Source organism: Castanea sativa, chromosome 4 (assembly GCF_040712315.1).
Source record: "Castanea sativa cultivar Marrone di Chiusa Pesio chromosome 4, ASM4071231v1".
Taxonomy (NCBI): Eukaryota; Viridiplantae; Streptophyta; class Magnoliopsida; order Fagales; family Fagaceae; genus Castanea; species Castanea sativa.
The window spans coordinates 11,692,202-11,753,149 of NC_134016.1; the positions used below are offsets into that span (position 1 = coordinate 11,692,202).

Sequence of the window (60,948 nt, forward strand, 5' to 3'; positions counted from 1 at the left end):
CCACAACATTCCAATAGGATATAGGACAAAGTCAATAGCAAAGGATGTTTACGAATCAATTAGGGGTGGTGGATCGTTCAACAGATGTTTCAGAGTGTGAGTGTGAAAATTATGTAAGAGTCCGAGTCACTTTGGATGTTTACCAACCTCTTTGTAGGGGTCGAATAATTAAGGTGGAGGGTGGGGAGAAAGTATGGGTTAATTTCAGGTATGAGCGCCTCCCCAACATATGCTATTGGTGTGGATGTTTCGACCATAGTGACAAGGATTACGATATTTGGATTGAAAGCAAAGGCACTCTCCAGACCACATCTCAGCAATTTGGTTCTTGGGTACGTGCAAACCAAACGGGTCCATCCAAGAAGAATGTAGTTCATGTTAGGGGTTTCTATGAGGATAGAACGGCGAATATTTCCACACGGCGGCGCTGGGAAGGGAAGCAATTCTATACATAGGCAAAGTAGTCGAAAACGGCGAAATAATTTGAAAAGGATAATTCTGATATGGAGGCGGATTTTGCGAATGTTTCCAATACCGAATCCTGTGATGTTATGTCTCAACATGGTAAGTCAAATTCTTCTCCTCTGGAGCGCGAGATTATGGGAGATTATTTTTCGCAAAAAATCAGGGAGATTGACAAAGATCTCGGTATTCATGATAAGTCCACTAATTTAGCACAAGCTGAGAAAGTCATTTTAAAAAAGGAAAAGTCTCCATTGTTTGACTTGAAGAAATTAAAGAACGAATTAGAGGAGAATCAGAGTTTACAACAGCCCCATAATTCTCTGAGTATGCCTCAGAATAATCGTGGTTCACCCCTCTAGGACATATCAAACACCCCTCAGAAGCTTGCACTTATTGATGCAACTCTACAAGCTAAGTGGAAGCGCTACCCTCGTGTAGCTGATAATACCCCTGTTATCAAAGATGACATCCCTGCTACCAAAGACGAGACAATCGGCTCAAAACGTCCCATCACCATGCTTACTAATCAAAGTGAGTTACCAAGTAAAAAAATCTTGGTTTCTTACAATGATAAAAAGAATTTTCCAATATTTGCGAAAGCTAGTTCCTAGCCCCACCAGGCGCAACGAGTTGCATCGTTTGGAACTGTAGGGGCTTAGGAACCAACTTGCAATTCAAGAGCTTATGAAATTGATACAGGAAAAATCTCCTGCTCTCGTGTTCTTAGCCAAAACACTGGTAGACGAAGCTAGGCTAGATTATGTGAAGGAAAGGATTCAGTTTGATCATAAATTTTTTGTTCCAAGGATTACTAGAGGAGGTGGGTTAGTACTTTATTGGAAAAGTGATATTGAAGTTGAGGTAGTATCTTCTTCATTGAATCACATTAACGCAATCGTTAATAAAAGTTCGAATTTAGCTTGGCACTTTATTGGCTTCTACGGTGAGCCTGAAACACATAAGCGACATGAATCCTGGGATCTTTTACGTTGATTGCATGGGCAAAGTTCCTTACCTTGGTTATGTGCCAGGGATTTTAACGAGGTGACAAAAAAATCAGAGAAGTCAGGTGGAAGGTTACGACCTCGGGCTCAGATGCAACTTTTCAGAGAAGTGTTGGATGAGTGTAGTTTTATGGATTTGGGTTTTACAAGTTTCCCATTCACGTGGAGCAAACATTACCACACCGGAGTTTCCATTTGGGAGAGATTAGATAGGGCAGTAGCTACAGCTGAATGGTTCTCAAATTTTCTGGGTACGCGGGTATATCATCTAGACAGTATAACATCTGATCATAAATTGCTATGGATCAAACAAGTTGGTTTGGAGTTTCAGCAGAAGAAAAAGTTGTTTCGCTTTGAAAAGATGTGGCTGGCTGACAAGGGATGTAGGGAAACTATTGAAGGTGTCTAGCAAGCAAGCTATGATGAAGGAGACAACCGACGTGTGCTCAGGAAGGTAGAGAATTGTGGAAAAGAGCTTACCCGATGGAGCTGAGAATGCTTTGGGAATGTCAGAAAAGAGTTGGAAAAAAAGAGAAAGGAACTAGCTAAGGTAGAGAAGTGGCATTACAGATAGGAGGTCATCTCGACTTATGAAAATCCAGAAAGAGATAAATGTTTTCATGGGGAAACAGGAGATGATGTGGAGACAAAGGTCACGGACCTTATATTTAAAAGATGGAGATAGAAACACACGTTTCTTTCACTGCAAAGCCACCCAAAGGAAGAGACGTAATCACATAGTAGGAATTCAAAATCAGGCTAATGAGTGGTGTACAGACCAAAGTCAAATTCTAGACATTTTTTTGGACTACTACAAATGGCTTTTCACTTCATCCAATTCGGTTGAGATGGCTGATGAGATAGACTCCATTCCTAGAGTGGTGACCGAGGAAATGAATGGGATTCTTACCAGGGAGTTTCAAGCATGGGAAATTGACAATGCTTTTAAGCAAATGGCACCTTTAAAAGCCTCGGGTCGAATGGAATTCCTCCATTGTTTTATCAGAATTTTTGGGACTTAGTAAAAGGTGATGTAAGTAATTATCTTAAATTTCTTGAATTTAGGTTCCCTTCCCAGCCCTTTAAATAATACTTTTGTGATGTTGATCCCTAAAATAAAAAACCCAGAGAGGGTGACAGAGTTTAGACCAATTTCCCTTTGTAATGTTTTATATAAAATCTTCTCTAAGGTGCTTGCTAATAGGTTGAAGAAGGTGCTACCCTATATTATTTCTGAACACGAAATTGCCTTTATTAAAGGTTGTCTCATCATGGATAACATCCTTGTAGCTTATGAAACTTTGCACTACAAGAAGAACCACAATTTTGGTAAGTCTGGGTATATGGCACTCAAACTAGACATGAGCAAAGCTTATAATCGGGTTGAGTGATCTTTCTTAAGAGATGTTATGGTGCAAATGGGTTTTCAAGAGCGGTGGATTGCTCTAATCATGGAATGTGTCACTTCAGTAACTTATTCTCTCTTGGTTAATGGTGAGCCATGTGGCAACATAAAACCAAGTAGGGGGATTCGTCAAGGTGATCCATTATCGCCCTATCTTTTTTTGTTGTGTTCGGAGGGTCTCCATAGAATGATCCATAAGGCAGCCAGCAATGGAGACATTCAAGGGGTATCTATTTGTTGAAATGGTCCAAAATTAACACATTTATTTTTTTGCGGACGATAGTCTCTTGTTTTGCTGGGCCATATCACATGATTGTCAAAAAGTGTTGGAGATTTTATCCTCTTATGAAAGAGTTTTGGGGCAAAAATTAAATAGAGATAAAATGGCATTATTTTTCTGTAAGTCCACTCCTATTGATATGCAACAAAAAATTATGGATGATTTGGGCGTAACTACCTTGAAAAACTATGAAGAATATCTTGGTTTGCCATCCATGGTGGGGAGAAATAAGAGGGAAAGTTTTGAACAATTGAAGCAAAGAGTTTGGAAGCGCTTACAAGGTTGGGAAGGAAAATTATTATCACAAGCCGGAAGGGAAGTGTTAATAAAATCTGTTATTCAGGCCATACCCACATATACCATGAGTTGCTTTAAACTCCCGGTCACGTTATGCCATGAGATAGAAACTCTTATATGGAAGTTATGGTGGGGTCAAAGGGGGGATAAAAGAAAAGTTCATTGGGTGAAGTGGGACGATTTGTGTCAACATAAAAATCAAGGGGGCATGGGATTTAAGGATCTCACAACTTTTAATGAGGCTATGTTGGCAAAATTGGCATGGCGACTCCTCCATGATGAAAATTCTCTTTTCCATATAGTGTTCAAAGCGAGATATTTTCCTAAAGTAACGATCTTAGAGGCAAAAGACTCTTCTTCAGCCTCTTATGCATGGAGAAGTATCCTCATAGGCAAAGATGTGATAGCCAAGGGAGCATTGTGGAGAGTTGGTGATGGGAAACAGATTAAGATATGGGTAGACAATTGGCTTCCAACAAAACATAAGGCCAAAGTTTCCACTCTGGTAATATTTGGACAAGAACATTCATGTATTGAGGTGCTGATTGACCCGGTCCATAGGAGGTGGCGGACTGAAGTGATTGACCATGTGTTTGAGAAGGCTGAAGCTGAAATCATTAAAAGCATACCCCTTAGTTCTACCAATCAGCCCGATGCAATCATATGGCCTTTTACTCCATCAGGCCGTTATTCAGTACAGTCGGGATAAAGGTTCTTGCAAGATAGCTCTGTTACAGTTCAAAGACCAACTCATGATTCGATTTTTTGGAGGAATCTATGGGGAATGGAGGTGCCTAGCAAAATAAAAAAAACTTTGTGTGGCGAGCATGTAAAGAAGCACTACCAACAAAGAAAAATCTGCTCCAAAGGAGGATCACTACATCTGCCCTTTGTGAAAATTGCATTGTAAATGAGAGGGTTGTGCACATGCTATTTTTTATTGTCCTAACTTGCAGGTGGTTTGGAGTTCGGATCCACAATGGAGCTGGCTTTCGACTTTGCAGGGATGTAATGTAAAAGAAATTTTCTAGAAATCTTTCAAGGAAAAGAAGGATGCTGAACTTCTAGCCTTTACTGGTTGGGCCATTTGGAATCGTAGAAACCAAACCAGGTTTAAGGAAGCTGTGTGTCCTATAAACCATATCCTCCCATTGTCAAAGGAAAGGATGGTAGAGTTCTAGAATCTCCACTTGGTGACAAGGGCGATACAGCACAGGAACCATACGAGATGGAAGCCACCAGAGTTAGAAGCTTACAAGATAAACTATGATGGTGCGATCTTTGCAGAACAAGGAAAAGCCAGTATAGTAGTAGTTGCTCGAAACTCAGAAGGAGCTATCATGGCCTCTCTGTCCCAACAAGACCCTCTTCCAACAATGGTGGCCTAAGTGGAAGCAATGGCAGCCAAGAAAGCAGTCGAGTTGGCTCTAGATATTGGCCTTACAAACGTTATCATCGAAGGTGACTCAGACATTTTCTACGGAGAACTTAACAGCACTGATCCATCCTTCGCTTTACATGGACATGTGAATCAAGACATTAGATCTTTAGCTTCTTTTTTTGTTAAGCATAGTTTTACACATGTTCGTCATCAAGGAAATAATGTAGCTCACACTTTAGCAAGATGGGCAATTAACTCACACAATTTAATTTGTTTGGATGGAAGATGTACCACTAGACATTCAGTGTGTTGTTCAAGCTGATTTGGCCTCCGTTGATCAATGATAAAGAAGCAGGATTCTCAAAAAAAGAAAAAGAAATATATGACATATTATAAATTGATATCGGTCCTGAAGTTGTTGCAGTTGACACTGAAACCGTAGGATAAGGACCAATAAAACTATTGTTGGAAGCCATAATTTTATTGAGAGTTAGAAGCCTGCAAGAAATTAATAAAGAATAAAAGACTTAAAATAATATTGGTAGAAGTAGTAAAAAATGACACGTTAATTTAGAAGATGATAAAAAGTTTGATTTTGGATAGGATAAGATGGCAAAGAAGAATACATATGGCCAACCTAATTAGTCAAATGATGCTCATAGCCAACCCCAAATTTTGAGAATAAATATTTGTTATTATTGTTGTTGTTAACATACTAGAACCTATTATCAATAAAACAAATCTCCAGGTAGGAAATGATATGTTTTACAAATTACACCAGAATTAAAGTTGTGGTAGCTAACATTGGAAACATGGGATAACTAACAATAAGATTTGTTGGGGATTATAACTTTAGAATTTTCTCTCCATTGTAGGAGTTTTCTTTCTCTCTCAACACGGTAAGAGCTTACTCCCTCCCTTGAGGGCCTCTCTAAGGTTCTTTCTAAAGGAAAATCTAGTTTTGTATCTCATACAAAACACATAGCGGAAGCAACAAATGAGAATCTATTTCATTCATGATTGATAACGTGCACTATGTAAATTTCAAAATTTAAGAACAAGATAGCGTACCTTGGTGTGGTGAAATTCAAAACCAAATATTGAAATACTCAGGAATACTTTTAATCTTCACTCCAATTCCACTTTACACCCAAGATGTGTGGTCTCTCAATCAGTTTTTAAAGGGAGAATGAAAGTGTATCTCACTCTCACATACACATCATTTCTTATATCACTAATTAAAATCCTGTATATTTTTCTCTTTATAACTAACTGATTATCTAATTAGGTTGGCCTATTGGGCCTTTCCAATTGGACTTTAGTGTGTGGCTTGGAGTGGGACAAAAAAAAAGGACCAACAAGACACTAGCTCCAATGGGCATTGGGCTTTTCCGTCAACTCTTGACAAATCCAAAGTTACCATTAATTATATTTAATATCACTATATAAATATAATTGCACTCTAGGCCTTATTAATAAATTATATCCCAAAACTTTATTATACATGCAACCCTTTCATAAAATATTCGTAGTAACACAAAGTCATAAAATATTGATTGTCACTTTGAAAATTACTACATCTTAATCCTTGAGTACCCGGTTTAATCCTTTAAGTTATTCATCACATATTTATGAAATCCAATTTCATAAATATATACTTTAGTAACTTCTTACTAAAGTGGTTAGGCCTAACACTCTGAATAACCAAACCCATTAAATTTATCTCAAAGGAATATTTTATATCTCCGTTAAGAGATTATGAATTCCATCTTGAGAATATATGTTCTATCAACACTAAATGTGGTTGCCCAACATACTGAGATTTTGACCATTACTTTAGATCTCACTCCTGATATATTAAAGCAACCTACACTTCATGATCAGGTCCATTATTCTCTCAGGATTAAGAGTTCATGCAAATAGAAGTCGTGAGATTTATTATTCATTTGACAGTCGTTAGGAAAATAATAAATCTCACAGCGGTCTAGTTCAATATGTCTTAACTCTTAAAATATATTAACATATCAACTAGAAGTCTCCACTTCCATAATCAAGACAAATCATCTTAGTTGATACGTTATAGTCTTCGCAGATGAAATGTCCAATTTCATCACCGACTACGAACTATAAATTCTGAATTTACAAAAAACTTGTGACTTATATCTTCAATGACTAAATCACATATTATACATCTCATGGACTATATGATAATGTCACAATATTCATTTTACCATTATTTTAAATAATAATAAAACAACTTCATTAATCACAATATTAAGTCATGCACAATGTCATACATGATGTCATTCATAATATCATACATAGCATCATACAATAGGATTTAAGGGCACAAATCCTAATAATCTCCCATTTGCCCTAAAGACTATTGTGCACTAATCTAACTCTTATTCCCTCCATATGTGACTCGAAAGTTCTTTAAGGCAAGACTTTGGTAAAAGGATTTGCTAGATTATTTGCACTTTTAATCTTTGCTATCACAACATCTCCATAAGCAACAATGTCTTGAATGATGTGGCACTTCCTCTCAATGTGCTTTCCTTTCTTGTGATTCCTTGGATCTTTGGATTGTGTAACCGCTCCACTATTGTCGCAAAACAATGTAATGGGAACTTGCTCCATTCTCATAACACCAAGATCATAAAGGAATTTCTTGAGCCAAATAGCTTCCTTTGCTGCTTCACAAGCAGCAACGTACTCAGCTTCCATGGTGGAGTCCGCAATACAAGATTGCTTAACACTCCTCCAACTTATGGCTCCACCTCCCAAGGTGAAAACACATCCTGAAGTGGATATTCTGAAATCTAGATCTAATTGAAAATCTGAATCTGTATAGCCAATGGGAATTAAATCCTCATACCGGTAAACAAGCATATAATCTCTCGTTCTCCTAAGATACTTGAGAATATGCTTTACAGCTTGCCAATGTTTTGGTCTTGGATTTGATTGATATCGGTTGACCATGCCAATTAAACAACAAATATCTGGTCTAGTACAAAGCATGGCATACATGAGACTTCCCACTGCAGAAGTATAAGGAACTTGTCTCATCATATTTTCTTTCTCTTGAATCTTAGGCCTTTGGTCATCAAACAGAGGAACTTCATGTCTAAAAGGACATAATCCTTTCTTGGAGTTTTACATGCTAAACCGTTCTAGAACCTTATCTATATACCCAGTTTGTGATAAGCCTAACATCTTATTTTTTGCAATCTCGCCAAAGCTTGATCTCTAGAATAAAGTTAGCATCGCCCAAGTCCTTCATATCAAATTGGATTGACAACCAAACTTTAACCGATGACATTACCCCTACATCATTCTCAATGAGTAGAATATCATCAACATAAAGTACTAGGAACATTACTATTTTATCTCGATGTCTTTTGTACACACATGGTTCATCAAGATTTTTTTCAAAACCAAATGACTTGATTGCTTGATCAAATCTGATGTTCGATGACCTAGATGCTTGTTTAAGTCCATAAATGGACATTTTTAACTTGAAGACCATATGCTCCTGGTTCTTTGCTATGAAACATTCCGGTTGCAACATGTATATTTCTTCTTCAAGATTGCCATTGAAAAATGCAGTCTTGACATCCATTTGCCAAATCTCATAATCATAATGAGCAGCAATGGATAAGAAAATTCTGATAGACTTAAGCATGGCTACTGGCGAAAAAGTTTCATCATAATCAATACCTTCTTTTGTGTATACTCTTTTGCCACTAGTCTTGCTTTAAAGGTTTCAACCTTTCTATCTATCTCTCTCTTCCTCTTGTAAACTCATTTGCAACCAACAGGTTTAATGCCGTTAAGCGCCTCTACAAGATCCCATGCATGATTGGAATACATAGAATCCAATTCAGATTTCATAGCTTGGACCTAATGATGTGCATCTATATCATTTATTGCTTCATCATAAGTGTAAGGATCCGATTTAGCCTTTTCTGAGATAGCTTTATAAGTTTTTCCCAAACCTATAAATCTTATAGGAGGCCGAACAATTCGTCTACTATGACGAGGCACTTATGTACTCGACATCTCATGAGTAGTACCTTGTGGTGTATCTAACACAGTCACATCATCCCTAGTTTCATCCATTGGTTGTTCAACTACAGGTTCATCTATTTTAGCCAATACAACTTTACTTTTAAGATATAAATTATTCACGTAATCATCTTCCAAAAATTTGGCATTGATGCTAACAAACACTTTGTTATCCTTATGATTATAGAATAAATAACCCTTGGTTTCCTTTGAATACCCTAAAAACATGCATACTTCTGTTTTAGCTTCCAACTTATTAGACTTCCCTTTCAATACATGTGCTAGACATCCCCAAATGTGGAGATATTTCATACTAGGCTTGTGCCCACTCCACAATTCCTTAGGTGTGTTGAGAATAGATTTTGATGGAACTAAATTCAAAATATGCATAGCAGTTTTTAGTGCATATCCGCAAAAAGAAGCTAGTAAAGTTGAGTAACTCATCATGGACCTAACCATTTCCAAAAGAGTCCTATTCCTTCTTTCCGCTACACCATTTTGTTGAGGAGTTCCAAGTGCAGTCAATTGGGATACAATCCCATTCTAAATTATATAATCCTTGAAATCCCCAAGAAGGTATTCGCCACCTCGATCAAATCAAATGGCCTTTATGCATTTGCCTAATTGATTCTCAACTTCAGCCATATACTCTTTGAACTTTTCAAAGGTTTCGGACTTCCGTCTCATTAGATACACATAACCATATCTTGAGTAATTATCCATAAAAGTGATGAAGCACTCATAACCTCCTTTTGCTTGGGTTGACATAGAACCACATACATCTGTATGAACTAATTCAAGCAACTCTTGGGCCCTTCTACCTTTTGCATTAAAAGATCGTTTGGTTATTTTACCTTCCAAACAAGATTCGCAAACTGGAAATCCATCAAAGTCCGTAGGCTATAAAAGTCCATCTTTGATTAGTCTTTGAATCCTATTTGAATTAATATGACCCAAACACAAGTGCCATAGATATGCATCACTAGTAGAAGGAAACTTTCTCTTTAATGATTTTACATGAGAGCTACTATCTAATTCAGAATTGTATAATTCATGCTTGTCAGGAGTTTAAATATAAAAACCATCCACAATATTGCCAGAACAGATAAACATTTTATCCTTCTTTATTACAACATTGTCTTTGAAGATAACATAATATCCATGTTTACCTAAGTAAGTTGCAAAAATTAAATTCCTACGAGCATTAGGTACATACAAACAGTCTTCCAATATTAAAAATCTAGACTTAAAACATAAATTAAACACTTCAACAGCTACAATCGGAATCTTGCTCCCATCAGCCAAAGTAAGAAATAGTTCTCCTTCATTCAACTTTCTGGTCTCTTGGAACCCCTACAAAAAATTGCAGATATGATTAGTACAATTTGAATCCACACACCAGGAATCCGTTATATCTGTACCAAACATATTTCAAGAAGAAATGAACTTTTCATACCCTTATTCTTGGCGGCCTTGAATGTTGGACAATTTCTTTTCCAATGTCCTTTCTCACCACAATGGAAACACTTTCCTTTAGTTTTCTTTCCTTTGTTAGCAAATCCTAAGGCAATTTGTTTACCATCTTTTTTAGTGAAGTCCTTCTTCTTCTTCTTCTTCTTCTTCTTCTTCTTCTTACCCCTACCTTTCGACTTAGGTTGAGAAGTAGAAGCTTCACCCACATTGGCTTTAACACTAAAAATATCAAGGATGCCTTCTGACGCCACTAACTTATTCATTAATTCAGATAAAGAATAAATTTTTTTTTTGTTCATATTATAATTGAGTCTAAATTCCTTGAATGATTCCGGTAGTGACTGGAGTATTATATCCACTTGGGATTCTTCATCAATGTCGGCACCTAAAACTTCTAATGTGTTCAGATTAGCAATCATCCTAAGACAATGCTCCCTAACTAAACTTCCTTCAGCCATTTTGGTATTATAAATTTGCCTTATAGTTTCTTGTCTTGCAGAACGGTCTTACTCTCCAAACATCTCCTTCAGACTAAGCATTATGTTCGAAGCAAGTTCTACATCATGCATTTGATGCTGTAGAACATTTGAAATAGATACTAAGATATAGCACTTGGCCATCTCATTAAATTCTTGCCAACAATCATATCGCTGTTTTTTCTCAAGAGGAGCATCTAATGAAGGAAAACTAGGACATGGTTGAATAAGCACATATTTGTGCTCTTCAGCAATATGAACAATGTCCAAATTTCTTTTCCAGTCAACATAGCTGGATCCAGTCAGTTTATTCTGGTTAAGAATAGCAACAAGTGAGCTAAATGATGCCATGATTTAAATCTGAAAATAATAAACATGAATATAATAAGTAAACTGGACATTATCAATTTAGCATATAAGCATGTAATATGGAACCTTAATAAAACTATAAAATAATATATGCAACGACAACTAAATCCATGTCTATAATTCCTTGGTATCAAGTTTATTATAAACACATTAATTGGTTGAGAACTATTCTCATTATTAATGCTATCATGATAACTCTTATCAAACATTAACAATATGCCGTATTACCTTTAGCCTCTAAATAATAATGACATAGCTCCTTTGGGAGGTTAACATTACACTTAGTCTAGTGTACACCATTATTTAGAGTCATGTGTAGCCACATTTCATCTCCCTTTTTATAGTGTTTAAACTTGTAGTACCATGAACAAAACACATTCATTTGAGATTGCGAGGCATATACGGCAAGACGAGGTGTTTGTCCACACTACTTTAAACGGATAAGTTCCAACTTATAGTACTATGAAGTAAACACCCTCCTTTGGGATCACAATGCATATATCCAAATGATGCAAACAATATCCAAAAGGTGCAAAACATCATTCATGCATAGAAGGGTTACATTCAATAATCAATAACCACCATTGATCAATGAAATCTATACAACACTCAATCACATACAAATCCAAGAATTTACTATAAGGCATGGCATAAAGAACTTCCATTCAATCACACTTGCAATATATATATACACACACTACAAACTAAGATTTCATTTCATAGTTATTGAATGAAAATAACCACTCCTAACTGCCACTAATATCCAATCTGTGCACTCTTTGTGTCATACAAAACAATATATCGTATATATTGATCAATACACACAATGTTTATGGAACAATTTCTTTATGCATAAATTTGAAAACACAAAGATAACAGTTATTTGAAATTCTAAAATCCAATCACACGTTGTACAATCATAATATGAAAACCTGGCTCTAATACCAATTGAAGGAAAATCTGGTTTTGTATCTCATACAAAACACATAGCAGAAGCAACAAACAATGATCTATTTTATTCATGATTGATAACGTGCATTATGTAAATTTCAGAATTTAAGAACAAGATAGCGTACCCTAGTGTGGTGAAATTCAAAACCAAAGATTGAAGTACTTGGAAATACTTTTAATCTTCACTCCAATTCCACTTTACGCCCAAGATGTGTGGTCTCTCAATCAGTTTTCAAATGGAGAATGAAAATGTGTCTCACTCTCACATACACACCATTTCTTATATCACTAATAAAAATTACGTATGTTTCTCCCTTTATAATTAACTGATTATCTAATTAGGCTAGTCTATTGGGCCTTTCCAATTAAGTTTTAGTGTGTGGCTTGGAGTGGAACCAAAAAGGACCAAGATGTGTGGTCTCTCAATCAGTTTTCAAATGGAGAATGAAAGTGTGTCTCACTCTCACATACACACCATTTCTTATATCACTAATAAAAATTATGTATGTTTCTCCCTTTATAACTAACTGATTATCTAATTAGGCTGGTCTATTGGGCCTTTCCAATTAAGTTTTAGTGTGTGGCTTGGAGTGTGACCAAAAAGGACCAACAAGACACTAGCTCTAATGGGTCTTGGGTTTTTCTGTCAACTCTTGACAAGTCTAAAGTTACCATTAATTATATTTAATATCACTATATAAATATAATTGTACTTTAGACCTTATTAATAAATTATATCCCAAGACTTTATTATACATGGAACCCCTTCATAAAATATTCGTAGTAACATAAAGTCATAAAATATTGACTGCCACTTTAAAAATTACTACATCTTAATCCTTGAGTACTCGGATTAATCTTTTAAGTTATTCATCATATATTTATGAAATTCAATTTCATAAATATATACTTTAGTAACTTCTTACTAAAGTGGTTAGGCCTAACACTCTGAATAACCAAACCCATTAAACTTATCTCAAGAGAATATTTTATATCTCCGTTAAGAGATTATGAATTCCATCTTGAGAATATATGTTCCATCAACACTAAATATGGTTGCTCAACATACTGAGGTTTTGACCGTTACTTTAGATCTCACTCCTGATATATCAAAGCAACCTACACTTCATGATCAGGTCCATTATTCTCTCAGGATTAAGAGTTCATGCAAATAGAAGTCGTGAGATTTATTATTCATTTGACAGTCGTTAGGAGAATAATAAATCTCACAGCGGTCTAGTTCAATATGTCTTAACTCTTAAAATATATCAACATATCAACTAGAAGTCTCCACTTCTATGATCAAGACAAATCATATTAATTGATATGTTATAGTCTTCGTAGATGAAATGTCCAATTTCATCACCGACTACGAACTATAAATTCTAAGTTTACAAAGAACTTGTGACTTATATCTTCTGTAACTAAATCATATAAACTACATACTATGCATCTCATGGACTATATGATAATGTCTCAATATTCATGTTACCAGTATTTTAGATAATAATAAAAAAACTTTATTAATCATAATATTAAGTCATGCACAATGTCATACATAATGTCATTCATAATATCATACATAGCATCATATAATAGGATTTAAGGGCATACATCCTAACACTCTCTTGGACTACACCATCTACAAAATTGGCTGTAGGCCATTTTTTCGTTCGTGAATGCATGGATCAAGAAGTAGTGAATAGTTTGGAAAAGTTAAAGCTCACAAAAGAAGAAGAGGAGGATATTGTCATTGCAAATATCAGTAGTTTTTAGATTTTTGAAGAATGCTCTTTGAGCTTATTTGGGCGTCTTCTTATAGATCATCATCAAAATCAAAGAGCTTTAAAGAACACTTTAAAGGCAACATGGAAGATGGGTTTTGACTTGACGATTGTGGAGGTAGGAAATAATATTTTGCAGTTCAAATTCAGCTCAAGATACCAATTAGAGTGGGTTGAAAAAAATGGTCCTTGGAACTTTGACAACAACCTACTCCTTCTTTGTTAGTGGAGGAAAGGTTTAACGTCAAAAAATATCAGTTTCTCCCATTCTCTTTTCTAGGTGCAGATTTAGGGTTTACCATTTGGGAATATGACTGAAGAAATTGGGAGGGATATTGGCAGCAAGATTAGAAGGGTGTTAGAAGTTGATAAACAAGCTATGCAATTGGATCAAGCCAAATTTTTAAGAATACGAGTTGAGGTTTCGATTGATAAACCTCTCTGTAGAGGGGGGTATGTTAAGAATAACGAGGGTGGAAGATATTGGGTTGATTTAAGGTATGAGAGACTGCCTACTTTTTGTTACATATGTGGAATACTTGGGTATGATGAGAAGCATTGCCAATTAAATCCAATGGAGCAACATTCAGGGAGGCAATATGGTGAATGGTTAAAGGCTATAGGAGCTTTAAAAAACAGAGGTGAAAAGGAAAAGGTGAAAGTGTAGTCGGAGGTTGAAAGGGGGAGCTCGCCATCTCTAGTGGTGGGTGGCGGAGCTAGTGAAGAGGACGGTACTGTAAGGGGGAGCTCGCCATCTATGATGGTGAGTGGCGGAGCTAGTGAAGAGGACGGTATTGTGATCATGATGGATGCAGCTCCCTTGGACACGATGAGGGGTATTGTCACGTCTGATCATAGGGAGTAGGAAAAGCAGATCAGATGGAGCAATAAGGTATCAGAGGTTTTGAAAATGGGGCTGGAGCAGATTGCACGTGATGAGCAAAAAGGTTTTAGAACTGGTTTGGTCAGAAACGAATTGCATGGGAATGAGGTAGTTCTGGTAGAAGTTGGTAACAAGCTTGGGCCGGTTATAAGAGAGATTGAAGTGTTAAGCCCAATAAAGCCAAAAGAAAAAGAAGACACAAGTGAAGAAAGGAGTAGGCAGCAACAAGGCCCAGACCGAATGGTTAAACAAGCAGCTAGGGGCAGAATTAAAAAAATAGCAAGGGAAAAAGGAAAGACCCAAGTTGTTGAAAAGTTTGGACAAGCTCAAAAGGTAAGTAAAAAGAGAAAAGGTAATGATGAAATGTTTTTATTTTTGATGGTAGAGTTCAAAAACGTTTTTGTGAAGGGAAAGATGAAGGGGGTGAAAACTTATATGCTGAAATGGCGGTGACTACAGAGCAGCACCGCTTAGATCAATGATTGTATTAGGATGGAACTGTCAAGGGCTTAGAAACCCCCGGTTAGTTCGAGTGTTGCGCGAGCTCGTGCAACGTTGGAAGCCTAAAATTGTCTTCCCGTTAGAGACATCAAAGACAAAGTTGAAGAAATATCAAATGGAAAAAGAGAAGTTTAAAACTGGTTTGTTAAATGGTTTAATTGTTCGTAGTGTGGGGAGAAGTGGGGGATTAGCTATGTTATGGAGTAGGGACATAAAGGTAGAAGTTCAAGGCTATTCAGGAAACTTTATTGATGTAGTTGTGACTGACCCGGAATCAGGATTTAAGTGGCGCATCACGAGTTTCTATGGGAATCCTGAAGCCCATTGTAGAAAAGAATCTTGGGATCTTTTGAAAAGCCTTAGGCAAAAGTATCAACTCCCCTGGTTATGCTTTGGTGATTTTAATGAAATTGTGTCGATGGAGGAGAAATTGGGGGGGGGGGGGCACATAGGTCTTAGAGGCAGATGCATGAATTTAGAGAAGCAATACACCAATGTAAGTTCAAGGATCTTGGTTACTATGGTCCTGATTTTACTTGGTGTAATATGCAAGAGGGTGAAAGCAGAATGTACCTTAGATTGGATTGAGCTTTGGCTACTCCTAAATGGATTGATTACTATAAAGATATAAAAGTGCATCATTTGGTAGTATCTACATCTGACCACTACGCTTTGCTGATAACTGATGCTACTATTCAGAAGTATCCAAATAGACGAAGATTTCAATTCGAAGCTATGTGGACCAAAAGGGAGGAATGCAAAGATATTATCAAAGAAGTCTGGGATGGCAGCCAAGAGTTAAACTCTCCAATTGGGATAGCTACTAGGTTGAATTGCTGTGCTGAAAATCTCTCTAGATGGAACAAAATGGTATTTGGGCAAATTCCAAGGCAAATTCAAAAGAAGGGAGACTATTAGTACTCTGGTCCTCAGAGATAAAGATGTTAGTTTGGGCAGTGACATCAATATGATAAAAAAGGAAATTAATGATTTATTCGATAGTGAAGAAATTATGTGGCATCAGAGATCGAGGGTGCAATGGTTAGGCCTTGGGGATCAAAATACGAAATACGTCCACACTAGGGCCTCAGATAGGAGAAAGAGAAACGCTATCAACAGTATCATGGATGAAAATGGAAATTGGCATGATTCTATTGATGGTATTGCAGGGGTGGCTGTGTCATATTTTAAAAATCTGTATACCACTTCCTATCCGACTCACATTTCTGAAGTCCTTGATTCAATTCCAACTAGAGTCACTGTGTATATGAATCAGCTCCTTATCCAAGAGTTCACAAGGGAGGAAGTTGAGGCAGCACTAAAATAGATGCATCTAACAAAAGCCCTAGGTCCTGACGGTATGTTTGCTATTTTCTTTCAAAAGTATTGGGGTATTGTTGGTAATGATGTCATATGTATGGTCTTAAATGTTCTAAACTCAAATATGTCTATGGTAGAAATTAACAAAACAAACATCACTCTAGTGCCAAAAATAAAATAAAATAAAACCCCACAAAAATGATAGATTTCATACCTATAAGTCTATGTAATGTTATTTATAAACTCATATCAAAAGTGTTAGCCAATCATCTCAAAACAATCCTTCCCCAGATTATATCAGAAAATCAGTGTGCGTTTCTCTCTGAGGGACTAATTACAGATAATGTTCTTGTAGCTTTTGAACTTATGCACTATTTAGAACACAAGAAGGAAGGAAGGGAAGGTTTGTGGTAATGAAGGTGGATATGAGCAAAGCCTATGATAGGGTGGAATGGGGTTTTATTGAACAAGTGATGGAAAAAATGGGCTTCCATGAAAAATGGATAAATTTGATCATGCATTGCATCACTACAGTATCTTACTCTATCCTCATTAATGGTGTTGCTTATAGTAGTATAATTCCTACTAGGGGTCTTCACCAAGGAGACCCAATTTGACCTTATATCTTTCTATTGTGTGCAGATGGTTTTTCCTCCCTTATTAATAATGCAGCCGGGAATCAAAGAATTAGTGGAATATCAATATGTAGAGGAAGTCCCAAGATCACACATATGTTTTTTGCAGACGACAGTCTATTGTTTTGTAAAGCAAACATCCAAGAATGCCAAAATCTTATTGATATTCTCCAGCTATACGAAGTTGCTTCGAGACAGAAAATCAATGTGGATAAATCTTCAGTCTTTTTCAGTAACAATATCCCAGATGATAGAAGATGTGAAGTGTTGGATATGTTGGGTCCAATGCAAGATACTCAACAGAAAAAATACCTAGGCCTACCCTCAATCATTGGCAAGTCAAAAGTTGAAATATTTGTAGAAATTAAAGAGAGGGTGGAGAAAAAACTATTGGGGTGGAAGGAGAAAATTCTATCAGTGGGTGGCCGAGAAATCCTTATTAAAGCTGTCGCTCAAGCAATTCCAACATACACTATGAGTTATTTCCAAATCCCAATAAGTCTTTGTGACGAGATTGAAGGTATGATGAGAAAATTTTGGTGGGGTCAAAGGGGTCAAGAATCAAAAATTGCTTGGGTTAGCTGGAAGAAAATGTGTAAGTCAAAGCTGAATGGAGGAATGGGTTTTAGAAATTTACAGGATGTCAACCTTGCTATGCTAGCTAAGCAAGGTTGGAGGTTATTTTCGAATCCTAACTCTTTGGTAGCCCAAATATACAAAGCGAGATATTATCCACATGGTGATATTTTTAGAGCAAAACTTGGATCCAGTCCTTCCTATCCTTGGAGAAGCATCTTTAATAGGTTGGAAGTTGTGAAGAAAGGTACCCGGTGGCGAGTTGGCAATGGTAATAGGATACATATTTGGGAGGATAAGTGGCTGCCTACTCCAACAACGTACAAAGTAATCTCCCCCCCCCCCCCCCTCAAAACAATTTGATGATTATCCTAGGATCTCAGCGCTGATTGACAGAGATACGAAGATGGTGGAAAGGTGATGTAGTAAGATCTTTGTTTTTGTCTTTTGAAGTAAGGACTATTCTAAATATTCCTCTTGGCCACAACCTTCCAAAAGATCAAATCATATGGGTGGGTAATAAAAAGGGAGAATTCACTGTGAAAAGTGCTTATTATATCACTGTTGGGGTACTAGATACAATGAAGGTGAGAGCTCTTCAGGTGATCCAAGGTGTCCTCTTTGGAAGAAGCTATGGCACTTAAACATTCCATCCAAGATGTGAATCTTTGCTTGGAAAATGTGTATGAATGCTCTTCCTACCTTTGTGAACTTGCGAAGAAGAGGAGTTAATCTGTGTGAAATCTGTCCGGCTTATGGGAAGGAGCCAGAATCAATTCTCCATGCTCTTTTTAGGTGTGAAGTGGCTAGGGGAGTGTGGAGATGTTGGGTGGATAGTCCTGTTGACTTGCTAAATGTAAACATGGATGTGACAAACATTGCAATGCAAACATATGAGTTTGGTACATATCAAGACTTGGAGATTTTCTTCGGAGTTGCTTGAGCAATCTGGTATAACAAGAACAAAATAGTGCATGAGTCTTCAAGTCAGCTTCCTGATCATATTTGGAATTTTGCTAGGAGTTATATTCTAGAATTCAATAATGCCTCAATAGCTTGCTCTCAACACTTGGCTCTGACAAAAAAGAAGTGGACAGTGCCTCCTCTAGGGGTTTTCAAGATCAATGTTGATGGTGCAACATCTGAATATGAAAGGAACTCAAGTGTGGGAGTTGTTATAAGAGATGCTACTGGTACTGTTCCTGTTGCTTGTTGTAAATATCTTCAGGGGCAATACTTGATGGAGGAAGTTAAAGAGCTGGCTGTGGAGTGCGGTCTAATTCTTGCTAGGGAGCAAAAGCTATCTCAAATTATTTTGGAATCTGATGCCTTAACAGCTGTTAATAGTGTCATAGCAGCTGATACAAATGGCCGTCTTGGTCATGTGTATCAGGGAATTCTTAGTTTGCTTTCTTCTTTTAGCAGCTGGAAAATCAAACATGTGAAAAGAGATTACAACAGGGCAACTCATTAGCTTGCGCAGATGCAAGGCAAAAGTAAGTTTCTCATGTCTGGAAGGGAGTTTGTCCTCCTATGATGGTTCATGTTGTCCAAGCTGATTGTGTTTAGATTGTACTGTGTTGAGCTTTTTATCTTTTTGCTTTGTTGTACTCCCTTTTCTGTTTGGCAATGATATTCTAGTTGGTTGTTTTAAAAAAAAAAGATTGTCTTCATCAAATCATGGAGTAATAATGAAAGAACAAAATGAACACATTAAATAAATAGAAATTAGTGATTGACTTGAAGGCACAATTGAATGCTATCCTAAGACAATATTTGTCCCCATACGCAAGTTCCTAAAGGGTTTCTACAAACTTGTCCTTAGGATACAACCAAGTTTATTGGATTCTATAAATAGCAATTTTGGAGAATACCTATAGAATTTCTTGTGTTTCAAGTGAATATAAACCTCTATTTATATCATAGGGTTATAACCCTTCAAAAAGTACATATGGAGAGTTAAAATGTTTCATAAAACCAATTTTCACGAGTCTCGATCGATCGAGAGGAATCAAGCATCGATCAAAGGCTCTTTTCAATTGATCGAATAGGAATCGAACACTAATCGAATCAGGCAAAAACTCCAGGATAATTTCCTTCACCACTTCAATCGATCGAACAAAAGTTTCAACTGATCGAACATACTGAATTTTGAATTTTACTTAGAAAATTCTAGAACTTGATTTTTCACTTTATTGATTTTACAAATGAATACTCTCCATCCTTATATCATTATTACAACCTATCCTTATATATACCTATATATACAACAAGATTCTTGTTGGTATAGTTAAAAGTAAGTTGGAAGTCTCCAACAACTCTATTAACAATATATAAGACAAACATAAGATGGATGTTCATTGCATGCACAAAGAGCTCTGTATCAATCTGTTAACAATATAAGATAAACATAAGACCAATTTTCATTGTACGCAGAAAGAGCTCTGTATCAATAAAACAAAGCTGCAGGTACGCATATATGCTCCACAATGGTTATAGGAGATAGATTTACCTATCTATCAGTGGCCTTGATTATGCAAAGAGTATAAGGAAGAACATATGACCTTGTACCCCCCACTTTAAGTTCTTTTGCTTTGGCGTACTGTCGTTTCCAGCTCTTTCAGCTATCTGGCTAATGAAATGAGATAAAATTAAAATATCAAGCAATTATATAAGCAATTAGCAGCTGAATTTGGTGTACAAAAAGTACCTGACAGAAATTTGGATATACATAACAAGATTGACTCATAAATACATTTAGCTTATGATAAGATCACATCATTGTCATGTGAGAGATGTGAGAAACCTTAGGCCAGAATACATAGATAAGAAAGAGAGGTGTGCAGTCCCTCTTCTGGCATGGAATGGAGTTTCATGGATTGGAGCTTAAGGTAGTTCGAGATCATCTATTTTTCAAGAGTGGAGTTGAGCCCAGTTCCTCTGGCATCAAAGCAATGAGTTTTGCTCGCATAGATGTGAGGTTCTTTTGAGTTGAAGTGCAAATCCCCTTAAAACAGCTGAAGTTACAGAAGAATACATTTCCAAACCCCCAAGAAATGGGTGGAAAAGGCGTACCTGTTCAGGGAGTGATTTTAAGTTTTCACAATTAAAGATAAAAATCCGAGTCAAATTCAGGAGGAGCAGTCCTCAGGTAAAAGGTAAAAAATTCGAATGCCTAAGAATATGTAAAAAAATTAGAGATGTGAGGACCCTCTGAAACCGAAAGGGACAAACGTAACCCTGCAAAAGTACCACAAGAACTTGAGCATAGACAGTGAAATGGAGATCTACAGAAGCACAAATCACCTGAACAAACCTTTAGAATTGTAGAGCACCTCCTGCTTTGTACAGACAGCACTGTAATTTCTGACAGTAAAATGAGAAAGAATCAATACTAAGTTTAATTATTGTTGCCAGAATGATGAAGCAGAGGAAGATTTGGTAAGCAACAAAGCATTCTGTTTCATCATTATCAGCGTTAATAATATTTAAAACAGACAGTAAATTACATAGTTAATCAGCTGGGTATAGAGCAAGTACCTAACTGTAAAACCTGCGTTAATTTCACTATCCATCTGTTGTCTGAACATAGGAACAGGAGGTGGGGGACTCCTCATGCAATCAATTCTTCATCGATCATCACGCAGTCAATGTGAGCAATCTTGCGCCATTCTTTTCCCTTTTTCCTTTGACAACTTTTCTTCAGCAAAGGACATTCATTGATCCGCAGGAAAGAAAGGGATGCAGGAAACCCCTCATCCGGCATGTACTTGAGCTTAGGGCAATCTTGGATCCACAACTGTTCAAGAGAAGTGAGGTGTTGAAGCCCCTTCTTGTTTAAGGATTCTATAGCTGGGAATTTAGAGATGTAAAGAAAGGTAAGATTAGTGGGCAGAAACCCTTCCTCAGGAAAGGACCTCACATCTTCAGATTTACCACTGATTGACAATTTTCTAACAAAGGGGAGTTGTTGCAAACCCCACCCCTTGCAGCTGGCAATGAGTTTGTCACAACTGAGGATGGAAATCAAATTCAGATTGGAAGGCAAACCCCCTTCAGGAAATGACTCAACTTCTGGACAATCTTCTATACGCAAATACTTTAGAGATGTAAGGAGTATATGCATCTTTTCAGGTAGTGACCTTAGAATCCCACAATTGGTGACCCAAAACCATGTTAGGTTGGGGGCGCGTAGCCCTCCTTTTGGAAAAGATACAAAATTGGGGCAATCATGGATTTGAATTTGCAAGGTCATTAAATTGGGGAGATATCCCTCTGGAACTGAAAGAGATTCTAGATTCCAACACCCCCTGATTATGATATCATTAAGCTTTGGGAACAAGTCCAATGGAAAGGTACTGAGAGAATCACAACTATCTATTAAAAAGAATCTTTCAAGGGATGAAAAATTCTGGTTCATTGGAAACTCTAGCTTCCTACAGTTTGTGATCTTAAGGGTTTTTAATGTAGAGGGTATACCACTCCTGGGAAAGGACATAAGTGAGGAACAGTCACAGACTTCTAACTCTTGAAGACAAGTTTTTCCTTCCATCATTCCCTCGGGTAGGGACTTTAGTGCACCCAATCCTCCAACTTTGAGCTTCTGCATTCTAGATGGCAATTCCTTTAACAGAACCTCATTACAATGTAATAACTGCATTTCCCATAGAGCAGGAGCTCTTGGATGTGAAGCCACCAGCTGCGGGCACTCAATAATCACAAGTTTGGTTAAAGAAGGAAAATGGACGGGCAAACCTCCCATTAGCTCAGGGCAGTTTTGAATATAAAGCTCTTCAAGATGAGGAAAAGCTCCAACTTCATTTTCAGAAGCAAAAGAAGACCATTCCTTCCACTTCAACATTTGCTCGAACCTTAGAACTTTTAGGGCTCCAAAAGGGTTAATCGAAGAAGAACCACTGCAATAAAACTCAGTACCCACTTTAACAACTCCATCAAACCCAACAATAGAGAGGTCCTGCAGAGAGGGTAGCTGCCCAAGTGGAGGCAAGCAAAAGCAATATTTACAATTTTTTAGATGCATACATGTTATGTTAGAGAATGAATGATGCCCTACCCAATCTGGAATACTTTTACCACTATAGTAGTTCATAGTCAGACTTATCAAGTTTGTATGGGGCTGGAGACTGTCAAGTACAGTTCTTTCACTTTCTGAAACTCTAGTATCAGCACTCCATTCCAACACCAACTCCTCAAGGTACCTCTTATCCTTCAAGCTTGCATTCAAAGCATCCGTAGGAGATGCAACATTTTGAAGCTCCAGAATAGAAAGCATTCCCCGAAGACTTGAAAGTTTCCCCAGCTCTCCGATGCAAGACCCACTATGTTTGCTAATGATAAAAGTAGTCAATGTATGGAGACATTTTAGTCTACCCAGTTGTATCGGCATCTCCTTTATGCTAGTTTCAGTAATATCAAGATGACGTAAATTAATGAGTCTCCACATATCTTTTGGCAACACAGCAAGATATCGACAACCCAATAACTTCAATGTTTGCAAATTACACAACTTACATATGGGATCAGGCAGCCTTTTAACTGCAGTGAAAGAAAGGTCCAAATAGCGTAGATGCTTAATTTTGCCAATTGAATCAGGCAAATCAGTCATATTACTATAATGAGATAGAGAGAGCACCCGTAAGCATCTTAGCATTGGCAGCAAATCATGTGTTACCTTTTTAGTTAAGTAAAAGGTCTCGCTGCTCAGTGGCAATGTCAAAGAGAGGAAGGTGCGTAACTGCTTAGCCTTGTAAAGATCCTCGAACTTCTTAGAACTATCAAATCTTGTTTTGGAATAAGACAAATGGCGAGTCTTGTTCACAAGTTCGTGAGAATAGTCACCCTCCAATCTACAGCTGAATTGCCCAGATACAAATTTGGCTAAGTCATTGACAAGATCATGCATTATAAAATGTGATTTATCACTACTTGATTGTTGGAATAATGATCTTGAAACTAGGTTAAGGAAGTACTCATCACCCACTTCTTCCATTGTTTTGTTTCTGTATTGTTGCAAGAAACCTTCTGCCATCCATAATAACACTAATTGATCTTTTATAACAATATAATCCTTTGGGAATATTGAACAGTAAGCAAAACATTGCTTTAGAGGTGAGGGGAGATATTTGTAGCTTAATCTAAGAGCAGGGAGAATGTTGCCCCCATCATTTGACAAATCCCACAATTCACTCTTCAATATCTTATCCCATTCATCAACATCTAGTTTAGACCACAAGAGACCCCCAATTGTCTTGGCTGCTAAAGGTAGGCCTTTGCACTTTTTCACAATTTGTCTACCTATTACTTCTAGCTCCAGATGTGCCTCAGAGTTGCTATCATCAAATGCATGTTTTGCAAATAATGACCAGCAATCTTCATCTGGTAACTGCTTTAGATGATGAGTTGCAGTAGGGCGCATGACAGATGCAACACTTTCATTGCGTGTTGTTACAATGACCTTACTTCCTTGAACCCCAGATTTAAAGGAATTCCTTAGGACTTCCCAATGAACATAATCCTCATTCCAAACATCATCTAAAACAAGAAGAAACTTCTTCCCCTTTAACTTCTCTTTCAACGTAACTTGAAGCCGATTTAGATCCTTAATAACACAAGTTGACAAAGTTACTGCCTCAAGAATTGTTTTCGTTACCTTAAACACATCAAATTCTTCTGAAACACAAACCCATGCTTCAAGGTTAAAATGCTCCTTCACCCTAGTGTCATTGTATACAAGCTGAGCAAGGGTGGTCTTGCCAATTCCCCCCATGCCAACCATGGCAATCACACACATCTCACTGCCACTTGCATCATCCGAGAGCAACAAGTTGACTATTGCCTCCTTATCATCATCCCTACCACAAATATCAGATTCTTCAACCAAAGAAGTTGTAGGCAATCTTTCGGATGGTTTTCCTCCAACAACTTCTCTTAGACCTATAACATCCTTTTGTCTTGCCAAGTATTCTAGTCTGTCAAGTACCTCTTGAATCTTTGGTTCTATCTCCTTGGCAAAAGGATTAAGAGAAGTAGAGATGAAGCTTCGTACCTTACATCCTGCAGTTAGAAATTCAGCATCCAACTTGCGTTGCAAGGCTTTGGAAGCAATCTCATCCAAAATATCCTCTGCATCATAGACAGCATCTTTCAGCTCATCAAGCCACTCTTTCACAGCTGACTTTGTAACTTGCTTTTCCTCTGCATCTTCAAGCACTGCATTCACAGACAGCAATGCTATCTTCAACTTCCTTAGTAGTCCATCACTGAGTATTCTTCCCCGGAAAAAGTCAGCAACCTCGCTAGATGCAATTCTATCAAACAAAACTTGAAGGAAAGCAGAGAGAAATGCTCCTCCCACCAAGGCCCCAGCCATGTTTTCTTCTTTGCAATGGAAGAAATTAGATTGCAAAGAGTACTGGGTTATCGATTACACAGGGAACAGCTTACCAGAGTTATGGACCTGCACAGCAGACAGACATGTGAGTAACAGAAATCCGTTTAATAAATAATTGAGACGTAGTGCAACAGTGGCGGCGCCACGTTCAGGCCAGGGTGTTACCAGGAACACCCTGTCCTGAAATTTATATATATATATATATATATATATATATATAATAATTAAAAAATATATATTTGTTTACCCTTAAAAAAATATTAGTAACAGCCTCAATCAAACTGAGGAACACCCTCAAATAAAAAATAAAAAAATATTTGTAAAGCAATCCCAACATGGTAGCAAACCCACGTATTCTAAAAAAATAATCAAAAATCAAAACCCAATATACGCGATTACAACCTAACCTAAAGAAGCCAGAGCAACAGAATCATCAAGTAAAGCAAAACCAGAACAGAGCACTGAGCACATCAACGAATTCATCGCCGCAAGTCCGCTAGAATCTCATTCCAACGTACCTAGAGCAATAGAGCAACATACACATGATGCAACGGTTGCAACCATAACAAGTGAGTCTTCATACTTTTCTCAGTCTTTGGCATCCTAATCTGATCTGCTCTCTTTTTTTTCTTCTGTTTTTCTTTTCATTACTTCTTTGGTTCTTCTGTTGTCTACGAAGTAGAGTACTAGTGTTACACTTTGCCCAACCAAGAAACACTTATCAATTACCTGTTGCCTCTACAACGTGTATGGTTCAACTTGAAGTCTTCAAAAGGAATTGATAATACCCACACAAGTGGTTAGGTGTGGGCCATATGATTTATATGATTTTTCCTTTTCATGCTTATTTGTTGTTAAAGTATTTTATATTGTATAACATTATGAATGAATATAATATACTATACAGTATATCATATCTAAAATAATACTAGAAAATTTAATTAGTTGTATCTAATAAGATTTTTTATACATTTAAATTTTTTATGAGCATTTTAGACATTGAAATTTGAAAAACAATTTGTCTACTATTGGTATTTGTTGAATCTCAGTCATTATACTTAATGGGTTATAATTTAATTGATAATATGGGCAAAGATAATAATCATTAATTCATTCTTCAAAAGAAAGAAATATAATAATTCAAAAAATAATATACTTCTAGGTTTTAAATTGGGGGAAGTAAATGCACATGGGGTGTGTGCTAATGCAACTAATAAACAGTAATTTAATTAACCAATAATTAATTGAGAAAAGCAACTAATAAAAAATAGGGTAAACTACATAAATGGTCCTTATCCTTTACATTATATTTCAATTTAGTCCCTAACCTTTCAATTGTGCCAATTTGGTCCCTAACCTTTCAATGGCGTGTTAATTTAGTCCCTGCCGTTATCTCTTGGATGGAAAAATCTGACGTGTCAAACAGCCTAAATATATAAATAAAAAATTGCCACGTCAACTTCCACCTGAACTAACATGTCAACATTTGTAATTTTATTTTATGAAATGTCAAAATAATTTTAAATTAGAAAAAAAAAAAAAAAACAAACAAACAAACAGCAAGTGAATACCTAAGTCACGTCTATCACCAACAAAAAATCCCTTTCCTCAATAAACAACAAAAATCTCTCTAATTCAGAATCACTGATTGCTTCACGTTTGGTCCTCTAGAGAGAAAGGTGAAGCACTATGGCGGTGGCCAGAAATTATACCAAAGGTGATGATTGACGGCAACGACTGGATCTGAGGGTTGACGGATTCGCCGATCTGAGGGCCGATGGAGTTGCCGATCTGCTGGTAATATGACTAATATCTCTCTCTTTTGTGAAAACTCTTAAGGTAACCCTCTGATTCTGAACAGCCCTCACTTATTTAGGATATATTTATTCTTAATTTTCCTTGTGCTAGTATTCTAAGAGCAATATATTGGGAACAATTTGTTCTTGTTATAATTGTGTTTATTTTTTGATTTTCTTTAATACTTTGGAATGCTATTTGAAATTTTCTAGCTAAGAACCTTAGCTATTCTTTAAAGGTCTTTTTATGACACTTTTTTTTTCCAGGTTTTCAAGCAATTCTATACTCGTGGATATAGGAGCAACAAAGGTAGACAAGGGTGGTATTTTGTGTAAAGCAAGAAATGGCAGACCTCATTACTCGGCTGTGACTTTAGCTAGACTTATCTCATAAAACAATGATCATTCTGCTTGCTATGAGAGAAGCTTTATTTAGCCTTAAGGATCTTTGGATTTAAGCAATCATCCTTTTGACTAGTTGGAGTGAAGTACTTTTGTTCTGAAGCTATATGAGAAAAAGTAACTAGGGAAGGAATGCTACCTATCAACAAAAATAAGAAGTTATGTAAAGCTACTGCTTTTTTTTGAAGATTTGCAGATCCTACCTGTTATTGTGGCAGAGCAAAGAAAGTTGGCATCAGAGGAGGCCTCTTGGTCTTTTGTAGATAGATTTGATTTGTTGTATTCTCTTTTTTATCTTGTTTTGTGTACCGATGTGTTTGAACTTTTCTTCGTTTAAATAAAAGTTTCTTGATACCCAATTGTTTGAATAAATTATTGCTCTTCATATGAATTCATTGGATTTTTTCCCCTTAAGTGCAGAATGATTTTGTTGTATAAAACCTATGTCATAATCAGAATGAATCATTTTGTTGGATAAAGAAAGGACTAAACCATTTCGAATTTCAGGCTTCATATTCAATCTCATAAAGTGGGACAATTGTGTAGTGGGATGAAGGCTTTGTCTGATTGGAACTCTCCCTTATATATAACTTTTTAAACCTGTTATGTACTGCATAGAAAGTAATATATGCTGAGCTTATCTTCTCATTGCTGAAGAATTGAATAGGTTTGTAACAAATTATCTGGATAGTGGACAGAAACATAGTAGACATGATTACAAGTAGAGTACCATCTCCATGATTAGGAAAATGAGGTCCAATAAGGAAAATAATGGACATGATATATAAAAACCTGGGAATCATAAAATGACACTAAACAATAACATCCATTCAAACTTGTTGGCAATCATCCATATCTTTTGGCATTAAGAAGTACCAAATTGCAAATACAATAAAGAAAATATAAATGACAAAAACAAAAAAAAAAAACCTTGGGTGATCCATAGTAGAACATAAAATAAATAAAATTCCAACATGTCTACAAAATGAACTTATTCCATGATTAGCCACGACTTCCTTTCTTTCCATTCTCACTTTCTCCTCATAATGATGGTGGTGCATCAATTGATTCCTGACTGCCAAGTATGTTGAATGTCTCCCTATACCTTGCAGTTTGACTAGCAGCCATCAATGTTTCTTTGGTTATAGAAGAGTTTCCTTTCCATGAAGGTGGTGGACCCCATATTTGGGAATGTTTTATTGTTGTTTGGATTACTCAGTGAGATAGAAGCATGAACTTGAAGCCACTGGAATAGAGAAGGCGCCGCTGGAAGGAAGGAGAAGGCGCCGCCGGAAGGGAGGAGAAGAGATTTTGGATTTTAGGGAGAGTGTTTTACATGGACTGTGACTGTCCCTGTTTAATGAAATAACAAAATTCTGAATCAAATTAAAAGGATTTGATTTGGTTTTTTTTTTTTTCTAAACTGACATGTTGCTTTCAAAAAAAAAAAAAAACTAACGTGTTCTCTACCCAAAAAAACAAAACTGATATGTTAGTCTAGGCAGCAGTTGACGTGGCAATTTTTTATTTATATATTTAGGCTGTTTGACACGTCAGATTTTTCCATCCAAGAGATAACGGCAGGGACTAAATTAACACGCCATTAAAAGGTTAGGGACCAAATTGACACAATTGAAAGGTTAGGGACTAAATTAAAATATAATGTAAAGGATAGGGACCATTTATGTAGTTTACCCTAAAAAATAATCAATAATTTATTTAACCAATACATTATAAAAGACAAACAAATTAAATTATGTTAGACTAAACAACAATTAATAATTTTATAATTAATAAAACAACAATATAACAAATTATAAAAGACAAACCAATTAAATTATGTTAGGCTAAACAACAATTAATAATTTTATAATTAATAAAATAACAATCTAACAGATTATAGTTTATAAAAGATAAATAAATTAATGAAACAACTGAACAACAATTTAGTCTAACATTAATAATAAGACATCATGCAACGATTTCAAAATATGAAAACTCGTAGAAGGCAATTGTAAATTTTATGTATTTGCGTGTTTTTTAATTGTTGTTGTTGTCAATATACAAATTTTTCTTTTTATTAGATTGTGTAATTTATACTTATTGAGGAACACTCTGAAAAAAATTTCTAGAGGCCCCACTGTAGTGCAATTGCAATGCATGTCGATTAACACCCTAGGGAATTTTACCTTAGAATATTAGCATTTTCTTGTCTAAAATAAGATCCTTTGTCTAACCAGACAAGTTAGTAGTAGAAGTTCAAGAATGTATCTGGGAAATCAATAAAAATAAAGCTTACTCTCATCACAAGTAGTAAAACCACTTCAACTAATACTAGAAAATTAAGTCAACCCTCAAGTTAGAGCTAAAGTTGTGTCAAACATTTCATCTTTCCATTGATTGAGCACAACCCATATTGCCGAATTTCCCTATAAAGATTTCAAATAAAATGGCACTGGATACACTTTTAGATTTGTAATATTTAAGATAACTACTGAAATTGATCTAACTCAAATCCTGATGCCAAATTATTAAAACTTCCATCAATTTCTTTCTCTCTCTCTTCTCTAATTGTTATGTATACCACCTTTTTACACTCACCACCATGAATAAAGGTAAAGAGAGAGAGAGAGAGAGAGAGAGAGAGAGAAACTCACAGATGGTAGTCGTGGTTGTTGGATTATCTTGGCCTGGGTTTGTGTTTGCCTTGTATTTTCCAATAAAATGTTTGCTGTGCAATCCAAAGGTATAGATAGTATGAAATGAAAACGTGGTTTCTCCCATCAAAAAAAAAAAAAAAAACGTGGTTTCTAGCGTCTTTCAGAATCTATGGTATCTGTTTTACTTTTCTTGACCAAAGCTAATCTTCGACCAGTCAAAAAAAATCTCAATAATTTTAACTCATATGCCTCTTCCAAATGACTCTCCGAAATTTCTCAATGCCAGCGCGGACTGCGGAGTGTCCACTCAAAAAGTCCTCACCGTTTGTCAAGGAAGATTTTTTTAACCATTTAACACCAATTTGCTAACATTTTCCTTTGTCAGCAGATTTCCGATACTATCAAAAAACCTAACGTCTCGAAGCTTTTAGACTCAAGCTTGTGTGACTTGAGTTCTTTAATGCAAAACCATTATGTAGCTTAATGCATAACCACAATGCAATTATTTTATAGATCCAGAACATTAAACTCAAGTCTAAAAGACTAGAGTTTGTTCATTAAACTTGAGTCTTAAAAGACTCGAGATGTAAGATTACTAAATTGTTTCAAAAATTTACTAATGAGATAGTTATTAAAAATATGTTAAATGACAAAAAAATAAATCCAATCATTGGGGTTAGTTGGAAATAAACGGGTCAAATTAATTGGATTCGTGTAAACATGAACCTCCTAAACGGGTTATGAGAATCGATCAAAGTATAAGGACAGATTGATTAGGTTATGAGTCAACCTATTTTTTTCACATAAAAATAAAGATAATTATTATATTAACAAAATATTTTTAAAAAAAATACTTTAAAAAAAAAACACTTTTGTTGTGGACCATACTAAGTGTGCAATAAAAGTCCAAGTGGTGTGGATTTGTCAATTATGAATTGTCGTTGAAAATTGCTAGGACCATAACTTTAGCAACAATTTATCTATGTGGCAAATTATAAGTGGTGGAGTAAAAGTGGTAGGTTCACTCCTCCACCACTCACAACTCAATGCATATATAAGTTAGGACAAAAGTTACATTCTAGTATTACTTTCATTTGGCAATTTGATTATTTATTTATTAAATTGTTTCAAAAAGTGTCAACTCATATGATGCACAGGTTAAACCAAACCCAGTGAGGTTGGCCAAGTGGTTGAGCACTTGGTCTCAAAGTGGCTGTCTGGGGTTTGACTAGGAGCTCCCTAGTTCAAGTCCCGGCAACAGCACTTTGAAACAAACTCCCTGGGCCAGCGATTTACCCCGTTATGGGCTCACCCGTCGCGAACAGTGATTAGTCTCTGGTTGAAAGCTTTGAGGATACACTGTGGGCAACTAAAAAACAGGTTAAACCAATTCAACCCAAACATTAAATGAATTGGGTCAAGTTGACCTGTTAGTCTGAGTAAGAAGATCTCAAGTCAAGTCAGGTATTTTTCCTTGGGTTAATGGGTTAGAGTTAGAGAAGTGATAGGTCGATGTCATTTTCAGAACAAATTTTAAATAGTAAGTTATTATTAGTTAAAATTTGAATTCATCACTAAAATTACTTTTTTACCTACCAGTAACTACTAATAATAACTTGAAACATGGGCTTTAGTCTAATGGGCTTTGTTTGCATTCCTCTAATGGGCTTTAGTCTAATTTTACAAAGTTTAGTTTGAAACATGTTGAAGTTACTTTTCCCAATCCATTATGGAGAAATTTTTCCATTTAGCATTATTTTAGCAACTATTTTGTTAGTTAGCATGTTTTTGAAACATTTTAGCAAATTAATATCTCAAGCCTTAAAGGCTCAAGTTCAGTGAAAAAAATCAAGTCTTAAAGACTCGAGTTCTAAGCTAATGTGAAAAAATAATTCACGTGGAACTCGAGTAACTGGGACATTAGTTATTTTTTTTCAATATTTACATAGATGTTTATGACCATTTAATTAAGCCAGCGCATTCTATTTATCAAACAAAGAAAAAGAAAAAGAAAGCATGCCCATTTGGTATCGATTTCCCCTTTCTTACTGCTTTAGTTTGGACACAAGCTTCTTGCAAGTAAATCTGGTTTTGTTTGGCCAATGAGCACTAATTTAAATGGAACTCTCTCCCCAATACGAATAGGGTAGAGAGTATATATGGATGTTTGGTTCAAGATTTATTTGGATGTGTGAGCAACTTACCAATTCAAAAAAGGTCTGGATTTGTTTGAAATCTTAGGGAAACTCTCTCATTTTTGGAGGTATATATTCTCTTTATAAATATGAAAATTATACAATAGAAAAGGTGAATTATACTTCCATTAGATTCAATATTATGAGAACATACCAGACATGATGGTTATACTAACGAAACAGTCACACAGCTTGTTCACTGATTTCATCAAACCATTGGAAAATCTAACCTGCAGTGGCCTTCGTGTTGGCAATCTTTTTCACCTGTAAAAGATTTTTTTATTTTTAAACCCCATAGCCAGTAAACCTCATTGCTTAATATTTCCTTTGTCCACCATTTAATTTTTTTGATCAAGTAAACCCATTAGTTTTACTATTAACTAGTAGTGGACACATACAATGCGTGTGTACAACCCGTATGTATTCTATGTTAGAATGTGTGTCCTTAAATCCTATTGTATGATGCTATGTATGACATTGTGCATAACTTAATATTGTGATTAATAAAGTTGTTTTATTATTATCTAAAATAATGGTAACATAAATATTGGAACATTATCATATAGTCTCTGAGATGCATAGTATGTGATTTATGTGATTTAGTCACAGAAAATATAAGTCACAAGTTCTTTGTAAACTTAGAATTTATAGTTCGTAATCAGTAATGAAATTGAGCATTTCATCTGCGAAAACTATAACGTATCAACTAAGATGATTTGTCTTGATCATGGAAGTGGAGACTTCTAGTTGATATATTGATATGTTTTAAGAGTTAAGACATATTGAACTGGACCGCTGTGAGATTTATTATTTTCCTAACGACTGTCAAATGAATAATAAATCTCATGACTTCTATTTGCATGAACTTTTAATCCTGAGAGAATAATGGACTTGATCATGATGTGTAGGTTGCTTTGATATATCAAGAGTGAGATCTAAAGTAACGGTTAAAATCTCAGTATGTTGGACAGCCACATTTAGTGTTGATGGAACATATATTCTCAAGATGGAATTCATAATCTCTTAACGGAGATATAAAATATTCCTTTGAGATAAGTTTAATGGGTTCAGTTATTTAGAGAGTTAGGCTTAACCACTTTAGTAAAGAGTTACTAACGTATATATTTATGAAATTCAATTTCATAAATATATAATGAATAATTTAAAGGATTAAACCGAGTACTCAAGAATTAAGATGTAGTAATTTTCAAAGTGGCAGTCTATATTTATAACTTTATATTACTACGAATATTTTATAAAGGGGTTGCATGTATAATAAAGTCTTGGGATATAATTTATTAATAAAGCCTAGAGTGCAATTATATTTATATAGTGGTATTAAATATAATTAATGGTAATTTTGGACTTGTCAAGAGTTGACGGAAAAGCCCAAGGCCCATTGGAGCTAGTGTCTTATAGGTCTCTTTTAGTCTCACTCCAAGCCACACACTAAAGCCCAATTGGAAAGGCCCAGTAGACCAGCCCAATTAGATAATCAGTTAGTTATAAAGGGAGAAACATACAGAATTTTTATTAGTGATATAAGAAATGGTGTGTATGTGAGAGTGAGACACACTTTCATTCTCCCTTTAAAAACTGATTGAGAGACCACACATCTTGAGCGTAAAGTGGAATTAGAGTGAAGATTAAAAGTATTCCCGAGTACTTCAATCTTTGGTTTTGAATTTCACCACACCAAGGTACGCTATCTTGTTCTTAAATTCTGAAATTTACATAGTGCACGTTATCAATCATGAATGAAATAGATCCTTATTTGTTGCTTCCGCTACATATTTTGTATGAGATACAAAACCAGTTTTACCAACATTCTGATAATTATAATAGTAAAATTTTAGATAGTGGTTGGGAGCAGCATTTAGAGTGTCCAAGTTGGTTTTCTATGAAACTGGTTTCTACTTGACTGTCTTTATCTCATTCTAATCATCTGTCCATTTGTGAAATTACACAGGTTTACTACTGGATTAGCCGCAACACTGCTATTATGGCCAACAATCACAGAATAGATTCACCAAGTGTGCAATGTTTATAGCAATCTCGATGCCGAATGCCCAACTGCCAAGACTGGCCTCCTTGGAGGTGGTGCCTTTTTATCCCTTGATTCATCCCTCTTCTGGTTGGTTTGCCTTATGTTAACTGACAATGCTTAAGAGGACTACTTTGATGAAATTAGAAAGGATGGTGAAGGTGAATAAGGTCAGGTTTTCATAGGTGATTATAATGCACCTTTACCTGCAAAGGGCAGTGTCTAAAGTATTGTTGTAACCAAGGCTTCGCCATTTCCTACATATATAACTATCAGTGTCATTGAACAAATTAATGGGATGCTTTGGACTAAAATAAGTCCCAGCCAAGAAACTTTAGCTTAGGATGCTTTTCAAAATAAAAAGTTTCTCTTGAATCACTTTTTTTTTTTTTTTTGGAGTAGATTCTAAGTGTTTTTAGGAAAAAGGCTGTAGGGCCTTTTTATAGTGTTCAAATAGAAGGGCACCTCCAAGAGATGTGGGATTGCCTTTGCCCTAATTATCATAAAAACTTGTCTTATATAGAATCTGGATTCTAGGTGTGTACCCATGCTCGTGGCTACATACGCACGAGTTAAGGATGCATACGTAGGCTTAAGGCCGCGTACACACCCTTAGGGTTTCTGCAAGGTTTTTCTCTTTCCAAAAAGCGTCCTTCAAATAAAGATTTTCCATAGTTAGGCCCTAGACCTTCTAGTGTTATCGTCATTGGAGAACGGGGGCTCAAGTCATAAAGTGTATACAATGAGGTGTCTACAATTGTCACAAAAAATTACAACAAATCCTAGGTGGCTAGCTGTTATTGGTTTGAAATTGGGCCACCATTTTAACAAAAAGTAAAATTCCAAATAACGACAATAAAAATGAGAAAATATTAACAAAATAACCCATTCAAAGACAATAGACAAAAATCCTTAATCATTAAAATTTGTAACTAGGTCAATACATTCTATAAAAATAATCTCTAATTTCATTTTACTTAAACAACGGTAACAAGAGCGATACTGGGGCCATGAGTTTTCCTCAGTGATTGATGTCAGTTAAATTATAAGAAAATATACATGATCCTCTCTTAGATGGAATAGAAACCAAATTGTTAGCTTATGGTAGTACAAGGGGTTCCTTGAATCCACACAGAGATAGGTCTAGAATCCACCAAAGAAAATAGAGAAAACTTTGAGTTTTTATTAATTTGATAACTATCTTGCATTCGATTCTTGATTAGAAGACTGTTTCTCTTCAACTCTCCAAGTTTCATACAATTCTAAGACTGTCGCCTAGATGAGTTTTACTAGCACCCCTTGATCTTGCACCATAATTTCCAATGCCCTCGTTGTTCCAATAATGCCTATGTTGTCTGTTCTATATCAATGAAGTCAATAGCTTTGCTTTGCTTAGTAGGTTAGCTCTCTCTCTTAGTTGTGTGTGCATGCCGCAAAAGAGGGGAGAAAAAAAAAAGAAAAAAGAAAAAAGAAAAGCCGGTTTAGGGCTTTTCTCCCATTTCTTTTTGTTTATCGCACCTTGAGTCCTTAGCGACGTGACTCTTTATGTGCTTGTATTTCTAGGGTGAGGTGTGTGTTTTTGAGTCCCTTTTTTTTACTTTTATTTTAGGAGTTGCTACCAACCATTTGTTTTGTATTAGGTGTGATTGGTCACCTATTTGTCTAATTCTTTTTAAGTTACCTAATTAACTAAACCAATTTTAAAGGTTTATTAATTAAGGTAAACCAAAAGTTTCAAACCAAAGATCTTGAATTTGGAAGTTCGGTTATGTGTGGGGAAAAAGATAGTATCTCATTTTAATTTAATTCAAACATTATCTTTTGGTGAAGAAATAGGATACTTGGCATTTTGTTTTTTTGAAAATATTTTGCTCAACCAATACACACACACACACACACACACATACATGTGAGTATTTATTTACTTGTATTATACCATGTGAGTGTTTAAGTCAAAGAATATTTACAATCAAAGCATGTGAGATATATACATAAATAGCATGTGAGGGACATTTAGCCAAAAATGACATATACAATAGCATGTGAGTATTTATTTATTATGTAACTAACATGTGAATATTAAATATTATATAAGGATAAATTACAACGTAAAAATAAGAGAAGAGGGTTGGAGGGAAAGCACCTTGTTGTCATCCACCTTGTTTTCTCATTTTTACCATGTAAAAAAAGATGACAATGAAAATGTGTTAGTCACAAAGAAAAGAAATGGACTATGGATGCTTGATTGTTGCCTATCGGTTTAATGGCATTTAATCACAGGCACAAATCCCTAAATATGTAATCCTGAAGAAAGTTTTAAATAACAATGCGTGAGAAAGTTTGAAAAAGTTTTTTTTTTTTTTTTTTTTTGTGACAACGTTAGTCTTATATTTTCTTTAAAATGAAAGGTTTGGGAAGAACACAACTTTAGAAAGATTACGTTTTGAAAAGAGGAAATCTCAACAAAAAAAAAAAAAAAAAAGAAGAAGAAGAAGAAGCTATTTTCATCAATTTTTGAAGAAGAGATTTCTTTTGAACAAGAAGAGATTTGAAAATAAGTCTTCATTTTTAAAGGAAAGGGGTTTTTTTGAAAAGACCATAGAAATTGAAAAGTTTGGGGGACTTGCAATTTTCTAAAAAATAATCTTTTTTTTTTTAAGAAAAGAAAGCATTAATTTTAAGCAGACTAAAAAAGGGGAGTTTTAAAAAGATTTATGGGTTTATTTTTTAGGGAAAAAAAAAGGTATAGCTTTTAAAAGATCCCATGATTTTGTTTGAGAAAAAGATTTGGAGGAAAAGCTTTATTTTGGAAAATATTTTTATAAAAGTAGAGGACTAAAAACTCTTTTATTATTTAAGCAAATTCATGGGTTTTTCTTTTGAAAAGATTTGGGAAAAAAAAATTGCCATGACTTTTTTGTTAAAGAAAAAGGCTTATGTTGGAAAACTTTTGTGGGGAAAAATTATTTTGAACACAAAAGATTTTTAAAAGAGAAAAAAGCTCATGGGTTTTATTTTCAAAAGTAAAAGTTTGGGTTCCAAAAATTCCATGACTTTGAAGACAAGGAAATATTAATTTTAAAGCTTTGCTGGCGTTCAAAAGACTTTCTTCATCATATTTTAGAAAAAAAAAAAAAAAAAAGTTTCCAACGTGGTAAAAGTAAACGTTTTCTTTTTGAAGAAAGAAGGATTTTTAAAAAAGGGCTACATTTTTGGATTTTTTTTTTTTAAGTGAAGGGAATATATATATTAGAAAGAACATTTTTAAAGGAAAGAAAACTTTTTTTTTTTTGTTTGAAAGAAAAATTTAAAAAAAAAAGTTTAAGGGAGGAATTGTAAAGAAATGATTTTATTTATAATAAAAATACAAGATAGAATTTCTACTTTAACTTAATTTAAGTGTATATATGTGCAAAACTCCCTCCGAAAAACTTGAACCTTGAACCTTCTCCCCCCCCCCCTCCACCTCCACCTCCACCTCCACCTCCACCTCACAAGTAGTTATACTTGTGAAATGACTATTGTATCAAGGGTGTGCGATGGTTAAAAAGACTACCTTAAAAGGGGAATAAAACTTTTTTTTTTAATCATTTCCTTAAAAAAGCACACTAAATGAATTTGTCCACCTAAGCTATCAATTTATGGCAACAATGTTAATGAGAAAAGTAAAGAGCACACAACAATATAAGTGCTATAAACTTAAAGACAAGTAAATAAGTACAAGAAAAATAAAGGCAAAGTAAATAAAGTTGCTAGAAAATTAAATGACAAGAAAAAGTAAAGTGCTGAAATTTAAATGACAATAAAAGTAAAGAACATGAATTTAAATGACAAGTCAATGTAAAGGTTCATTAAAAAGATTTTTAAGAGATCCCTCTTAAATAAGTTTTAATCTCTTTCAAGCCTTATAGGTGCTTTGTCAAAAATAAATGGGAGTTTTGAGTCATCAACCATCCTTAAGACAACATTTCCAAATTGTGCTTTACGTAAGGTTTAAAAGGGATAGATAGAAAATCTTTTTTCATAGATGATTATATATATATATATATATATATATATATATATATATATATATATATATATAGAGAGAGAGAGAGAGAGAGAGAGAGAGAGAGAGAAGTGCTACAAATAAAAGGGGAGTGGGGTTAGCAAAAATTAAATGGGATGACATTAAAGTGAAGGGGAAGGGGGAAGAACATTAAATAAAATGGATGACAATAAAAGTAAAGGGGAAGGGTTAATAGCACTAAAATAAAATGGATGACAGTAAAGTAAAGGGGAAGGGGGAATAGAATTAATATAAAAGGGATGACATTATATGAGCAAGAACATAAAAAGTCTCTAGATGCCTAGAAGAAATAAGATTTCTTCCCCCTAAGGTTACTATCCTTGTTAGGTCTAGGTGATGGTTCAATACCCATCTTGGAACATAACAAGAACATCACAATCAACAACAAATAAATATAAGCATAAAGGAAAAGAGAGATAGATATACACAATCATAACAATAAAGTGCTTAATATCTGATTCTCAAAACAACAAAAAACAAAAAAACAAAAAACAAAAAACAAAAAAGTGCTTAATATTTAAAGCAATAAAGTAAAGAGAAAAAGTAAATAAAGGGAACTTCATATATATAAAAATGGATGATGTTTACATAGGAAGAAGAAGAGAGAAATGGGATGGGTATCTTTATTAAATAAACTATCCCATCCCTGCACCTTACCCACAAAGATTACAAATAAAATGTGAGAAGCTAGATTTTTGTGGTGGGTTTCCTAAAAAGAGGAGAGAGAAAAATTTTTCAAAATTTCCTAGTGTTTTTCAGAATTTTCCAGTATTTTTCTTATTTTTCCTCCCAAAAACTCTATTTTTTTTTTCTGGTTTTTGTACACCATCACAAAGCTGCCCAAGGTGTTTGGCGGCTATGTGATGGTGCTTTGGTACACCATTACATAGCCTCCCATTTTTGCTACCTAAGCAGGCTATTTAGTCTTTTTCCCGGTTTCTAGTACGATCTTCGTGCAACTGTTTAGAGGTCTTTCCAAGCTCCGTTTTCTTCAAACTTTATATCCCTAGAAATCTCTGGATGTCTAGTTTCCATAAGTTCTAACTTTGTGAGATTTGAGCTACAGTTGTCAGGATACCGCATTTGGAAGAGAGGTGACGCAGTGCAGGAAATTTTGTGACGTTTTCCTTAAAAATTTATTCCTTCCAATCCTTCGCAAATATCATCGAGCCCTTTTTATGAGAGATGATAGAGACCTCATACTTCAAGCTAGTTCAGCCGGATCGCTCTAATTCTTAACCAATCAATACAGTGTTTTGCACAAAATTGGTCAAAAAACAGCCTGTTTTACATGAAAAAGTGAAGTATTTAATCAAGGCTTTGGTATTTTGTTGATATCTCATCTGTTTTAACTCTGATTTTGTCTCATGAACTATCATTTTGAAGGGGAAAATATGACATACAAGATGGTCTAAGATTCAACACGATCATCGGTCAAATCAAAAAGTCAACTTTTTGACCATACCCGGTTTGGGTTTTTGGTCTTAATTGCTCTCAAAGGGTTTTTGAATGTTGTGACCCTTTAATCCACTATCTGATCATGGGTTTATTTGTTACCCATTTTTTGGCTTTGAAACTTGCATTTTGCACCTTTTTTGGATTTTTTTGAATTTTGGCATTTGTTTTGGCATGTAAATTGGGGTCAAACAAAATACAATATCGACACTACATAACTGATTTGAGTCCGGAATATGACAGTCTGGGTCTGTCATGGGAACAATGGCATATGATGTCAATTAGAAGAGCAATGATATTGTCATTCAACATCTTTGCAAGGTTACCTTAATTTTCTATCCCCGAATATTGAAAATTTTGTAGACTTTTCCATACTCCATTTTTAGGGAACAAAAATTCTCATTAACAATATTGCTAGAAAGCCAGCCCAAAAAAGGTGTCGTCCCACTTATGAGAATGGCCTTAAACACATCGGTGGCTTTTGAAGACATTTGAGAAATTCATAAGGCTAAAGAAAACTAGCTAATTGTAAAGAGCCATGCTCTCTCCCTCTCGCAATGTAGTAAAACTAATGAAGTGTCTCAGTTGGGTTTTCAGCACCTTTTGATATATAACTCGAACTTCCCGTGAATAACTTATTAAAATGTTACGCCTATTTCTGTGACTAGTTAGATTTAATGATGAAACATAGCAATTTATGTTATAAATAGCAGTGAAAGTCTTTCTTATTTGGCATTAGTGCAAAATAGTGAAAAACATGGACAGAGTAGGTTACATCTGTTTCGTATTCATCATCTCCATCCTCCTTACAAACGTTGGTGGGATCATTTATTATTATTATTATTTTCAATAGAGAATAGGTGAGTTGATTTATAAATATGTATAGCTCTAACAAGTAGCTATACTATGATTTTAAATCAATTCAAAACAAAGGTGATCATATTGTTGTCAAACAATTTTGCACGTAAGGTGTTTGCTAATTATTTTGTTGGAATCAATATATAACACTTAGTATATTCTAATTATTTTCCAATGTAAATTAATATAATATCCCTTTTGTTTTATGAAATAGCACTTACAGGGGAATACTTGCCTCCTGTATGTGAGAGTGACCTCAGTTGTTCACAACTAATCCAACTTTGGCATGGTTCATGTAGAAATTCAATTAATTGTGACTGGAAATGCAGGAGCCTTGATCAAGCGCGTTGTGGAATTTGTGAGGGCCTCATTCACGCTAGATGCAATTGCTATTTCAAATGTTGAATATAGTGTGTAAATAGTGGGGGGAAATTTTGAAAATGTTTCAAGTAGGTTTGTGGAGCATGGATCGGAGGGTTTGGGGTCTGCTATGGACCATTATGATAAGGTCCGCCGCATGTATTATTTTTGTTATTTTTGTTGAAATGCATAGTGTTGTCAAATTACTACAACACACCATTGAGATTCCATGTAAGGTTAAAGATATGATACATTAGCATTTCTTGAGGTTTTTTTCTTTTTTTTTTACGAGATTAAGGGTCTATTTGGATAAAACTTGTTATTGAAAACTGAAAACACTGTAGCAAAATAATTTTTTAATGTGTAAAAAAATACTGTTCACTCTTTTTTTACTGTTCATATGCCTTGGTGCACTGTTCATGTCCCATGAACAGTGCACCAGGCTCTAGTCTAAAAAAAAAAAAAAAAAGGCAAACGTACCTGGGAAACATGGATCCAAACGCATTCTACATTCTATAAGTATGGGGTGTAAACTCAAGTTTACACTCTTCAATCTTAATATGCTACATAATTTTATTACATATTTAAAAATAAGCATAACCACACCTAATCAATTCTAATACCCATATAAATTCAACCAAATTGAGAGTTTATTGAGATATTATTAAGTGTAGTACAATAAATTGAATTTTATGTAAAAAGTTGACGTGACAATCTCTTATTAAATGATGTTAAATATGAGTTTTACACATTATCCTTACTAAATTCAAACTCTTATCGAAGACCACTAATACACAGACGTGTGCATGGAGTACTATGTCCATAGTGTGTGTTTTTTTCAAGACTCAACAACGGCTAATAAAAACGCAGCACATCTCTATAGGATGATGAAGAGAACCAGCTCCAACACAGATTTGCTATACACTAATGGCCTGTTTGGAAGTTTAAAAAATGAGGGAGAGTAGAGTAAAGGGAGGGAGAGTAATTCAATTACTTTATTTAGAAGTTTTTTAAGGAAGGAAGTGAGGGATTTGGAGGGGTTTCAACTACCTCTAACTCCTCATTTTTAATTCCCCCAAATTGGAGAGATTTGGAGAAAGAGTAGAGTAGATAAATTATTGACTAAATGAATTCTCCAATTTACCTTTTTTAAATTAACAAAATTACAAACAGATTATATAAAATAAACTGTTATTTGTGTTTTATATTACAATCGTCCGTTTGATTACTAAAAATTTCAATTCAAACCTAATAAAATGATTCGAATTTTATCCTATACTTTTCTTAACCAAATGGAGTGGTGTTGAAGAGAGAGAGCATAGTGAATAGTGATTGACCTCGACGAAGCCACCGCAGCCATGGATGGAAATTAGCGGAAGCAGGTGAGAGAGAAGAGAAGAGTGCGATCAATACACATAGCACAACGTCTCTCATCTTCATTATGCGCTGTATGTGGACTTTGAGCTCGCCAACACTGTGTTTCACTTTCATTGCAAAATCAAAAGAGATCTGCTTTTTTATTTCATGACTTTTTTTATTATTATTACAAATATATATATATATATCTTAGAAATGAATTGCTCAGGTGAGCTCTGGCACGAGCTGCAGTGTCTGGTGTGAGATGGGTTTATGGGTTTTGTTAGAACGACAACATTTGCTTCTCCTTTTGACAGTTTATATTGTTTAAAAAATAATTTAGTTTGTTCTGATTTTTTAAATAAAATATTAATAATAATTTAGTTATCAAAAATAATAATAATAATTTAGATCACTCTTTTTTAATTGAAATAATATAGTCATAATTATTTAATCTAACAAATTAATCATAGACTAATATTGCAAGTCCATTTTCAAATAGGAGTAAATTTGTCTATTTAAATTATTTCCTCTCCTTTCCATCCTAATTTTTAAAACATCCAAACAAGAAGAAGGGCTAATTACTCCATTCTTCCTTACTAATTTAAAAAACATCCAAACAAAGTAGAGGATAACCATTCCCCTCTACTCTCCTCCCCTCTATTCTCCTCTACTTTCCTCCCTCTCTAAACTTCCAAACAGGCCATAAATCTACCTCCCTCTAATACTTTCCTTACCTCTCTCTCTCTCTCTCTCTCTCTCTCTCATAAACACATACACCTTTGTAATCATTTTCAACAACATAGCATATTATTCGATTGGCTTGAACCTATGCTTTTCTCCCTCCAGACAAAGAAGGTTTCCAAGCAAACATGTTTCAGTTTGATGTAAGTCCTACATTTTCTTCTTCTTAAAGCCTTATTTACTGACAAAAATGATCATCCATTGGTTTCTTAGCAACCAATTAGCAATGCCAAGAACATTCAAATTCCCTAAAAAATGAATCAATAATCACTCTTGATTATTTCTAAAATCGACAAAATTAGACCCTTGGAGAAGTTGATAACCACAATTCACAATGCATAAGAGAAGCTCTAGCATCAACCATAATGTAATACAAGTAGATTCATATAAGCCTCAATACTGGCTGGAACTGCCTACACAGTCACATCTAGGACCATATTCTGTAATGCATCTTTGATTGGCCAAAAGTTTTCTAGAATAAAATAACTTCGTATTCTATCTCAAAGACCATGCAGATTATGGCTTGAGGAAAATATTAAACCATTCCATAAATCTAGCAGTAATTGCCCTTCTAATCTACCAAAGACCTAGGCTTTGTTGCACATTGGAGATTCTAAGTATAAATTGTAATATGTTCTATAGCGAAGTACGTTGAAGGGGCAGCAAATTTGTCAGTAAAAACTGCTCAACTTTATACAAAATGAACTATTGAAGATATTATTACTTTCATGACTTCACAGAAAGCTAGTCTATGGCCAAGAAAAAGAAATGCTAGTGTTTGTGGTGCTGCATCTGCTTTGAAGGGTTTTGGTGTATCAATATAACAAAGTAGGGTCTTGACAAACTTTATCACCTACTTCAACACCTAAAAAACCATTAGATAGGCGACAAATTTTGACATTGGAATCCCACAAAATGTTTGTTTAGGAAATTATAATAAGAAGTTACTATTCCTCCCTTTGGGCATAGTTCATTACTAAATGCGTTGGTGTTTCCTTCTTAGAAGGCTTAAATGCTGACGGGGAACTGGTAAAATGAATATCATGTCCTGTCCACATCAACACTAGCCAATTATTGCAAACGAAAGGCAAAGACAGAACTTCCATCAAAACAATGATGAACAACTTCATCAACCAGATAATAAAAACCTTTACAATGAAATGACAAAGAATGACATCCTATGAGCTAAAATATTAAGTTTTAAGACCATTCAAGATATCCTAGAAAAAATGACTAACATCCAAGTCTTTGCCATCCTACAACTAATGAAAAGACAATAAAAATAAGCAGCTTGCAGTATTTTCCGCAAAATCTTAGCAGTCAAATAAAACATAATATAATATCTTAACTGAAACGTTATATTACTAACTGATATGTAGGTGTGATTCTCTTATACATTTGCAGCATTCTTTGCAAAGTAATTCAACTAATAGCTCTCAGTAACTGGTTAAGAATTTTCCTTACAGATCATTTGTTTAGATAGCTCAGACTCCTTCTTGGTCTTCCTAATTTACGTTTAACAGCAGTTACTACGGATACACTATTCTCTCCTAATGAGTTGGTTGGATGACTCACGTTTGAAGCACTTTTTGTACTCTTACCATGAGAGTTTGATGAAACACCTCTAGTCATGCTTCTTGTTTGTTTCACCCCAGAATTCTTCAATCTAGTCATGCTTCTTGTGCAAACACCTCTAGTTGAGGCGAGGACATTCATGGCCATCTCAGAATGACAACTGGCTTTCTGATGTTCTTCTTTTGTCAGATCCCTTAAATTCAAAATACTATTATCATTGTCGAACTTATTATCAACCTTAGTCTCCTTTTGATTAACTGGGGTCTCATCTGACCCAGAATCCACATTTTTTCCCTTGGATTTTCCAAGTATATTATTGAAAATGGTCTTTGTTAGCAAACAATTTTCTGGGTCTCCAAAAGAGGGCAGTAAGAGATCACGTATTCTGGTCACTGGGAGATCATTGAAAGAAAATGGCAAAGTTTTATTTGCACTGTCACCTGAAGACATGTTGAACTCATTAGAAGCCGAAGCCCTATGTTTGTCACCAGAACAACCAACAGCATATTCCTCCCAGTTATAAGGAAATCCAAACCGGAAATGATTGCATACCTTTCACATCAGAATTAAGAATTTGAACTTATGTTAAAAGAACATGTTAACAAGAACATTTATAGACATTATTAATAATACAGATATATAGCCAAAAGGGGAAAAATAAAAAATTACTGTCTAACTCTTAATAGCATGGTTCCATTTTTACTTAATATTAAAACTTTCGTACCAGCCTATAATACTAGTCCAAGTAGGTCTTCATCTCACTTGAGTGATGCTCAATTTTCAACCCGTAATTATACTCAAGATGAAAGTTATATCATGCAGCCAGTAATGTAACAAGAAGGAATTACATACCTCCGAACCAAAGCCATTTTGATGTGTTCGAGAACTATTTATGAAATTACATATTGTAATGCTGATGCCATCTGCTGTCTCAAGGGTGACGGTATCATGTCTCTTGGAAACTGCAGCAGAGCGAAAAACTCTTGTTCCTACTCTCCTGTAAAGGAACTCAAAGGAATTAAGAATAATCAAATAAACAAGGGATTGTTTGTACAACAATCTAAGAAATAACAATAAATTTGCAATAATGATATGATTAGCCAACATTCATCAGCAGACAAAATCCACTCAACTTTTTATTTTTCTTTTTTAAGTGTAAATCTCTTGTGGGGCTGTTCAATTTTATAGTATCAACAGAATATCTACTTTTCTGATGAAAATCTCCAATAAACTCTAACTCAAATTGTATTTCCTTCTCCCACATAAAGCTTTTATTTTATTTTATTTTTATGATAGAAATTCAACCTATGGTGTCTGTTTTTGATGATTGTGCTTTTTATCGTGAAACCAAGACACCAATGACTTTTTGATATAAGCGGAGATTGAATCCTAAATATCTTATTCAACTATCAGAAACTTTACCAGTTTAGTAAACTGAAACCCATCACATAAAACATCTCTAAGGAAACAAAGAATCATAAAATCAAAAAAGAAACAATAAAAATATTTTCCCAATTGATTTTATTATAGAACAATCATATAAAACAGATAACCCTCTTGTTCTTTCCTAATAATCCAAAAAAAAAATGTCATTTTCTCACTGGGAATGATGAGATTTTTTTATTTATTTATAATAATCCATAATTCAAACTACAACTACTCTAAAAACTTAAACAACATCCAAATTCCCATCTGGGTTCTCTTCATTACTCTCAAATTTCTTCAAATATCACACAAAGATAACATTTTTATTATATGGAAAAAAAAAAAAAAGAGTAAAGTGAAAAGTGAAAAGTGAAAAGCCCTCTTACTCTAAAGAAGCAAACCCTCCAACAGCTAAACCCTTGCCATTAGCAGGCTTCTCCAGCCACCAATCATTCAGTAAAACCTGTACAACAAATTTTAAGGCAAAAAATAATAATAATAAATAACAAAACAAAAACAAAACAAAAAAGCAAAGATACTTACAGATTTGAAGAGTGAGGAAGAGACGATGGAGGTGGTGCGGGTTAGGTATATCGTGGGGTTCTCATACTTTATTTCCGGTTTTGGTGATACATTTGGGTGTGGAGCTTTAGCAGAGGCCGAGTTTGATCTTGTATTCACCATTGCCTGTGACTGCGATTGCAGAATGGCGGACTAGTCGGATACCCACATATCGGTATGGGCAACCGGGTTGGACTTGAGTCTTTATTTTGAAGAGTTAAGTTGCTGGGTGTTAATTTTGATACGGTGGCGGGGATAGTTGCTGATCTTAGAGAAACCTTTTAAATTTTAAATTTTAAATTTATCGTATATTTTGATATTAGGTGTGAATTTTAAAATTTTAATTATTGGATTGCATCTTTTTATTATATTTTTTATATGCTTGCAAAATTTTAAGGAAATTAGAGATTAACAATTGCTATATTATTAAATAAATGTTAAAATTTTAAATTTTTGTGATCTAAAAATATGTATAAAAAATAATTTTATTGATCGAATAGTAAATAATATCTTATTTGAACGAAATTTTATATGTATATTAAGAACATAAAAATTTAATGGTTAGATTTTTAAAATTTACAACAAAAAACAAAAAGAGATATATGAGAAGTTTGAAGAGTTTTTCTTCAAACTAAGTTGGAGAGAAATTTTGTTCATTGCTGAGATTATTGAAAGAGTATGGTTTGATGATGTGGGTGTTGAATAGTGGGAATTAGGCTGAAAGAAGAGAGGGGATTGGGTTCTATGGTGGGAAAAATGTCCTAATTGATTGGACAATTGGGTTTTAGTTAGTTCAACTAATAATGTTACTGATAGTTGTATAAGAGATCTAGAATTCAACCCTCACCTACACCAAAAACTGATTGGTGTTTTGGCCTAATAATAAAGAGTTTTCATCAGGAGTGGATGCCATAAGTTGAAATTCTCTAAAAAAAAATTAATTGATAGGATAAAGTTTAGCTACAAAATTGATGTTAATGTCATTGTTTTGGTTTTTTTTTTTTAAATTTAAATGTTGTCCAAACTCATCATGTGAATTGAGTCTAAACATGCACAATGTTATGTTGTGGTTAAACGTCTACAATTAATATGAGACTGTATAACATACATCCCATTGCTAGTCTACCCATGTGGTCTGCACTAATGACAAATACAAAAGACTATTCCGGATATTTATATTTTATAGCATATTTACTAGCTATAGAATTGGAGGGAGGAACAGTAAAGTAAACCGTAAACTATGAACATGGAATTCATAAATAAAAAATGAATAAGATATGTGATGATGTACAAAAATTGTCAGTGAGTTGATCATCCACACATGTGCCAATAGAAGTACCTGAAGAACAAAAGAGAAGAACCAATCAAAGGGCACCGGTGGAGTATCGGTCAAAGACCCTATAAAGGTTAAGTCAGTGATAAAAAAAATCTCCAAGAACTCAAGAGTGCAAAAGTTAGGGAGAATTCGCGTAGTTCAAGAGGGGTAAGGTTGGCGGTTTATATAGTGGTATAGAGTTGACTCAAATCCCTTGGTACGAGGGAATTTCCTTGTAAAGAGAAAGGTGTCGAGATACTCGAGAACACCTTTCCATATATAAGAGATCTGATTGCATGGTAGGACTTTTGGTCGTGATGTGCAAGCAATTTTCATGTTAGGATGTGTGAGTGGGCCCCACGCATGCCCATGGAAACCCTAGGGGATGGGTCGTCAGGATCGGGGATTACCTAATTTGTTAGCCCATGGGTTGATCGTCCCTTTTGGGGTTGGTCAAAAATTATCTTCATCAGCTGCTCCCTACTCCGTGAGTCGTCGAGATGGCCGACGGGTCGTGGATTTGTCATTAATGCCTTGCCTTAATGTCATGCATCATAAATAAGGGTAATTATGCCCTTCTGACAAGGCTAGAGACACATTTCACTCTCTGGATTGTGGAGCCAAATGTCGTGACGCTTCGTTTTTTGTGCCAGGCCATCCTATAAATAGTTCAATGCCATTATTGTCCCCATTACCTGAAAATTTTCCATTCCGATCCCAAAGCTCAATTGTCAGTTCCTTTGCTTTGTCAGTTTATCGTTCATTTGTTTCTTAGGTATGCTTCATTGATTTCTTTTTTCTTTTCCCTCCTTCTTTTGTCTCTCCTTTTTTGTTTGTTAGCTACACACTTAGAAAGTAGAGTAGAATCTTAGCTTTCATTCGCCGCCTGTAGGTGAGAGATGTCTAGAGATAGTGAAGTGACGAGTGATCGTACCTCGTCGATCTGCATAGGTTCAGGCAACGACTTATCTAGTCATTCTAGGCTTGGGTACTCATCAGACGATTTGTCGGTTTCTGATAGGGAGTCGACGTTTGATCCCTCTTCGGAGGAAGCTAATCCTTTAGGGTGACGTCCAAGGGAGGTTATCCTTCCCGATGACTGGTCCATCCATGATTTCCCAGTTGACATGAGTGATGAGGTCTTCAATAGGCTAAGGCCCTGTTTCCAAATACCTAACAATGTGCCTATTAGGAAGGGCGACATAGTGGAAAAGTGCTATAATGGGAGGTCATCTGATGTAGGGTTTCACGAGGCCGCCTTCATAGCAGGGTTTCGTCTACCCATTTCCTCCCTTCATCGTCAGTTAGCCTCCTTTATGGCCGTGTCCATCAGACAGATAACCCCTAATGCTTGGAGGATCTTTATTGGGGCAAAGGTGTTGTGGGGTTAGCTTAGTGGAGGCCATCACTCTTTAACTTTAGAGGAGTTTTTTTATTTTTATAAACCCCAAGGGATACCTCGATCCAAGGGTTTTTACAACTTCGTGTGTCATCGGGCTGCCCTGAGGTTGATATATGATATGCTAGATTCCAATCATCAGTGGAAGGCTAGGTTCTTTTTCGTACAAGGGGTCAATTGGGTGTGTTATCCCGGTAAATGGAATAACATAAGGTCCTTTTATGACCACTCTTGGAGGCTTCTAAACAAGTCTGGTGAGTCATCTGGATTGTTTGGGTCATCGATTTTCATCTTTTACTTAACTAATGTATCCCTTCTGTTTGTTTCAACTACAGTGTGTCCGACGATCCTTCCTGAGCAAGAAGCATTCTTGGAAAGGGTCTTTAAGATACCTTTTGAGGATAGGTCTTGGAAGAGGCTTGTTAACTTAAACACACTTCACGCCTTCTACGGTGGACCTGACCCTTCTGAGGAAGCCCAAAGATTGGACTGCATCTCGAGAGTTCGTAAGTGTTTTTGCTCGTTGCTTTAATTTTTTTCTAGTTTGAATTTATACATTTTCTAACCCGTTCGCCGGTTTCAGAGATGGAAACCATGAAGAACAAATAGGTAGCAAAGAATAGGCAGGAGGAGATCAAGAAGGCCGCCGCTTTAAGGGCTCAAGGTGGGGGATCTTCGGGCCCCCCTCATGTCTCAAAAAAGAGGAAATACACTTCTAACGTTCAGTCATCGGGTAAGGGCGCTAGTGGCTCATCCACTCATCCAGAAATACGCGAGGTTGTTACTGATACTCCTCACCATGGGATTAGGAAAGGTCTAATAACTACCCAAGGCCTGATTGCCCCTCCTCATCTCCCTTTGCTAGTAAAGGATAAGAAGTATGCCGTAGACACCGCTCATTCCATCGTTTAGGATGCTGATTTGGACGAGTGCTCGAAGCATGAGACCGACCCTTTGGGTGACTCCGGCCTTCATGACATAATGAGGATATGCTTTTTATTCGTCCCTTTATATAGATTTGTCCCTTTGCATAAACTTGTCCCTTTGCATAGACTAGTCCTTTTATTTCATTTGCCTTTTTTTTAATATTAATCCGTCCTTTTTTTATTAGGGCTTGGTGAGGATGCAAGCTTTGTAAATTCGTTGTGCATCTCGCGAGGCATCGATCAAGCACCTGAAGGATCATTTGGGCTTTGAAGCAGACGCTTTGAAAAAGTTCAAAGTGTCTTCTCAGACTCTTGGCTAGGAGGTGCTTGATTTGAAGGCCAAACTTAGTGGGATGGCTCAGCAAACCGACGACCTAACAAAGGAGAATGTCAATCTGAAGTCTGAGGTGGCAGCACTTCATGAGCATATGGACAAGGTGAAGGAGGAGGCCATTAATGAGGACCAAAGGTCCCAACCCTATTTCAATAAGATGGGGGGTTACTATAGGGACGGCTTTGAGTACTTCCGCAAGCAAGCTGTCCTTATGTTCCCAGACATACATTTCTCCTTTATTCAAATCAAGCTTAATGCCCCAATGAACCCTGCTACCGAGCCTATTCCCGACAATGAGGCGACTAATGAAGAGGTTTTGGTAACCAACGGGCCTGGTGGCGTGGCCAACGACCCTGTGAATCCTTAAAAGCAAAGCGACAACCCCCCTACTGATCCGTAGAGATTTTTCTTTTTTTCCTTTTTGTTAGTCTTTGGTTTGTAATTTAAAGACAATGATGGTTGTTTTGTGCTTAAGTTATCTTTGCCCCTTGTTTTGGGTTGACACTTATACTTTTTATCAATTTATAAAGCTTTTATGTTTACTTCATAATGCATTTTGCACAAGTGTTGATGCCCGTCAATTTTCCTTATATCACATTAGTTTTTATTCAATCATCAGTTTGGAGTTACCTAATCGTCGATTTAGAGGGTTTTATTTCAGTGTTAGGTACTAAGGGTTGTGACTTGTTGGTTATTTCCCCCCAACCACCCTTTCTTTTAGTCGTCGGTCTACCCTTTGGGTAGGGTCTTGAGTTTTGATAAGGACTAGGTACACAAAGGCATCCTTGTTCATCCTTAGATAGGACTTAGGATTTGATCAGGTGCTTGAGGGCATCCTGGATCATCTGTCCACCTTTTAGGTAGGACTTAGGATTTGATTAGGTACACAAGGGCGTCCTTGATCGTCTATCCTCTCCTTAGGTAGGACTTGGGATTTGATCAGGTGCACAAGGGCAGCCTTGATCATCAATCCAGTCCTTATGTAGGACTTAGGATTTGATCAGGTGCACAAAGGCATCCTAGATCATCTGTCCACCTCCTAGGTAGGACTTAGGATTGGATCAGGTGCACGAGGGTAGCCTTGATCATCTATCCACCCCTTAGGTAGGACTTAGGATTGGATTAGGTGCACGAGGGCATCCTTAATCGTCTGTCCACCCCTTAGGTAGGACTTAGGATTTGATCGGGTGCACAAAAGCAGCCTTGATCGTCTGTCCACTCCTTAGTTAGGACTTAGGATTTGATCAGGTGCACGAGGGCATCCTTGATCGCTTATCCACTCCTTAGGTAGGACTTAGGATTGGATTAGGTGCACGAAAGCATCCTTGTTCGTCTATCCAACCCTTAGGTAGGACTTAGGATTTGATCAGGTGCACGAGGGCTTCCTTGATCGTTTGTCCACCTCTTAGGTAGGACTTAAGATTGGATTAGGTGCACGAGGGCAGCCTTGATCATCTGTCCACCCTTTAGGTAGGACCTAGGATTGGATCAGGTGCACGAAGGCATCCTTGATCGTCTGTCCACCCCGTAGGTAGGACTTAGGATTTGATCAGGTGCACGAAGGCAACCTTAATCGTCTATCCACCCCTTAAGTAAGACTTAGGATTTCATCAAGTGCACGAGGGTATCCTTGATCGTCTGTCCACCCCTTAGGTAGGACTTAGGATTTAATCATGTGCACGAGGGCAACCTTGATTGTTTGTCCACTCCTTAGGTAGGACTTAGGATTTGATCAGGTGTACGAGGGCATCCTTGATCATCTATCCATCCCTTAGGTAGGACTTAGATTTTGATCTGGTGCGCAAAGGCATCCTTAATCATCTGTTTGCCCTTGAAATAGGGCTTTGCTTTTTATAATCCCTTCCTTATTATTGGTAATAATAACTCCGTTTGAAAATAACTGAATAAAAATGTTAATAATTTGCTGTTTGATCAGCCAAAAAACTGGTCTGTCAACTACTTAAACAAAAACTTAAAGGAAAGCAATATCATAAACTGTTGCTGGTGTGCTATTAATAGTAGCTTCTAAGGTGATCAACATTCCAAGGATGGTGCACCTTTTGCCCGTCGAGTGTTTCCAAGTAGTAGGTACCTTTCCTGTTGCAATCAATGATTTTGTATAAACCCTCCCAGTTGAGTCCTAACCTCCCTTGCATGGGGTCTTTGGTGGCCATAGTTACTTTTCTTAAAAAAAGGTCCCCGATGCTGAAGTGTCAAGGCTTCACCTTGGCGTTATAGTGTTTGGCCATGAGGTCTTGGTATCAAGTCATTCGTTGCTCAGCAGCCGTCCAAACCTCGTCCAGTAGATCTAAATGCAGGCGGATCCCTTAGTCATGGTAGGCTACCTTGTAGTTTGCTATTCCCACCTCTGCGGGGATGACAACGTCATTCCCGAACGCTAGAGGAAACGGTGTTTCTCCTGTGCGTGTTCGAGCGGTTGTCCTATACGCCCATAAGATGCTTGGTAGTTTGTCCGGCCATATCCCCTTCACCCCCTTTAGTCGAGTCTTGATCAGTTTGAGCAAGGATTGGTTGGTAACCTCAACTTGCCCATTGGCTTGTGGGTGGACGGGTAAAGAGTAATGGTTCTTGATCCCCCATTGCTTGTAAAAGTATCTGAACGCATCATTGTTGAACTGTTTGTCATTGTCAAAGACGAGGACCCTAGGGATCCCGAATAGGCAGATGATGTTCTTCCAGAAGAAGCTACAGACATTTTTTTCCATAATGGTTGTCAGTGGTTCTGCTTCTACCCATTTGGTGAAGTAGTCGATCCCCACAATAAGGAATTAGAGTTGTCGCATTGCCATTGGAAAGGGTCTCATGATGTCTAGTCCCCATTGAGTGAAAGGCCATAGGGCGTTCATTAGGGTGAGTGGTTCTGACTGCTGCTTCATGACATTGTTGAAGCGCTGGCATCTGTCACATGCCTTCACGTAAGATTGGGCATCTTTCTGCATTATGGGCCAATAGTACCATGCTCGTATGAGCTTATGAACTAATGATCGTGCCCCTAAGTGGTTCTCACATACTCCTTCATGGACTTCCATCATGACATAGTCCGCTTTGTCAAGGATTAAACACCTTAGGTATGGTCGAGAGAAACCTCTCTTTTATAGCACATCTGCTATTAGCACAAAGTGTGCTACCCGAACCTTCAATTGTTGAAACTCATTATGGTTTTCGGGAAGGGTCCCATTCTTAACGTAGGAGATGATTGAAGTTTTCCAATTAGCGCCCTTTGGAATCGTCTGTATCTTTAATTTCTCAATGGCGGGGGACTACTAAATGACAAATAGGATCTGTCAATCGATCATTATATGCTCCGTAGATGCAGTTTTGGCCAATCGATTAGCGTACTCATTTTCTTCCCTTGGGACTTGCAAGAATTTTACTGCAAAGGTTTGATTTGTTCGTCTTCTAATAAGGTTGAGATACTTTTTCATTTGTTCGCCTTTGGCTTTGTAATCCCCATTGATATGCCCGATGACTTAGGAGTTGCTACAAAATATGACAAATAAGGCCCCAGCTGCTTAGGTGGTATTGTATGTCGAACTTACTCAACTCTATTGCCTATAAGACCAATCGCCCGGTGGCCTCTGGATTATCCATTGTTTTCTGGAGGGCCTTGTCCGTTTGAACCACTATGGTATGTGCTTGGAAGTATGGCCTAAGCTTGCGGGCTGCTGTGATCAAAACGAAGGCTAATTTCTCAATTGGCGGATATCTCTCTTCCGCCCCCTGAGTGCTCAACTTGTGTAGAATACGAGCAATTGTACGTGACCCTCATCTTGAATCAGGGTTGAACTGACGGCTATGGGGGATACGGCCAAGTATAAGAAAAGCTCTTCGTCAAGTTTTGATAGACTAAGGAGCGGTGGGGATGCCAAGTATGCCTTTAATTCTTCAAATGCCTTCTAACATTCGTTGGTCCATTCAAAAGCTTTCTTCAGGATTCTAAAGAATGGCAAACATTTGTCTGTTGCTCACGAGATGAATCTATTACGTGTCACAACTCTTCCTTTTAGGCTTTGTACATCTTTAACGTTCTTCGAGGGGCTCATCTCTAAGATTGCTTGGATCTTATCAAGGTTGGCTTCAATACCCTGTTGGGATACCATGAAGCCAAGGAACTTTCCCAATGATACCCCGAACACACATTTGCTAGGATTAATCTTTATTCCGTAAAGGCAAAAAGTCTCAAACGTCTCCCTAAGATCACTCAGGTAGTGATCCTCTTCTTTGCTCTCTACCAACATGTCGTCTACATACACCTCAACCTTTCGTCCGATCCGTAGGACGAACATCTTGTTTACAAGCCTTTGGTACATTGCCCCTTCATTCTTCAATTCGAATGGCATGACCTTGTAGCAAAAAAGGCCTTGGCTTATGACGAACTATGTCTTTTTTTGTCAGACTCCTCAAGCTTGATCTAGTTGTAACCAGATAAAGCATCCATGAAGCTTAATAATTGGTGTCCAGCTGTCGAATCTACAAGGAAGTCGATTTGTGGGAGGGGATAACTATCCTTGGGACAAGCTTCATTTAGGTCGATAAAATCCACACACATTCTCCAGTTCTCATTCGCTTTCTTGGCCATGACCATATTAGCCAACCATTCGGGGCAGTAGACTTCTTTAATGAAGCTTGCGTCTAACAGTTTATGAACCTCTTCAGCTATCGTATTATCCCTTTCTTAAGCGAAGACCCTCTTCCTTTGGCAAATGGGTGGAAAGGATAGGGATATGTTGAGCTGATGGACCATGATGCTTGGGTCGATCCCAGGCATATCTTCATGGCTCCAAGTGAAGATGTCTAGGTTTTTCCTTAGAAAAATGATCAGCCTATTTTGGACCAAAAGGCTAGCTTGCGTGCCGATGCAAGTGACCCAATCCGAGTATCCTTCATCCAGGGAGATGGTCTCTAATCCCTCCGTCAGTTATACATTCACTTGTCGCTCTTCAATGTTCATGGTGGTCATTTTTTCGTCCATCTCCAGCATGGCTACATAGCATTCCCAATCTGTCACCTAATCTCCTTGGGCTTCTCTTATCCCACACTCTGTTAGAAACTTTAGTAATAGGTGATATATGGATGTGGCTACCCTTTATGTGTTGAGCCTTGGTCGCCCTATGATGGCATTGTAAGCTGACGAGCAATCCACTACCAAGAAAGTGGCATCTTTGGTGATTTATTGAGGATAGGTGCCGATGGTGACTAGCAATGTAATGGATCCAACAGGAACGACCTTCTAGTAGGCTTTGTTCCTTTCCTACTAGAGGGACGTCCGATGGCGTAAGTCGCTCCTTTCTAATCCTCATTTATTGGAAGGCCAAATAGTAGAGGATGTTAGCTGAGATTCCATTGTCTACCAAGACTAGTCAGGTTTTGTAGTCTGCTATGGTTAGATTGATCACCAAGGCATTGTCATAAGGGTGATGGACTCGTCGGGCATCCTCCTCGATGAGGCTGATCACTGGGTCATCCATCCAAGTAAGCTTGGGCAAATGACCGATGAGCTGAAAATTTTGCACCATCCGTAGGTAAGTCTTCCTTGCTTTCCTTAAGAACCCCACCATCGTGCTCCCCCCGATGATCACTCTTATCTCTCCAAGTAAGGCCCTGGGTCGTTCCTCAACTCATCGGTTCAGCTCTTAGTCCCTCGGTGGGTTTTCTCCTGCCCTTTCTCACCCCACAAACTGTTGCAATTTTCCTTGTCAAATGAGGGCTTCTACCTATTTCTTTAAGTTGTAGCAATCGGAGGTGTCGACCCATGGTTGTGGTGGAAGCAACAATACTTATTCCTTGGCCTTTTGCTTGGTCGCCCTTCAACTTATCAAGCCACGTCAAGGTGGGATCATCCCTAATCTGCATCAGGACCTGATCGAGCGAAGTGTTAAGCAGAGTGAAGTTGGCAACTCGTCCCAGCGGGGGCCTTGATCTTCGTTCATCCCTTCTATCACCCATTCAGGCTACCTTCCTCCCTCTATCCGGATGGGGATTGTCGTGCTTTTCTCTCTTCTTCAGTCTGCCTCCTCTAGCAATCACAGCGTCCTCGGCGTTCATATATTTTATGGCTTGGTATAGCATGTCAGCCATGGTTTTCAGTTCGTTCTTGTAAATAGAGAACAAGAACTTTCTGAATTGGAAACCATTGGTAAAGGCTGTAACCAGGACCTTATCGTCGGCTTTGTCGATTAGTAGTGCCTCCTTATTGAACTGAGTGACGTATGACCTCAAGCTCTCATCGTCCCGCTGTTTGATGTTTAAGAAGCTTGCCAAGGACCTCTTGTATCGCTGACCTCCAATGAAATGTGTGACGAAGAGCCCACTTAATTCCTTGAAGGTTGAGATGAAATTAGGGGCTATCTTGCTGAACCATACTCAAGCCGGTACTTTGAGTGTGATGGGTAAGGCTCTGCACATGATCTTGTTCAAGACCCCTTGCAGGTGCATAAGGGTTTTAAACGACTCTAGGTGGTGGAGGGGGTCCTTTGATCTGTCGTATGATTCCACTTGTGTCATTCTGAACTTAACTGGAAGGGCAAAGGATGTGACCAATGTAGTGAAGGGAGAATCGGTACAATGGACTAGTTCGTCCAAGCTAGTGGACATCCGACCCTTCAGGGCATTCATTATCATATCCATCTTATCTTTCATCATCTACATCTCTTGTGCCATGCGTAACGCGCTAACTTCTAGCTCGAAGGGATGACTGGTATCCTACTAGTCTTGTCTACTGATGGCATTGCTTTCCTCTTGTTCATCCCTTTATTGGAGATCATTCGTTAGGGGACGATTGTTGTCGCATTCGTCCAAATCCTATCCATCATTCTGGTCATTCGCCTCCTGATTATTCTGTTGCTCTAATTGTCGTTCCAATTCATGGTTCTGTTGAGTGAGTCGTTCAACCACTGCAGCAAGGGTTTGCACCTGCCTCTCTAATGTGTTGGGTAGGTTCCCGATCTCTTGGTTGGTGGTGGCCATTGATCGTGTCAAGACCATACAACTCTTTGACTTTGAAGCAACAATATGGCTTATCACTCGTCTCCCACAGATGGCACCAACTGATGATGCATAAAAATCGTCAGTAAGTTTATTGTCCATACACTTGCCAATGGAAGTATCTGAAGAACAAAAGAGAAGAACCAATCAAAGGGCACCAATGGGGTACTGACCAAAGACCCTCCGAAAGTTAAGTTAGTGATAAAAGAATCTCCAAGAACTCAAGAGTGCAAGAGCTAGGGAAAATTCACGTACCTCAAGAGGGGTAAGTTTGGCGGTTTATATAGCGGTATAGAGCTGACCCTAATCCCTTAGTACGAGGAAATTTCCTTGTAAAGAGAAATGTCTTGAGATTCTCGGGGTCATCTTTTCATATATAAGAGATCGGATTGCATGGTAGGGCCTTTGGCTGTGATGTGCAAGCAATTTTCATATAAGGATGTGTGAGTGGGCCCCACGCAAGCCCCATGGAAACCTTAGGGGATGGTCATTAGGATCGGGGATTATCCGTCAACCCATGGGTTGATCGTCCCTTTTGGGGTTGGTCTTCCTTTTTGGGATTGATCATCCATTTTGAGGTTGGTCTTCCCTTTTGGGGTTAGTCATCCGTTTTGAGGGTTGATCATCCCTTTTGAGGGTTGGTCGAAAATTATCCTCATCAATATACATTTTATTTAGGTAGAAAAAGTATACAATTGTGTCAAAGTTTTGTATATTTAAATATAAAAGTATAAAGAATTTATGAACTTGGAATTACTGAATAAAAAATTCATAAGATTTATATTCTCTTTGCTCTAACTTCATTAAGCATGAAAGGTAACATTAACAATTAAAAAATATCATATAAACTAGTTAACTAGACTAGAAATTTTATTGCTATTTCATTAATGTTCTAAGTTAAAACAAAAGCTCTTACGCAAAGAGTCTTATTGCTCAAGTATCACTTCTTTGTTGTTGGATTATAGATTGACTCTAGTTAATTAATTCAATTACTAAAGTTGATTAATTAAATCAAATTACATGCAATATCGTAGAAGCAAGAACAAATCACCAAATAATCTAAAGTGCAGTGGAAAGTAAATTGACGCGATAATTTGTTAACTAATAGGAAAAACTCTCACAAAACAGAAACCTTACCACGTGAATTTCAGGTTACCACTCACAAGAATCACTAATCAAAATAAAGAGATTACAAGTACAAGGAATCTTACGCCAATCCCCAATCGGTCTTGATTTTGTAGAAACTTCTTCCCTTTGCACGGATCTCAATATGTGACTATCTCCCAGCAACTTAAAGCTTGTTGATGGATGCAAAGTTCTTCAATATACTTGAAGAAAAGGAAGCACTTAGTCACAAAACCCTAAAGTGCATAAGAATGTAGTAGCTTCACAATAAATGTATAGATTCTCTAATTAAGTCTTTGTGTATGAGGACGACTTTAAAATAATCCTTTTATATAGTCTAGAAGTTTAGTGAATGAAACTCTAAAAGCATAAGTCATCATAGGCCAAAAAATAGATCTAGAATTTTTGGATCTGTGAAGCTAGATAGATCAAGAGATATCGAGCTTGTATCAAGGTTAATTATGTCTCGACAGAAGCTTGTGTTGAGGTCTACTCTTGTCAGCTTTTCACACTAGTTTCTTTACATAGTTTTCATGTCTTCAATAATTCTACTTGTTTTTGTCATAAAACATACTTCATAATATTCTAGAATCCACTTAGAACTACCCAAATACAAATTAAGTGCATTTTGTCAAAGTATATGCCAACTAATGAAAAATTTGACCCTAACATTTTTGTTTGCAATGAAGATGTCCTAGGTTCAAATACCCCCTCCCTTAACTATCGAATAAAACAAAAACAAAAAACAAAAAAAGCTCTTAGCAAAAGGTGAAATCGTAAATCAAAGACAAAGTTCAAGTTGGATTATCCATCTTTTGTTTCTAACATTATATTTCCCTTTCCCTTTACTTTTTATTTTACTTAAAACCTTTTTTTTTTTTCTTACACCCCGCTTTTTTCAACAAAATTTTGTTTCCACATCTTCTAGTCTTTGGCTTGGACAGAAACTCAAATATGTAGAAAACACTTTCTATGGTAAATGGAAAACAAATCCAACAAAATAAAAAAAACCATCCCTTTTTAAGAACAAGAGAACATTCAGAATGTTACATACTCGGTACAAATCCACAAATAAACTTCACAGCATAAAAATTCTCCCAATCGTAAATTCCCACTTTTCATCCTACTTTCGTTCTCTAAAGATCAACCATTGACAATCATTGACTGTCATTGATCAATTGCTGACCTTTTCCAAATGAGATTTTTTTGGTTCAAGCTATTCTCACTTAAATTTTCACATAAATTCCATTTATAGGACCAATTTTCAAATATGAGCCTTCGAAATAGCCCAAAAATAGAAAATGTTTTAATTCATTGGATTTGTATTCATGAACAAAAATTCCTGTACACATAATTAATTGGGATTACATGTAGTATTTATTATTTTCTATGCAAACCAAACAACAAAAATGTTTTTTTAGGCTCCGTTTGGTGGGGTATTTTCTAAATGAAAAGTCGCGTTTTTTATCAAAAACGCTGGAAGCTATGCGTTTGGCATTACATTTTTTGAAAAATTACGTTTTTGAAAACTCTAAAAATTCACATTTGTGAAACACAAGCGGTTGAAGTTTGAAATTCCTAAAATATCCTCACAAATACTAATGTCTTGCCTGCTACCTTGCTATCATCTATCTCCTCTACACCTTGGTAATATCTAATTCTGCTCGGCTTTGATGAAATTTCTTCTCTCTAGCATTTTTTATTAATTGAATATTCTAGGCATGCAAAAATTGGAGCGCAAGCAAAAATTACTTTGGTATGGGATGAGGTGTGGGTGACGCAAAGAAGATGAATTTGGAGAAACTTGGATGCAATTGAATGAATTTTTTTAGAAATTTCTAAGGTTAAATGCAACTCATGTGATCGGCGGTAGAGGATTTTTCTCCAGCTACTCAACAAGTGAAGGAGAAGCTTGTGGTAGTAGGAGATAGACATTGGGAAAGATAAAAATTAGGTGTCCTTCTTGTGTAATTTTTTATTATTATAATAACAAAAATAAATTACACTATCAAATAGAACCATATTATTATTATTATTATTATTATTATTTTATTTATTAAATTTT

The 60,948-nt window shown here is 36.4% G+C and overlaps 4 protein-coding genes across 13 annotated transcripts; 2 read left to right on the plus strand and 2 right to left on the minus strand.

Annotated features, from left to right (window-relative positions):
* The first annotated feature begins 16,855 nt into the window (after positions 1-16,855).
* On the plus strand, positions 16,856-18,512 carry LOC142632449 (uncharacterized). The gene is made up of 3 exons (XM_075806846.1): positions 16,856-17,060; positions 17,300-17,812; positions 18,322-18,512. Exons 1-3 carry the CDS (start codon positions 16,856-16,858, stop codon positions 18,510-18,512), a joined length of 909 nt encoding a protein of 302 aa, XP_075662961.1.
* Positions 18,513-18,547: 35 nt separating this feature from the next.
* Positions 18,548-19,342, plus strand: LOC142632451 (uncharacterized). The gene is made up of 2 exons (XM_075806848.1): positions 18,548-18,770; positions 18,924-19,342. The coding sequence occupies exons 1-2, from the start codon at positions 18,548-18,550 to the stop codon at positions 19,340-19,342; spliced, it is 642 nt and encodes a 213-aa protein (XP_075662963.1).
* Positions 19,343-19,993: 651 nt separating this feature from the next.
* LOC142631680 (putative disease resistance RPP13-like protein 1) lies at positions 19,994-30,195 on the minus strand. Of its 10 annotated transcripts, none has more exons than XM_075805918.1 (5): positions 25,687-25,980; positions 21,409-25,345; positions 21,185-21,234; positions 20,579-20,943; positions 19,994-20,496 (listed from the first exon to the last, which is right to left on the minus strand). In XM_075805918.1, exon 2 carries the CDS (start codon positions 25,256-25,258, stop codon positions 21,482-21,484), a length of 3,777 nt encoding a protein of 1,258 aa, XP_075662033.1. In that variant the 5' UTR covers positions 25,259-25,345; positions 25,687-25,980; the 3' UTR covers positions 19,994-20,496; positions 20,579-20,943; positions 21,185-21,234; positions 21,409-21,481. The 10 variants fall into 10 exon arrangements, with proteins under 10 accessions (XP_075662033.1, XP_075662032.1, XP_075662031.1 ...); XM_075805917.1 differs by having other exon boundaries at positions 21,175-21,234; XM_075805916.1 differs by having other exon boundaries at positions 19,994-20,500; positions 21,175-21,234.
* Positions 30,196-44,495: 14,300 nt separating this feature from the next.
* Positions 44,496-47,021, minus strand: LOC142630923 (uncharacterized). Its single transcript, XM_075804983.1, has 4 exons — positions 46,762-47,021; positions 46,605-46,681; positions 45,646-45,790; positions 44,496-45,345 (listed from the first exon to the last, which is right to left on the minus strand). The coding sequence occupies exons 1-4, from the start codon at positions 46,900-46,902 to the stop codon at positions 44,686-44,688; spliced, it is 1,023 nt and encodes a 340-aa protein (XP_075661098.1). The 5' UTR covers positions 46,903-47,021; the 3' UTR covers positions 44,496-44,685.
* Positions 47,022-60,948: the final 13,927 nt, after the last annotated feature.

Excerpts from the sequence above, each read along its gene's own strand:
- LOC142631680 (XM_075805918.1), bottom strand. The coding sequence starts at position 25,258 with ATGGCTGGGGCCTTGGTGGGAGGAGCATTTCTCTCTGCTTTCCTTCAA.
- LOC142632449 (XM_075806846.1), top strand. The coding sequence starts at position 16,856 with ATGATAGATTTCATACCTATAAGTCTATGTAATGTTATTTATAAACTC. Across the intron at positions 17,061-17,299 it reads CAAGAAGGAAGGAAGGGAAG|ATGGTTTTTCCTCCCTTATT; the intron begins GTTTGTGGTAAT and ends TATTGTGTGCAG. Across the intron at positions 17,813-18,321 it reads TCTTTGTGACGAGATTGAAG|TAAGGACTATTCTAAATATT; the intron begins GTATGATGAGAA and ends TGTCTTTTGAAG.
- LOC142632451 (XM_075806848.1), top strand. The coding sequence starts at position 18,548 with ATGTGTATGAATGCTCTTCCTACCTTTGTGAACTTGCGAAGAAGAGGA. Across the intron at positions 18,771-18,923 it reads AATGCAAACATATGAGTTTG|CTTGCTCTCAACACTTGGCT; the intron begins GTACATATCAAG and ends ATGCCTCAATAG.
- LOC142630923 (XM_075804983.1), bottom strand. The coding sequence starts at position 46,902 with ATGGTGAATACAAGATCAAACTCGGCCTCTGCTAAAGCTCCACACCCA. Across the intron at positions 46,682-46,761 it reads CTTCCTCACTCTTCAAATCT|GTTTTACTGAATGATTGGTG; the intron begins GTAAGTATCTTT and ends TTTGTTGTACAG. Across the intron at positions 45,346-45,645 it reads AAAATGGCTTTGGTTCGGAG|GTATGCAATCATTTCCGGTT; the intron begins GTATGTAATTCC and ends CTGATGTGAAAG.